The 72,089-nt window shown below is 37.4% G+C and overlaps 2 protein-coding genes and 3 non-coding genes across 5 annotated transcripts; 1 reads left to right on the top strand and 4 right to left on the bottom strand.

Moving 5' to 3' along the window:
* Positions 1-13,141: 13,141 nt before the first annotated feature.
* On the bottom strand, positions 13,142-13,249 carry LOC112725652 (small nucleolar RNA R71). Its single transcript, XR_003164745.1, has one exon. It is a non-coding gene; the product is annotated as a small nucleolar RNA R71 (small nucleolar RNA).
* An 8,103-nt stretch (positions 13,250-21,352) lies between these two features.
* Positions 21,353-21,460, top strand: LOC112724551 (small nucleolar RNA R71). Its single transcript, XR_003163708.1, has one exon. It is a non-coding gene; the product is annotated as a small nucleolar RNA R71 (small nucleolar RNA).
* Positions 21,461-57,250: 35,790 nt separating this feature from the next.
* On the bottom strand, positions 57,251-57,354 carry LOC112724506 (small nucleolar RNA R71). Its single transcript, XR_003163665.1, has one exon. It is a non-coding gene; the product is annotated as a small nucleolar RNA R71 (small nucleolar RNA).
* A 7,963-nt stretch (positions 57,355-65,317) lies between these two features.
* Positions 65,318-66,045, bottom strand: LOC112720698 (putative invertase inhibitor). The gene has a single exon (XM_025771740.3). It carries the CDS (start codon positions 65,956-65,958, stop codon positions 65,365-65,367), a length of 594 nt encoding a protein of 197 aa, XP_025627525.1. The 5' UTR covers positions 65,959-66,045; the 3' UTR covers positions 65,318-65,364.
* Positions 66,046-71,255: 5,210 nt separating this feature from the next.
* Positions 71,256-71,600, bottom strand: LOC140176093 (protein NSP-INTERACTING KINASE 1-like). Its single transcript, XM_072205963.1, has one exon. It carries the CDS (start codon positions 71,598-71,600, stop codon positions 71,256-71,258), a length of 345 nt encoding a protein of 114 aa, XP_072062064.1.
* Between the last annotated feature and the right edge of the window lie 489 nt (positions 71,601-72,089).

Below are 72,089 nucleotides of genomic sequence, written 5' to 3' on the forward strand. Positions count from 1 at the left end.
TAAAACCGTGCAATTAATATGAATAAGTGGGTGAAGGATTGGATAAATCACTCAAATTAAGCACAAAATATATCATAAAATATGGGTTTATCATGCGTACAAAGCACTCCTGACTTTTGATAGTGTTTTGAGTACAAAATGAACAACCTGTTGCAACTTTTTCGTAGCATTTGGAGATGGGATAAAGAGGAGTGCAGTGAAACTCGAAAGGTATGGTTAGAGTGCTTTGGTGTTTCATTGCATACGTGGTCAGCAAAGACGTTCAAGATTATAGGAAGTCAATGGGGAGAAGTTATTGGATGTGACAAATCCACGGAATCATGCCTCTCATTCAGTGTGGGACAGGTACAAATTGATACTTGTATCATGGACATAATCAACGGTGGGTTCACATCACAATTGGTATAAGCAGATTCAACGTCCTAGTTAAAGAGGCTGGTCATGAGAGTTATGGAGTGGAGTGCAAGCTCGAAGAGGTAGGTGCTCCTTGTCCCCCAAAAGCATGCAAGAATTTGGTTGCAAGTAGTTTGAGTGCCATAGTGCCAATGGCAAGCAGAGATATGGTGGTTGAGTTGGTGATGGCGGTTATAAGGGAGGAAGAAGCGGATAAGGGTAGATTAGTAATTCCTGAGAACATTTTGAATGAATGGAGTTATTGCAATTTAATTCAAATTCACGCATCAAGGACAACGGATGATCCTGATTTAGAGGGAAGTTCTGATTTGATGGAATATAATGATTTGATTATTAATGATGCTGAATCAGAAAAAAATGGTTAGCTAGGTTTATAATAATGATGGGCTGAATAAAGGTAACATTTGAAAAAAAAAGAAAAGAAAAGCAAAGCAGGCTCCTTAGTTGGCCCAATAAGGAGTTTTCTGCCAATTGTGCTAATGGAGAAAGCTTGGGCCTAATCCCTCTAAACAGAAGCTCGTTTCATGTTGATGATGTTAGAAGTGGCGGGCTGGTGTTGGGGAGTTCATGTCGGGTTCTGCTTGTCCGAGTTGAGTTCGCTCCCACTTCTGGGTTATGCGCTGCTCAAGAATAGGTCGAAAGGGAGAATCAAGACTTTGACAGCGCAACTGGTTCACATAGTGAGGGAGAGCACTGAACCACTAAGCAGCGATATGGTAGTGGAAGTGGGGTCACGTTGTGTAACATCCTGTGACCCTAAGCCTTACCTCTAGCCGTAAAGCAAAGGATAACAAAGTGTCACGACAGTTCTAAAGCTTATAATATATAATATATATCCAAGAATTCATATAACTAGAAGCCCGATGAAGGAGTAAAGCTCAAAGTTGCGTAAAACGGAGTTACGAAATATGAAGTGTTCACACACGATAACTAAACACGTAGGCACGGACAGAACATGACATAATATATAAAACCTTGTAGATAGCTCCAGGATACACAAGGTAATAATTAAATTAACAATATATATATATATATATATATATATATATATATATATATATATATATATATATATATATATATACCAAAAAGAGGACTAGTCACAGCCTGCGGAGTTTAGGCCGGCTAGTCAAACTGAAATACAAAAGAGTTTTAGAAGTTTAAACAGCTTATACAACTTATATCTCAAATCAAGCCTCTAAGGCCATAAAGTATAGAATACAAAAGGATGAGAGAGTAACTACATCAAAATAAAGCAGAATAAAACAAAGAAGAAACCATAGTCCGCTCTGTCACCATGTCTGCAATCTCACCGAGGTGGATTTGCGACATGCGTCTAAAAAACAACAACATATGGTATGAGAACCGGAGGTCTCAGTATGGTAACAGTGCCCAATATATAAGATGTAAGGTTCCGGAACGCCAAAGGTAATCCTAGAACTTCACATCGGTACAGATATTCAAGCTTAACAAAATAAATAACTTAAACCATAAATAGGGTATTCTAACTTAAGGAATTTCTAACTAACACTAGTCTCTGCTGTCCCACAGCCTTCACCAACCTATCCTCCATGCGATCCCATCGCCACCGCCTACCAAGCCTCTTCAATCCCAGTAGAAACATAGGTAATGTAAACAAGTAAAGAACAAGTAATATACATATACAGCAAGCAAACAAATAGCAAGTAGACATGTAATTCATTTAGGCATACAGAAGATAAGCAAAGCAAACAAACACATAGAATATGCATATTATGAATGCTTGTCCTATTGGCTCGTGATATCACTTGTCGATCTGTAAATGCCAACCTGATACATCCTTCTGGATGTAGCCTTTCTGCCACGCTAGAGATATAGTGCCCTGCACACTCATGAAGCAGAGAATCTGCCACGCCAGAGATATAGTGCCCTGCACACTCATACAGCAGGGAGTCTGCCACGCCAGGGATATAGTGCCCTGCACACTTCATGCAGCAGAGAAGGCTATGCAAGCGGGATACCACCCCAGCGCTCACATCTCAACGTAAGCGGGATTAACCATCGTCCTTACACCGGCGGTACAACCTCGACAAGCAGGAGATTGCCACAACTCTTGCCCAAGGCGTATAGCGACTCAACAGTCTCAGCATAAAACAATATATCAGTGGTTTTTTCAGAAATCATTTTCAGTACTCAGTAAAGTCATCTTTCAACTCCGAGTCCTAAACTCGTCTCAACCACTATCAATCCATAATTTCCCAAATCATCACATTAATCATTATTATAATACCCCACCATCTCACTCAACTAATCCATCCTCACTACCCCAGAAATCTAAGTCTCCGCCTTCTAAATTCATAGAGAAATTTACTAAATTGAGTCACTAACTCATCTTTAGTAATATTAGGACCTAATTACTAGATAGTATCCTTAAATGGTATTTAAATAAGATTAGAAAGGTAGAGAACATTTAAAAACGAAGAAAATTTTTTTTTCAGCAAAACAAGCGTCTCGCGTATGCAAGTCTCTGTCCCGCGTACGAATGCTGTTAAAAATGGGTGGTCGCATATGCGACCTCCTGCTCGCGTCGTGTTTTAAATGTTCGCGTATGCAAGGGTAAAAATTTGTATGTTTGTGTACGCATGCAGTGTCCGCATATGCGAGATGCCCAGGTAGTGACGAATGCTCGCGTCGTGTACACAAGCTGTACAAGACTTAGAAAATCTTAAGCTGCAGAATTTCAGTTTTAAAACACCAACTTTAAACGCTCATAACTTCCTCTACAAAACTCTAATCCTCAAACTTTATATAATTTTAAAGCTCTTGAAATAACCTTTAATTTAAAACAAAGATCATCAAATTTCAAGATTTGAGGCTCAAGTTATGATCTACCAAAGTTCATCAAAAACCAAGTTTTACAAAATCAGCAAGGTTCTCTAAATTTCAAAACTCCAAAACCAAGACCATTTCATAAACATTCTAATTCACACCAAATCTCACCATTCAGGCCTGTTCATACCCTGGGTCGAGCTGTCCGACCCGAGATGTTCGATGATAAAGTGACCGACCTATTTAGGTCAGGCTATCCGACCTCTTCTCAAAGGGGTCGGCCAAATCGACAGGAAAGCCCAGTAAAGGGCCCAAATAGAGGAACACGATCCACATCCAAAGGCAATCCAAGCCTATAGAGATAAAGGCAGTTCTCTTAAAGATAAGCTGACTTCACTCAAGATAAGATAAGATAAGATAAGATAACTAACTTATCTTATCAGAAGGTCAGCCCACACTACTATAAATACACTGGAGCACCCAGGTATAACTCATACTCTGATTCTACAATAAACCTGCTTAATACCCGTGCTAACTTAAGCATCGGAGTCTCTTGTAGGTACCCCCACCCTCCGGTGACCAAGGATCAGAAGTGCAGCCAGTCCAACAAGTCGACACAATAGCTCCGGCCGCCACCAGCCAGCCGGACATGTCATCTCCGACCAGTACAGAAGATCTCATCCGAGATCGGCCTACAGTTTCAGGTAACCCTCGGAACATTGGTGCCGTTGCTGGGGAACCTGGAAGTCATCCCAACACCATGGCGGACGGCCATGACAACGACCACGATTCAGATCTGGAAAATAGAACACCGCACAAAAACACGGACACTACACTAAAGGATACTCCGGAATCCAACGAGGACAAAAACTCATCAAATCCGGGGGTAATAGAAGCACTTCAAGATCGCTTAAAGCAACTTGAAAAAGAAACCCAACAACAACGAGAGGTCGGGAAGGATCTACAAAGAGAGGTACGGCGGTGTCAAGAATCGGAAGATAAACTACTGCAATTAGAAGCCGATCTTAAATCACAAGCTCCTCGGACCACTCCTGAGGAAAATTCACACAAAGAACAAGATCCATTCACCAGGGAAATCATGAAAACCAAAATTCCAAAAGACTTCAAACTCCCGGATATGATTTTGTATGATGGTACCACAGATCCCAACCATCATCTCAGCAATTTCAGAAGCAGAATGTACCTCACCGACGCCTCAGATGCCGTTCACTGCAAAGCTTTTCCAACAACTCTCACGAAGACAGCAATCAGATGGTTCGACAACCTACCTCCAAAGTCCATCTCAAACTTTGACGACCTGGCCAAAACATTCCTAGCCAGATTCTCCATCCAGAAAGATAAGGCCAAGCACGCCCCCAGTTTACTGGGGATCAAACAAGGAGATCGGGAGAGCCTCCGCAACTACATGGAAAGATTCAACAAAACATGCATGGACATACAAAGCTTGCCAACAGAGGCCGCCATCATGGGACTCATCAATGGCCTATGAGAAGGACCTTTTAGCCAATCCATATCAAAGAAGTACCCTACCTCCTTAGACGAAGTGCAAGAGCGAGCAGAAAAATACATCAACATGGAAGAAAACGCTCGGTTGGGAGAAACCTCAAAATCCGGGGTCCCTTGCCGAGATAAAGACAAGGAATCCAAAAGGAAAGAAGATCGACAAGGAGAGAAAATAAAAAATACCACAATTACACCCTTCTCAGGGCATCCCTAGTCGACGTATACAAAGAAGTCTACCATACGGAGAAAATACCCCCAGCTCGGCCACTCAAAGGCAAAAGAGGAGGAGGAAACTGGAATGAATATTGTGAATATCATCGAGTGCGAGGGCACTCCACCAACGAGTGCTTCGATCTAAAGAACATCATAGAAAAACTGGTGAGGGAAGGAAAACTAGATCGGTTTCTAGCCACCCGAGATGACGACCACAGAAAAAGACGAAGAGACGAAGATATCGGATGAACCGCGTGATCACCTCGTACACCGGAAAGACACGTCCACATGATACACGGCAGATTCGCAGGGAGAGGAATCTCCAAATTATCTCGCAAAAGATATCTCAAAGAAGTATATCATGTCGAGGGGAAGGAAGAAGCACCCGACATCCCTGCAATCACATTCACTAAAGAGGACGCATCCGGTATCATCTCGGGATACGACGACCCCATGGTCATCACCATCATACTGGCAAACGCCAATCTGCACCGCACATTAATAGACCAAGGGAGCTCCGCCGATATCTTATTCAAAAATACCTTCGACAAGGTTGGCCTAGAAGACAAGGAGCTTAGGGCATACCCGAACAGTTTGTTCGGACTGGGAGATACCCTGGTACAACCACTGGGATACATGTCACTACATACAACCTTCGGAAAAGGAAACCAATCCAGAACACTCGAGATAGAATACATTGTGGTCGAAGTGAGTTCAGCCTACAATGCCCCTAATAGGTCGGACAACACTAAATCAACTCGGCGCAATAGTCTCAACTCCACATCTATGCATGAAATTTCCAACTACAGAGGGGATAGACACAATAAAAGCAGATCAAAAGATGGCACGCCGCTGTTATAACAAAAGTCTAAACCTCAGAGGCAGAGGAGAAGAGTTCCATACAATTGAGCTTGGTGGAGTCCAGAGACGAGAAGAACTCCGTCCACAACCCGAAGGTGAAATAGAGAAAGTTCAGATCGGAGACACTTCGGACAAAACGACTAATATTGGCACGATCCTGAAAGGAGATGGAAAGGAATTACTAGTACAGTTCTTGCGAGATAATGTCGATCTTTTTGCATGGAAAGCTGCAGACATGCCAGGCATAGACCCCAAGCTAATGTGTCACAAATTAGCGGTCTACCCAGGATCTTGGCCGGTACAGCAGAGACGAAGAAAACTTGGGCCAGAGCGATTCCAAGCTGTGGAAGAATAGGTATAAGCACTACTGGAGGCAGGATTCATAAGAGAAGTCAAGTACCCACTATGGCTAGCTAACGTCGTCTTGGTGAAAAAATCAAATGGAAAGTGGCGAATGTGCACCGACTATACCGACCTCAACAAAGCCTGCCCAAAAGATCCTTACCCACTCCCAAGTATCGACGCTCTGGTAGATGCTTCCTCCGGATATAGATACCTCTCGTTCATGGATGCATATTCCGGATACAACCAAATTCCCATGTATCCACCAGATCAAGAAAAGACCTCGTTTTTGACGCGAAAAGCAAATTACTGCTACATTGTGATGCCTTTCAGTCTCAAAAATGCGGGAGCTACTTATCAAAGGCTAATGAATAAAGTCTTCTCAGATCACATCGGGAAAATCATGGAAGTCTATGTGGACGACATGTTGATAAAGACACAAAGTGAAGAGACATTATTATCCGACCTGGTCAAGTGTTTGACACTATAAGGAAGCATGACATGCGACTCAATCTCGCAAAATGCACCTTTGCAGTAGAAGCGGGAAAATTTTTAGGTTTCATACTCACACAAAGAGTAATTGAAGCAAATCCAGATAAATGTCAAGCCATACTCAACATGAAAAGCCCAACCTGTGTCAAAGAAGTACAGCAACTCAACGGGAGATTGGCCGCCCTATTCAGATTCTTAGCAGGATCAGCGATAAGATCTCTCCCCCTCTATGCTACTTTAAGGAAGGGAAAGCAGTTCGAATGGACAACAGAATGTGAACAAGCCTTCCAAGACTTTAAGGAATTCTTAGGACGGCCACTTATCCTATCCCGGCCACGAAAAGGAGAACCGCTTATATTATATCTCGCAGTAGGAAGCCGGGCAATAGGCTCAGCACTAGTCAAAGAAGACAAAAGTGGGCAACAACCCGTCTACTTCATTAGTAAAGCGCTACAGGGATCCGAGTTGAACTACCAGAAAATAGAAAAGTTTGCCTATACTCTTGTTCTAACATCTCGACGACTTCGCCTGTACTTCCAGGCTCACACAATTAAGGTTCGAACTAACCAGCCCATAAAAGGAATATTGCAGAAAACAGATTTTGCAGGTAGAATTTTACAATGGGCAGTCGAGTTATCCGAGTTCGACCTCCAATATGAAGCTCGGACGGCCATCAAATCACAGTATCTGGCCGACTTCATTGCAGAATTCACAGATGCCCCGGAAATCCCCACAGAATGGAATCTCTATGTGGACGGTTCTTCAAATAAGACTGGGAGCGGCGCAGGTGTGATAATAGAAAGCAACCAAGGAACCCAAGTTGAGCTCTCCCTCAAATTCGGGTTCCCGGCCTCAAATAATCAGGCGGAATATGAAGCGTTATTAGCTGGTTCGAAGCTGGCTAAAGAGGTTGGAGCTTAAAAACTCAACATTTACAGTGATTCACAAGTAGTCACCTCACAGATAACAGGGAACTACCAAGCCAAAGATCCCACCATGAAAAAGTATTTGGATAAAACCAAGGAACAGCTCGAACAACTCGGGGAATATGAGATCCGCCACATACCCCGCGAACAAAATGCCCGAGCTGACGCACTCTCGAAACTAGCCAGTACCAAACCAGGGGGAAATAATAGAAGCCTCATCCAGGAAATGCTACAGAACCCGTCAATCTTGGAAGAGGAAAAAGTCCTAGCCATAACAAGTCAGGACCAAGGATGGATGACCCCCATAATTAACTACCTCAAAGCAGAAACACTCCCCACAGAGGAAAAGGAGGCAAAGAGGTTAAAAAGGGAGGAACAGTACTACACTATCATAAACAACATCTTGTACAAAAGAGGGATCTCAATGCCATTACTAAAATGTGTGCCGACCAACAACACAAAGGAAGTGCTAGAAGAAGTACACGACGGCATTTGCGGCAATCATCTCTGAGCACGAGCTTTCGCCAAAAAAGTACTCCGGGCGGGAATTTATTGGCCAACTCTATAGAAAGAAGCTACAGAATTTGTAAAGACATGTCCACCATGTCAGAAACATGCCAACTTTCACATCGCCCCGCCAGAAGAGCTCATCAGCGTAACTTCGCCTTGGCCGTTTGCAAAATGGGGACTTGATCTTCTCGGACCTTTCCCCCAGGGATCAGAACAAGTTAAATTTCTCATAGTAGGGGTAGACTATTTCACAAAGTGGATCGAGGCAGAGCCCCTAGCCAATGCCACTGCCCAAAGAAGCCGGAAATTCCTATATAGAAACATTGTCACAAGGTTCGGGGTTCCACACTCCATCACCACAGACAATGGCACTCAATTTACAGATACAGGCTTCAGAAAATTGGTAGCCGACTTGAACATAAAGCACCAGTACACCTCAGTGGAACATCCGCAAGCCAATGGATAGGCTGAAGCTGCCAACAAAGTCATATTGGTCGGGTTAAAACAGAGATTACAAGACGCAAAGGGAGCTTGGGCAGAAGAGCTTCCACAAGTTCTATGGGCATATCGAACGACACCACACTCCACCACAAAGGAATCCCCCTTCCGGTTAGCATACAGAATAAAGGCAATGATTCCAGTAGAGATTGAGGAAGGATCGCCCAGAGTGGTTCATTACAATGAGGGAGCAAACTCCCAACTTCAGAGGGAAGAGCTCGACCTACTACCTGAAATCCAAGAAAGAGTTCGGATCAGGGAAGAAGCACTAAAACGTCGAATGGATTCCAGATATAATCAAAGGGTAGTGCCGAGAAGTTTCGCAGAGAATGATCTCATCCTAATCCGAAATGATATTGGAACAACTCGACCAGGAGAAGGAAAGTTGGCAGCAAACTGGAAAGGACCCTACTGAGTTGTAGAAGTACTTGGGAAGGGCTACTACAGACTGTCCAAACTCGATGGACGAGAGCTTCCCAGATCATGGCACATGATGAGCGGATAATTTATACGCTTTTTGGCATTGTTTTTAGTATGTTTTTAGTAGGATCTAGTTACTTTTAGGGATGTTTTTATTAGTTTTTATGTTAAATTCACATTTTTGGACTTTACTATGAGTTTGTGTGTTTTTCTGTGATTTCAGGTATTTTCTGGCTGAAATTGAGGGACTTGAGCAAAAATCAGATTCAGAGGTTGAAGAAGGACTGCTGATGCTGTTGGATTCTGAACTCCATGCACTCAAAGTGGATTCTGGAGCTACAGAACTCCAAATGGTGGGCTCTCAACGGTGTTAGAAAGTAGACATCCAGGGCTTTCCAGCAATATATAATAGTCCATACTTTGCCCGAGTTTAGATGACGCAAAAGGGCGTTGAACGCCAGTTCTACGCTGCAGTCTGGAGTTAAATGCCAGAAACACGTCACGAACCAGAGTTGAACGCCAAAAACACGTTACAACTTGGCGTTCAACTCCAAAAGAAGCCTCTGCACGTGTAAACTTCAAGCTCAGCCCAAGCACACACCAAGTGGGCCTCGGAAGTGGATTTATGCATCAATTACTTACTTCTGTAAATCCTAGTAACTAGTTTAGTATAAATAGGACTTTTTACTATTGTATTTACATCTTCGGATCATCTTGGGACGTCTAGTTCTTAGATCATGGGGGCTGGCCATTCGGCCATGCCTGAACCTTTCACTTATGTATTTTCAACGGTAGAGTTTCTACACACAATAGATTAAGGTTTGGAGCTCTGCTGTTCCTCAAGGATTAATGTAAAGTACTACTATTTTTCTATTCAATTCAACTTATTCCGCTTCTAAAATATTCATTCGCACTTCACTATGAATGTGATGATCATGACAGTCATCATCATTCCCCCATGAACGCGTGCCTGACAACCACTTCCGTTCTACCTTAGATTGAATGGATATCTCTTGGATATCTAATACAGGGGACCGAGTCTGAGTTATTAGTGTCTTCGTGGTATAAGTTAGAACCCATGGATGGCCATTCCTGAGATCCAAAAAGTCTAAACCTTGTCTGTGGTATTCCGAGTAGGATCTGGGAAGGGATGGCTGTGACGAACTTCAAACTCGCGAGTGTTGGGCGTAGTGACAGACGCAAAAGGAGGGTGAATCCTATTCCAGTATGATCGAGAACCTCCAGATGATTAGCCGTGCTGTGACAGAGCATTTGGACCTTTTTCACAGAGAGGATGGGATGTAGCCATTGACAACGGTGATGCCCTATATAAAGCTTGCCATGGAAAGGAGTAGGAATGATTGGATGAAGACACCAGGAAAGCAGAGGTTCAGAGGAACGAAAGCATCTCTATACGCTTATCTGAAATTCTCACCAATGATTTGCATAAGTATTTCTATCTTTATTTTCTGTTTATTTATTATTATTATTCGAAAACTCCATAACCATTTGATATGCGCCTGACTGAGATTTACAAGATGACCATAGCTTGCTTCATACCAACAATCTCCGTGGGATCGACCCTTACTCACGTAAGGTTTTATTACTTGGACGACCTAGTGCACTTGCTGGTTAGTTGTATCGAAGTTGTGACAAATTATGAATTAAGATTAGAGCACCAAATTTTTGGAGCCATTACCAGGGATTACAATTTCGTGCACCAAGTTTTTGGCGCCGTTTCTGGGGATTGTTCGAGTTTGGACAACTGACGGTTCATCTTGTTGCTCAAATTAGGTAATTTTATTTTTCGTTTTATTTTCGAAAAAAAAATTTGTTTTCAAAATCTTTCAAAAAAATTTTCCCTTTGTTTTCGAAAATTATTTCAGAATTTTTAAGAATGAATTCTAGAGTTTCATGAAGCATGTTGAAGCCTGGCTGGCTGTAAAGCCATGTCTAAATTCATTTGGACTGAGGCTTCCAAGTCATCATTACAAGAGCAAGCTAGTTGTTGCTAATCAAATTTGTTATTGTATGACTGATTTGTATCTTCTAAAGCTTGGCTGGCTATTAAGCTATGCCTAACCCTTGGATTGGAGCTTTAGGCTAACATTGAAAGATTCTTGGAATTCTTATTAAAAATTTTTGAATTTCTTATTTTCTTTTTCCTATATGTTTTTCGAAAAAAATATACAAAATCCAAAAAAAATTAATAAAATCATAAAATCAAAAATATTTTGTATTTCTTGTTTGAGTCTTGAGTCAATTGCATTTTTTCTAAAAATTTATGCATTTTTCGAAAATTCATGCATTCATAGTGTTCTTCATGATCTTCAAGTTGTTCTTGGTAAGTCCTCTTGTTTGATCTTGATGTTTTCTTATTTTGTGTCTTTTGTTTTTTTTCATGTGCATTTTTGCATTCATGGTGTCTGAACATTAAAAATTTCTAAGTTTGGTGTCTTGCATGTTTTCTTTGCATAAAATTTTTTTCAAAAATATGTTCTTGATGTTCATCATAATCTTCAAAGTGTTCTTGGTGTTCATCTTGACATTCATAGTGTTCTTGCATGCATTCATTGTTTTGATCTAAAAATTTTCATGCATTGAGTCTTTTTGATGTTTTTCTCTTTCTTCATTAAAAATTCAAAAATCAAAAAATTATCTTTCCCTTTTTCACTCATAAATTTTCGAAAATTTGAGTTGAATTTTTCAAAACTTTTTAAAATTTAGTTGTTTCTTATGAGTCAAATCAAATTTTCAATTTAAAAATCTTATCTTTTCAAAAATCAAATCTTTTTCATTTTTTCTTATTCATTTTCGAAAATTTTAAAAATATTTTTCAAAAATATTTTTCTTAATTTTATATCATATTTTCGAAAATATCATCAACAATTAATGTTTTGATTCAAAAATTTTAAGTTTGTTACTTACTTGTTAAGAAAGATTCAAACTTTAAGTTCTAGAATCATATCTTGTGATTTCTTGTGAATCAAGTCATTAATTGTGATTTTAAAAATCAAATCTTTTTCAAAAATAATTTCAATCATATCTTTTCAAAAATATCTTTTTATCTTATCTTTTTCAAAATCATATCTTTTTAATCATACCTTTTCATATCATATCTTTTTTAAATATCTTTTCTAACTTCTTCTCTTCTTATCTTTTAAAAATTGATTTTCAAAATTTGTTTCAACTAACTAATTGACTTTTTGTTTGTTTCTTAACTTTTTCAAAATCACCTAACTACCCTTTCCTCTCTAATTTTCGAAAATACCTCCCTCTTTTTCAAAAATTCTTTTTAATTAATTAATTGTTTCAATTTTTAATTTTAATTTTAATTTTATCTTAATTTTCGAAAATTATTAACTCTTTTTCAAAAATTATTTTCAAAAATTTCTCTCTCTCATCTTCTTCTATTTATTTAATTACTTACTAACACTTCTCTTCATCTCATATCTCTGCTCTCCTCACCCTTGTGTTTGGATTCTCCTCTCTTCTCTTTCCTTACATTATATTCTTTTCTTCTTTCACTCACACAAAGGAATCTCTATACTGTGACATAGAGGATTCCATATTTTCTTTGTTATTCCCTTCTTTGTCATATGAGCAGGAGCAAGGACAAGAACATTCTTGTTGAAGCAGATCCTGAACCTGAAAGGACTCTGAAAAGGAAACTAAAAGAAGTTAAAATACAACAATCCAGAGACAACTTTACAGGAATTTTCGAACAGGAAGAGGAGATGGCAGCCGAAAATAATAATAATGCAAGGAGGATGCTTGGTGACTTTACTGCACCTAATTCCAATTTACATAGAAGAAGCATCTCCATTCCTGCCATTGGAGCAAACAACTTTGAGCTGAAACCTCAATTAATTTCTCTGATGCAGCAGAACTGCAAGTTTCATGGACTTCCATCTGAAGATCCTTTTCAGTTCTTAACTGAATTCTTGCAGATATGTGATACTGTTAAGACTAATAGAGTAGATCCTGAAGTCTACAGGCTCATGCTTTTCCATTTTGCTGTAAGAGACAGAGCTAGAATATGGTTGGACTCTCAACCCAAGGATAGCCTGAACTCTTGGGATAAGCTGGTTACGGCTTTCTTAGCCAAGTTCTTTCCTCCTCAAAAGCTGAGTAAGCTTAGAGTGGATGTTCAAACCTTCAGACAGAAAGAAGGTGAATCCCTCTATGAAGCTTGGGAGAGATGTAAGCAACTGACCAAAAAGTGTCCCTCTGACATGCTTTCAGAATGGACCATCCTGGATATATTCTATGATGGTCTATCTGAATTAGCTAAGATGTCATTGGATACTTCTACAGGTGGATCCATTCACCTAAAAAAAAAACGCCTGCAGAAGCTCAAGAACTTATTGACATGGTTGCTAACAACCAGTTTATGTACACTTCTGAGAGGAATCCTGTGAGTAATGGGACGCCTCAGAAGAAGGGAGTTCTTGAAATTGATACTCTGAATGCCATATTGGCTCAGAATAAAATATTGACTCAGCAAGTCAATATGATTTCTCAGAGTCTGAATGGAATACAAGCTGCATCCAACAATACTCAAGAGGCATCTTCTGAAGAAGAAGCTTATGATCCTGAGAACCCTGCAATAGCAGAGGTGAATTACATGGGTGAACCATATGGAAACACTTATAATCCCTCATAGAGAAATCACCCAAATCTCTCATGGAAGGATCAACAAAAGCCTCAACAAGGCTTTAACAATGGTGGAAGAAACATGTTTAATAGCAAGCCTTTTCCATCATCAACTCAGCAAAAGATAGAGAGTTCTGAGCAGGATCCATCTAGCTTAGCAAACATAGTCTCTGATCTATCTAAGGCCATTCTGAGTTTCATGAATGAAACAAGGTCCTCCATTAGAAATTTGGAGGCACAAGTGGGCCAGCTGAGTAAGAAGATCACTGAAACCCCTCCTAGTGCTCTCCCAAGCAATACAGAAGAAAATCCAAAAGGAGAGTGCAAGGCCACAAGAGAGGATGAGGATGTGAATCCCAAGGAGGAAGACCTCCTGGGACGTCCAGTGATCAATAAGGAGTTTCCCTCTGAGGAACCAAAGGAATCTGAGACTCATCTAGAGACCATAGAGATTCCATTGAACCTCCTTATGCCATTCATGAGCTCTGATGAGTATTCCTCTTCTGAAGAGAATGGGGATGTTACTGAAGAGCAAGTTGCCAAGTTCCTTGGTGCAATCATGAAGCTGAATGCCAATTTATTTGGTAATGAGACTTGGGGAGATGAACCTCCCCTGTTCACCAACGAACTAAATGCATTGGATCAACTGAGATTGCCTAAGAAGAAACAGGATCCTGGAAAGTTCCTAATACTTTGTACCATAGGTACCATGACCTTTGAGAAGGCTCTATGTGACCTTGGGTCAGGGATAAACCTCATGCCCCTCTCTGTAATGGAGAAACTGGGAATCTTTGAGGTACAAGCTGCTAGAATCTCACTAGAGATGGCAGACAACTCAAGAAAGCAGGCTTATGGACTAGTAGAGGACATGTTAGTAAAGGTTGAAGGTCTTTACATCCCTGCTGATTTCATAATCCTAGACACTGGGAAGGATGAGGATGAATCCATCATCCTTGGAAGACCCTTCCTAGCCACAGCAAGAGCTGTGATTGATGTAGACAGAGGAGAATTGATCCTTCAACTAAATGAGGATAACCTTGTGTTTAAAACTCAAGAATCTCCTTCTGTAACAATGGAGAGGAAGCATAAAAAGCTTCTCTCAGTACAGAGTCAACTAAAGCCCCCACAGTCAAACTCTAAGTTTGGTGTTGGGAGGCCTCAGCCAAACTCTAAGTTTGGTGTTGAACTCTGGTGCACGAAATTGTGATCTCTGGTAATGGCTTCTTAGGCCAGATACTCTGATCTAGTTTTACAGTCTGTCACAACTTCGATACAACTAACCAGCAAGTGCACTGGGTCGTCCAAGTAATACCTTACATGAGTAAGGGTCGAATCCCACGGAGATTGTTGGTATGAAGCAAGCTATGGTCACCTTGTAAATCTCAGTCAGGCGGATATAAAATAATTATGTGGTTTTCGAATTTTAAATAATAAAATAGGGATAGAGACACTTATGTAATTCATTGATAGGAATTTCAGATAAGCGAATGGAGATGCTTTCGTTCCTCTGAACCTCTGTTTTCCTGCTATCTTCATCCAATCAGTCTTACTCCTTTCCATGGCTGGCTTTATGCAAGGGCATCACCGTTGTCAGTGGCTACATCCCCTCCTCTCAGTGAATAATATGCTCACGCACCCTGTCACGGCACGGCTATTCATCTGTCGGTTCTCGATCATGCTGGAATAGGATTCACCCTCCTTTTGTGTCTGTCACTAACGCCCAACAATCGCGAGTTTGAAGCTCGTCACAGTCATTCAATCATTGAATCCTACTCAGAATACCACAGACAAGGTTTAGACCTTCCGGATTCTCTTGAATGCCGCCATCATTCTAGCGTACGCCACGAAGATTCTGGTTAGGAGATCTAAGAGATACTCATTCTAGCTTAATTCATGTAGAACAGAAGTGTTTGTCAGGCACGCATTCATAAGGGGGAAGGATGATGAGCGTCACACATAATCATCACCTTCATCACGTTCTTGGGTGCGAATGGATATCTTAGAAGCAAAATAAGAAGAATTGAATAGAAAACAGTAGTACTTTGCATTAATCTTTGAGGAACAGCAGAGCTCCACACCTTAATCTATGGAGTGTAGAAACTCTACCGTATGAAAATACATAAGTGAAGGTCCAGGCATGGCCGAGATGGCCAGCCCCCTAAAATGTGATCAAAGGATCATAAGGTAATCCAAAGATGCCTAATACAATAGTAAAAGGTCCTATTTATAATAAACTAGCTACTAGGGTTTACATGAGTAAGTAATTGATGCATAAATCCACTTCCTGGGCCCACTTGGTGTGTGTTTGGGCTGAGCCTAAGTGTTGTACGTGCAGAGGCCATTTGTGGAGTTGAACGCCAGTTTCTGTGCCAGTTTGGGCGTTCAACTCTGGTTTTGGATCCTTTTCTGGCGCTGGACGCCAGATTTGGGTAGAAAGCTGGCGTTGAACGCCAGTTTACGTCGTCTATTCTTGGCCAAAGTATGGACTAATATATATTGCTGGAAAGCCCTGGATGTATACTTTCCAACGCAATTGGAAGCGCGCCATTTCGAGTTCTGTAGCTCCAGAAAATCCACTTTGAGTGCAGGGAGGTCAGAATCCAACAGCATCAGTAGTCCTTCTTCAACCTCTGAATCTGATTTCTGCTCAAGTCCCTCAATTTCAGCCAGAAAATACCTGAAATCACAGAAAAACACACAAACTCATAGTAAAGTCCAGAAATGTGAATTTAACATAAAAACTAATGAAAACATCCCTAAAAGTAACTAGATCCTACTAAAAACATACTAAAAACAATGCCAAAAAGCGTATAAATTATCCGCTCATCACAACACCAAACTTAAATTGTTGCTTGTCCCCAAGCAACTGAAAATCAAATAGGATAAAAAGAAGAGAATATGCTATAAATTCCAAACTATCGATGAAACAGAGCTTCAATCATATGAGCGGGACTTATAGCTTTTTGCCTCTTGAATAGTTTTGGCATCTCACTTTATCCATTGAGGTTCAGAATGATTGGCTTCTATAGGAACTCAGAGTTCAGATAGTGTTATTGATTCTCCTAGTTCAGTATGATGATTCTTGAACACAGCTTCTTTATGAGTCTTGGCCGTGGCCCTAAGCACTTTGTTTTCCAGTATTACCACCGGATACATAAATGCCACAGACACATAATTGGGTGAACCTTTTCAGATTGTGACTCAGCTTTGCTAACGTCCCCAATTAGAGGTGTCCAGGGTTCTTAAGCACACTCTTTTTTTTTTTTTTTGCTTTGGACCTTGACTTTAACCGCTCAGTCTCAAGTTTTCACTTGACACCTACACGCCACAAGCACATGGTTAGGGACAGCTTAGTTTAGCCGCTTAGACCAGGATTTTATTCCTTTAGGCCCTCCTATCCACTGATGCTCAAAGCCTTGGGATCCTTTTTATTTGCCCTTGCCTTTTGGTTTTAAAGGTTATTGGCTTTTTCTGCTTGCTTTTTCTTTTTCTTTCTATTTATTTATTTATTTTTTCGCCTACTTTTTTTTTTCTGCAAGCTTTGTTCTTTGCTGCTTTTTCTTGCTTCAAGAATCATTTTTTTTTATTTTTCAGATTATCAAATAACATGTCTCCTAGTCATCATTCTTTCAAGAGCCAACATATTTAACATTCTTAAACAACAACTTCAAAAGACATATGCACTGTTCAAGCATTCATTCAGAAAACAAGAAGCATTGTCACCACATCAATATGATTAAGCTAAGTTCAAGGATAAATTCGAAACTCATGTACTTCTTGTTCTTTTGAATTAAAACATTTTTCATTTAAGAGAGGTGATGGATTCATAGTACATTCATAACTTTAAGACAAAGTTACCAACTACTAATGATCATGTAATGGGGACACAAACATAGATAAGCACATAGAAAACGAAAAACAGAAGAAAGAAGAACAAGGAATGAATCCACCTTAGTGATGGTGGCTTTTCCTTCTTGAGGAACTAATGATGTCCTTGAGCTCTTCTATGTCTCTTCATTGTCTTTGTTGCTCCTCCCTCATTGCTTTTTGATCTTCTCTTATTTTATGAAGCATGATGGAGTGCTCTTGATGTTCCACCCTTAGTTGTCCCATATTGGAACTCAATTCTCCTAGGGAGGTGTTGATTTGCTCCCAATAATTTTGTGGAGGAAAGTGCATTTGAGGCATCTCAGGGATCTCATGGAAATGAGCTTCTTGCGCCTCTTGAGCTCCATGGCTGGGCTCTCTAGCTTGCTCCATCTTTTTCTTAGTGATGGGCTTGTCCTCTTTAATGAGGATATCTCCCTCTATGTCAATCCCAGCTGAATTGCATAGGTGGCAAATGAGGTGAGGGAAGGCTAACCTTGCCATAGTGGAGGACTTGTCAGCCACCTTGTAGAGTTCTTGAGGTATAATCTCATGAACTTCCACCTCTTCTCCAATCATGATGCTATGGATCATGATGGCCCGGTCTATAGTAACTTCAGACCGGTTGCTAGTGGGAATGATTGAGCATTGAATAAACTCCAACCATCCTCTAGCTATAGGCTTGAGGTCCAATCTTCTTAGTTGAACCGGCTTGCCTTTGGAGTCAATCTTCCATTGAGCTCCTTCTACACATATGTCCATAAGGACTTGGTCCAACCTTTGATCAAAGTTGACTCTCCTTGTGTAGGGGCGTGCGTTCTCTTCCATGTATGGCAAGTTGAACGCCAACCTCACATTTTCCGGACTAAAATCTAAGTATTTCCCCCGAACCATTATAACATAGTTCTTTGGATCCGGGTTCTTACTTTGATCATGATTCTTGGTGATCCATGCATTGACATAGAACTCTTGAACCATTAGGATGCCGACTTGTTGGATGGGATTTGTTAGAACTTCCCAACCTCTTCTTTGAATTTCATGTCGGATCTCCGGATACTCATTTCTTTTGAGTTTAAAAGGGACCTCAGGGATCACCTTCTTCTTGGCCACAACGTCATAGAAGTGGTCTTGATGGGCTTTGGAGATGAACCTTTCCATCTCCCATGACTCGGATGTGGAAGCTTTTATCTTCCCTTTCCCTCTTCTAGAGGATTCTCCGGTCTTAGATGCCATCAATGGTAATGGAAAAACAAAAAGCTTATGCTTTTACCACACCAAACTTAGAATATTGCTCGCCCTCGAGCAATAAACAAAAGAATAGAAGAAGAAGAAGAAGAAATATGGAGAGGGAAAGGGAGATGTAGTTTCGGCCAAGAGGAGTGTAGAGGGGTGTGTTGTGTGAATTTGATGAAGAATGGAGGTCTTTATATAGGGAAAGAAGGGGGGTATTGGTTCGGACATATGGGTGGGTTTGGGTGGGAAATTGGTTTTGAATTTTGAAGGTAGGTGGAGTTTATGAGGTAGGTTTATTGGGAAGAGTGGGTGGATGTGAGTGGTGAAGGTTTAGTGGGGAAGAGAGATTGAGGTGGTTGGTGAGGAATTTTTAGGGAAGAGTGTTTATGGGGTTGTGTGAAAGAGAGTGGTGAGAAGAAGTGAGTGGAGGTAGGTGGGGATCCTGTGGGGTCCACAGATCCTGAGGTGTCAAGGTATTTACATCCCTGCACCCATTAGGCATGTAAAAATGCCTTTGTACCCAACTCTGGGTGTTCAGCGCCAGGTTGGTGGCCATTTTGGGCGTTCAGCGCCCATTTGTGTGCCATTTCTGGCGTTGAACGCCAGAACCATGCCTGTTCTGGCGTTCAGCGCCCAGAAGCTGCCCATTTTGGGCGTTCAGCGCCAGAACCATGCTCTGTTCTGGCGCTGAACGCCAGACAGATGCTCCTTCAGGGTGTGATTTTTCTTCTGCTGTTTTTTTGATTCCGTTTTCAATTTTTATATTTATTTTGTGACTCCACATGATCATGACCCTAAGAAAACATGAAAAACAATAAAAATAAGAATTAGATAAACATTGGGTTGCCTCCCAACAAGCGCTTCTTTAATGTCAATAGCTTGACAGTGGGCTCTCATGGAGCCTCACAGATGTGCAGAGCTTTGTTGAGACTCTCCAACACCAAACTTAGAGTTTGGATATGGGAGTTCAACACCAAACTTAGAGTTTGGTTATGGCCTCCCAACACCAAACTTAGAGTTTGACTGTGGGGGCTCTGGTTGACTCTGCTTTGAGAGAAGCTTTTCATGCTTCCTCTTCATGGTTGCAGAGGGGGATCCTTGAGTTTTAAACACAAGGGAGTCCTCATCCCATTGAAGGACTATTTCACCTCTGTCAACATCAATTACAGCTCTTGCAGTGGCCAGGAAAGGTCTTCCTAGGATGATGGATTCATCCTCTCCCTTTCCAGTATCCAGGACTATGAAATCAGTAGGTATGTGAAGGCCCTCAACCTTTACTAATACATCTTCTACTTGTCCATAAGCCTGTTTTCTTGAGCTCTCTGCCATCTCTAGTGAGATTTTAGCAGCTTGCACCCCATAGATTCTCAGTTTCTCTATTACAGAGAGGGGCATGAGGTTTATTCCTGAACCAAGGTCACATAGAGCCTTAAAGATCATGGTGCCTATGGTACAGGGTATTATGAACTTTCCAGGATCCTGTCTCTTCTGAGGCAATGTCAGTTGATCCAGATCACTTAGTTCATTGATGAACAAGGGAGGTTCAACTTCCCAAGCATCAATGCCAAATAATTTGGCATTTAGCTTCATGATTGCACCAAGAAACTTGGCAGTTTGCTCTTCAGTAACATCCTCATTCTCTTCAGAAGAGGAATACTCATCAGAGCTCATGAAGGGCATAAGGAGGTTCAATGGGATCTCTATGGTCTCTAGATGGGCCTCAGAGTCCTTTGGTTCCTCAGAGGGAAGCTCCTTATTGGTCACTGGACGTCCCAGGAGGTCTTCCTCCTTGGGATTCACGTCCTCTCCTCTCCTCACAGGTTCGGCCATGGCGCTTATGTCAATGGCCTTGCACTCTCCTTTTGGGTTCTCTTCTGTATTGCTTGGGAGAGTACTAGGAGGGATTTCAGTGATCCTTTTACTCAGCTGGCCCACTTGTGCTTCCAGATTTCTAATGGAAGAGCTTGTTTCATTCATGAAACTTACAGTGGCCTTGGACAGATCAGAGACTAGATTTGCTAAATTAGAAGCATTTTGTTCAGAGTTCTCTGTCTGTTGCTGAGTGGATGATGGAAAAGGTTTATTATTGTTAAACCTATTTCTTCCACCATTATTAAAGCCTTGTTGAGGCTTTTGATCCTTCCATGAGAAATTTGGATGATTTCTCCATGTTGAGTTATAGGTGTTTCCATAAGGTTCACCTAAGTACTTTACCTCTGCTATTACAGGTTCTCAGGATCATAGGCTTCTTCTTCAGAAGATGCCTCTTGAGTATTGTTGGATGCAGCTTGCATTCCATTCAAACTCTGAGAGATCATATTGACTTGCTGAGTCAATATTTTATTCTGTGCCAATATGGCATTCAGAGTATCAACTTCAAGAACTCCCTTCTTCATAGGCGTCCCATTACTCACAGGATTCCTTTCAGAAGTGTACATGAACTGGTTATTAGCAACCATGTCAATGAGTTCTTAAGCTTCTGCAGGCGTTTTCTTTAGGTGAATGGATCCACCTGCAGAAGTGTCCAGTGACATCTTTGATAGCTCAGATAAACCATCATAGAATATATCCAAGATGGTCCATTCTGAAAGCATGTCAGAAGGACACTTTTTGGTCAACTGTTTGTATCTTTCCCAAGCTTCATAGAGGGATTCACCTTCTTTCTGTCTGAAGGTTTGAACATCAGCTCTAAGCTTGCTCAGCTTTTGAGGAGGAAAGTACTTGGCTAAGAAAGCCGTGACCAGCTTATCCCAAGAGTTTAGGCTGTCTTTAGGTTGAGAATCCAACCATAATCTAGCTCTGTCTCTTACAGCAAAAGGAAAAAGCATGAGCCTGTAGACTTCAGGATCTACTCCATTAGTCTTAACAGTATCACATATCTGCAAGAATTCAGTTAAGAACTGAAAAGGATCTTCAGATGGAAGTCCATGAAACTTGCAGTTCTGCTGCATTAGAGAAACTAATTGAGGTTTCAGCTCAAAGTTGTTTGCTCCAATGGCAGGAATGGAGATGCTTCTTCCATGTAAACTGGAATTAGGTGCAGTAAAGTCACCAAGCATCTTCCTTACATTATCATTATTTTCGGCTTCCATCTCCTCTGCCTGTTCGAAAATTTCTGAAAGGTTATCTCTTGATTGTTGTATTTTAGCTTCTCTTAATTTTCTCTTCAGAGTCCTTTCAGGTTCCGGATCTGCTTCCACAAGAATGTTTTGATCCTTGCTCCTGCTCATATGACAAAGAAGAAGGCACAGAAAAATAATAATAATAATAGAGATCCTTTATACCACAGTATAGGGATCCCTTTGTGAGTGGAAGAAAAGAGGGGGAGACAAAGAATGTGATGTAAAGGAAGAAACACAACTGTACGAATGGAAGAGATGTGAGATGAGATGTTAGGATATGAATGAATAAATAGAATGAGATGGGGGAGGGATAATTTTCGAAAATTATTTTGAAAAAGAGTTAGTGATTTTTGAAAAATAGTTTTTTGAAAAAATGTTAGTAATTTTCGAAAATTTTTGAAATCAAAAATAAAAAATAAAAATAATTAGTTAATTAAAAAGAAATTTTTGAAAAAGAGGGGAGATATTTTCGAAAATTAGTGAGAGAGAGTTAGTTAGGTAGTTTTGAAAAAGTTAAGAAACAAACAAAAAGTTAGTTAGTTAGTTGAAACAAATTTTGAAAAGATAGGAAGTTAGGAAGTTAGAGAAGATATTTTGAAATCAAATTTTTGAAAAAGATAAGATAAGAAGATATTTTTGAAAAGATATGATAGAAATTAGTTTTTGAAAAATATTTGATTTTTTAAAATCTCAATTAATGACCTGATTCATAAGAAATCACAAGATACGATTCTAGAACTCAAAGTTTGAATCTTTCTTAACAAGCAAGTAACAAACTTCAAATTTTTGAATCAAAACATTAATTGATTATGTTATTTTCGAAAATTTGATATAAAAATAAGAAAAAGATTTTTGAAAAATATTTTTGGAATTTTCGAAAATAACTAAGAATTTTGAAAAAGATTTGATTTTTGAAAAAGATTTTGAAAAAGATAAGATTTTCAAATTGAAAATTTGATTTGACTCATGAGAAACAATTTGATTTTAAAAATTTTTGAAAAAGTCAATCCAAATTTTCGAATTTGATGAGAGAAAAAGGGAAAGATATTTTTTTGATTTTTGAATTTTTATGATGAGAGAGAAAAACATAAAAAAAAATGCAGTGCATGAAATTTTTAGATCAAAACATGTGATGCATGCAAGAATGCTATGAATGTCAAGATGAACACCAAGAACACTTTGAATGTCATGATGAACATCAAGAACATATTTTTGAAAAATTTTTAATGCAAAGAAAACATGCAAGACACCAAACTTAGAATTCTTTAATGCTTAGACACTAAGAATTCAAGAATGCATATGATAAACATGAAAAGACACAAAACAAAAAATCATCAAGATCAAACAAGAAGACTTACCAAGAACAACTTGAAGATCATGAAGAACACTATGAATGCATGATATTTTCAAAAAATGCAGGATGCATATGCAAGTGACACCAAACTTATGATATGACTCAAGACTCAAACAAGAAACACAAAATATTTTTTTATTTTCATGATTTTCTAATTTTTTTGGATTTTTATTTTATATTTTTCGCATATTAAAAGGAAAAATAAGGATTCCAAAAATTTTTAATATGAATTCCAGGAATCTTGCCATGTTAGTCTAAAGCTTCAGTCCAGGAATTAGACATGGCTCACTAGCCAGCCAAGCTTTCAAAGAAAGCTCCAGTCCAAAACACTAGACATGGCCAATGGCCAGCCAAGCTTCAGCAGATATGGATACTTTTCATGTATAGAGCAACTAAGTGTGTGAGAATCTCTTCATTTGTGATGGTAAGTTGAAATCCCAGTTCAAAAATTAGACATGGCTTACAGCCAGCCAGGATTCAACAAATCACCATGAAACACTAGAATTCATTCTTAAAAATTCTGAAGAAAAATATATTTTTGAAAACATTTTTATTTTTATTTTTTATTTTTTTTTTCGAAAACAGATGAGAAAATTTTGAAATATTTTTGAAAAATTTTTGAAAATAAAAAAAGAAAAGTACCTAATCTGAGCAACAGGATGAACCGTCAGTTGTCCAAACTCAAACAATCCCCGGCAACGGCGCCAAAAACTTGGTGCACAAAATTGTGATCTCTGGTAATGGCTTCTTAGGCCAGATACTCTGATCTAGTTTTACAGTCTGTCACAACTTCGATACAACTAACCAGCAAGTGCACTGGGTCGTCCAAGTAATACCTTACGTGAGTAAGGGTGGAATCCCACGGAGATTGTTGGTATGAAGCAAGCTATGGTCACCTTGTAAATCTCAGTCAGGCGGATATAAAATAATTATGTGGTTTTCGAATTTTAAATAATAAAATAGGGATAGAGACACTTATGTAATTCATTGATAGGAATTTCAGATAAGCGAATGGAGATGCTTTCGTTCCTCTGAACCTCTGCTTTCCTGCTATCTTCATCCAATCAGTCTTACTCCTTTCCATGGCTGGCTTTATGCAAGGGCATCACCGTTGTCAGTGGCTACATCCCCTCCTCTCAGTGAATAATATGCTCACGCACCCTGTCACGGCACGGCTATTCATCTGTCGGTTCTCGATCATGCTGGAATAGGATTCACCCTCCTTTTGTGTCTGTCACTAACGCCCAACAATCGCGAGTTTGAAGCTCGTCACAGTCATTCAATCATTGAATCCTACTCAGAATACCACAGACAAGGTTTAGACCTTCCGGATTCTCTTGAATGCCGCCATCATTCTAGCGTACGCCACGAAGATTCTGGTTAGGAGATCTAAGAGATACTCATTCTAGCTTAATTCATGTAGAACAGAAGTGTTTGTCAGGCACGCATTCATAAGGGGGAAGGATGATGAGCGTCACACATAATCATCACCTTCATCACGTTCTTGGGTGCGAATGGATATCTTAGAAGCAAAATAAGAAGAATTGAATAGAAAACAGTAGTACTTTGCATTAATCTTTGAGGAACAGCAGAGCTCCACACCTTAATCTATGGAGTGTAGAAACTCTACCGTATGAAAATACATAAGTGAAGGTCCAGGCATGGCCGAGATGGCCAGCCCCCTAAAACGTGATCAAAGGATCATAAGGTAATCCAAAGATGCCTAATACAATAGTAAAAGGTCCTATTTATAATAAACTAGCTACTAGGGTTTACATGAGTAAGTAATTGATGCATAAATCCACTTCCTGGGCCCACTTGGTGTGTGTTTGGGCTGAGCCTAAGTGTTGCACGTGCAGAGGCCATTTCTGGAGTTGAACGCCAGTTTCTGTGCCAGTTTGGGCGTTCAACTCTGGTTTTGGATCCTTTTCTGGCGCTGGACGCCAGATTTGGGTAGAAAGCTGGCGTTGAACGCCAGTTTACGTCGTCTATTCTTGGCCAAAGCATGGACTATTATATATTGCTGGAAAGCCCTGGATGTCTACTTTCCAATGCAATTGGAAGCGCGCCATTTCGAGTTCTGTAGCTCCAGAAAATCCACTTTGAGTGCAGGGCGGTCAGAATCCAACAGCATCAGCAGTCCTTCTTCAACCTCTGAATCTGATTTCTGCTCAAGTCCCTCAATTTCAGCCAGAAAATACCTGAAATCACAGAAAAACACACAAACTCATAGTAAAGTCTAGAAATGTGAATTTAACATAAAAACTAATGAAAACATCCCTAAAAGTAACTAGATCCTACTAAAAACATACTAAAAACAATGCCAAAAAGCGTATAAATTATCCGCTCATCAAACTCCCATGTCCAAACTCTAAGTTTGGTGTTGGGAGTTTATAAAATTGACCTGATCACCTGTGTGGCTCCATGAGAGCCCACTGTCAAGCTATTGACATTAAAGAAGCGCTTGTTGGGAGGCAACCCAATTTTTATCTATCTAATTTTATTTTCATTCTTATTGTTCTTTCATGTTTTATTAGGTTCATGATCATGTGGAGTCACAAAATAAATAGAAAAATTAAAAACAGAATTAAAAATAGTAGAAGAAAAATCACACCCTGGAGGAAGGGCTTACTGGCGTTTAAACGCCAGTAAGGAGCATCTGGCTGGCGTTCAACGCCAGAACAGAGCATGGATCTGGCGTTGAACGCCAGAAACAAGCAGCATCCTGGCGTTCAGACGCCAGAAATGCACACTAAGGAAAGTTGGCGCTGAACGCCAGAAACAAGCATAGAACTGGCGTTTAATGCCAGAAACATGCTGCATCTGGGCGTTGAACGCCCAGAACAAGCATCAATTCGGCGTTTAAACGCCAGAATTGCATGCAAAGGCATTTTACATGCCTAATTGGTGCAGGGATGCAAATCCTTGACACCTCAGGATCTGTGGACCCCACAGGATCATCTCAGCATCTGTGGACCCCACAGGATCCCCACACATTACCTCCTCATAATCCTATATCACCCTTTCCCAAGAACCCTTCACCAATCACCTCCAATTCCCCTCCAAAACCCACAAGATCCCCACCTACCTCCACTCATATTCTTCCCTCTTCTCAATATTCATCCTCTCTTTCCCATCCAATCCCACCCATATAGCCAAATACACACATCCCTCCATCTCCTCCATATCTTCTTCTCCTTCTTCTTCTATTCTTTCTTCTTTTGCTCGAGGGCGAGCAACATTCTAAGTTTGGTGTGGTAAAAGCATAGCTTTTTTGTTTTTCCATAACCATTGATGGCACCTAAGGCCAGAGAAACCTCTAGAAAGAGGAAAGAGAAGACAAAAGCTTCCACATCCGAGTTATAGGAGATGGAGTGATTCATCTCAAGGGTCTATAGCTCAGTGGTAGAATATTTGACTGCAAATCAAGAGATTCCTGAGATAACTCAGGGGATACATTTTCCTCCACACAATTATTGGGGACAACTAAGGATGGAGTACTAAGAGCACTCCATCACCCTCCATGAAATTAGAGAAGATCAAAGAGCAATGAGAGAGGAGCAACAAAGACAAGGAAGAGACATAGAAGAGCTCAAGGACATCATTGGTTCCTCAAGAAGGAAACGCCACCATCACTAAGGTGGACTCATTCCTTGTTCTTAAATTTTCTATTTTTCGTTTTCTTATGTTAAAATGTTTATCTATGTTTGTGTCTTTATTACATGATCATTAGTGTCTAAGTGTCTATGCCTTAAAGTAGTGAATATGAATCCATCACCTCTCTTAAATGAAAAATATTTTAATTACAAAAGAACAAGAAGTACATGATTTCGAATTCATCCTTGAAACTAGTTTAATTATTTTGATGTGGTGACAATAATTTTTGTTTTCTGAATGAATGCTTGAACATTGCATATGTCTTTTGAAGTTGTTGTTTATGAATGTTAAATATATTGGCTCTTGAAGAATAAGGAAAAAGGAGACATGTTATTTGATAATCTGAAAAATCATAAAAATGATTCTTGAAGCAAGAAAAAGCAGTGAATACAAAGCTTGCAGGAAAAAAAAAGCAAGCAGAAAAAGCCAAAAGCTCTTAAAATCAAAAGGCAAGAGCAAAAAGCCAATAACCCTTAAAACCAAAAGGCAAGGGTAAATAAAAAGGATCCCAAGGCTTTGAGCATCAGTGGATAGGAGGACCTAAAGGAATAAAATCCTGGCCTAAGCGGCTAAACCAAGCTGTCCCTAACCATGTGCTTGTGGCGTGAAGGTGTCAAGTGAAAACTTGAGACTGAGCGGTTAAAGTCAAGGTCCAAAGCAAAAGAAGAGTGTGCTTAAGAACCCTGGACACCTCTAATTGGGGACTTTAGCAAAGCTGAGTCACAATCTGAAAAGGTTCACCCAATTATGTGTCTGTGGCATTTATGTATCCGGTGGTAATACTGGAAAACAAAGTGCTTAGGGCCACGGCCAAGACTCATAAAGTAGTTGTATTCAAGAATCAACATACTGAACTAGGAGAATCAATAACACTATCTGAACTCTGAGTTCCTATAGATGCCAATCATTCTGAACTTCAATGGATAAAGTGAGATGCCAAAACTATTCAAGAGGCAAAAAGCTACAAGTCCCGCTCATCTGATTTGAGCTATGTTTCATTGATATTTTGGAATTTATAGTATATTCTCTTCTTTTTATCCTATTTGATTTTCAGTTGCTTGGGGACAAGCAACAATTTAAGTTTGGTGTTGTGATGAGCGGATAATTTATACGCTTTTTGGCATTATTTTTAGTATGTTTTTAGTAGGATCTAGTTACTTTTAGGGATATTTTTATTAGTTTTTATGTTAAATACACATTTCTGGACTTTACTATAAGTTTGTGTGTTTTTCTGTGATTTCAGGTATTTTCTGGCTGAAATTGAGGGACTTGAGCAAAAATCAGATTCAGAGGTTGAAGAAGGACTGCTGATGCTATTGGATTCTGACCTCCCTGCACTCAAAGTGGATTTTCTGGAGCTACAGAACTTCAAATGGCACGCTCTCAACGGCGTTGGAAAGTAGACATCCAGGGCTTTCCTGCAATATATAATAGTCCATACTTTGCCCGATTTTAGATGACACAAAAGGGCGTTGAACGCCAGTTCTACGCTGCAGTCTGGAGTTAAACGCCAGAAACACGTCACGAACCAGAGTTGAACGCCAAAAACACGTTACAACTTGGCGTTCAACTCCAAAAGAAGCCTCTGCACGTGTAAACTTCAAGCTTAGCCTAAGCACACACTAAGTGGGCCCCGGAAGTGGATTTATGCATCAATTACTTACTTCTGTAAATCCTAGTAACTAGTTTAGTATAAATAGGACTTTTTACTATTGTATTTACATCTTCGGATCATCTTGGGACGTTTAGTTCTTAGATCATGGGGGCTGGCCATTCGGCCATGCCTGAACCTTTCACTTATGTATTTTCAACGGTAGAGTTTCTACATACCATAGATTAAGGTGTGGAGCTCTGCTGTTCCTCAAGGATTAATGCAAAGTACTACTGTTTTTCTATTCAATTCAACTTATTCCGCTTCTAAGATATTCATTCGCACTTCACTATGAATGTGATGATCGTGACAATCATCATCATTTCCCCATGAACGCGTGCCTGACAACCACTTCCGTTCTACCTTAGATTGAATGGATATCTCTTGGATATCTAATACAGGGGACCGAGTCCGAGTTATTAGTGTCTTCGTGGTATAAGTTAGAACCCATGGATGGCCATTCCTGAGATCCAGAAAGTCTAAACCTTGTCTGTGGTATTCCGAGTAGGATCTGGGAAGGGATGGCTGTGACGAACTTCAAACTCGCGAGTGCTGGGCGTAGTGACAGATGCAAAAGGAGGGTGAATCCTATTCCAGTATGATCGAGAACCTCCAGAAGATTAGCCGTGCCGTGACAGAGCATTTGGACCTTTTTCACAGAGAGGATGGGATGTAGCCATTGACAACGGTGATGCCCTATATAAAGCTTGCCATGGAAAGGAGTAGGAATGATTGGATGAAGACAGCAGGAAAGCAGAGGTTCAGAGGAACGAAAGCATCTCTATACGCTTATCTGAAATTCTCACCAATGATTTGCATAAGTATTTCTATCTTTATTTTCTGTTTATTTATTATTATTATTCGAAAACTCCACAACCATTTGATATCCACCTGACTAAGATTTACAAGATGACCATAGCTTGCTTCATACCAACAATCTCCGTGGGATTGACCCTTACTCACGTAAGGTTTTATTACTTGGATGACCCAGTGCACTTGCTGGTTAGTTGTATCGAAGTTGTGACAAATTATGAATTAAGATTAGAGCACCAAATTTTTGGAGCCATTACCAGGGATCACAATTTCGTGCACCAGCACGCCTCCAACCTAAGAAGGTACTACAGCTAGAAAAAGTAAAAGATCTCAGTATTGGATGCACTCTTTTTTCTGAAAGGATTTTTTAATGAGGCACCAAGTCGAGACTCAGACACTATCCGACTTAAAGGGATGAAAAATTCCCACATGTATATATTTGCACTTTCCTTTGAATAAAATATATATTTTAGATATTCTACAAGTTTCCAAGACGAATTAATCTGAAGCATTCATTGTCCGATTATAAAGCAACAGATCGGCATAAAGTGAAGAACAATTTCACTGCACGATCACGATAAAGACAATCGTCCGATAAAGGTGAAAACGCGATTCACCTAAAAGACGATCTAAAGATAGCAACCACCTTCTACAAATCGGCAAAGATGAACACAGAATAATGTAAGAAGTTATCAAAAGTGATCCGAAAAAGAACCTGACGAGGTCTTATGGATTGCTAAATAATAACTTAAAGACTGGCCGACGTTAAGAAGTCGGACCAAGTCAACCCAAGTTATAAGTAAACCCTTAAAAGAGGTCTGGCCAACCCTATTAAAGAGGATTACTTTAACTTAGAAGGGCCCGACATGACAAAGTCAGCCCAAAATGAAAAGTTATAAAAGTAGTCCCTGAAAGAGACCTGACAAAGGTCCAAAAAAGAGGACTACAAAAATAACTTAGAAAGAGGACGACGCAAAGAAGTCGACCTCCTACAAACAAGTAATAAAAGTAATCCCTGAAAGAGATCTGACAAAGGTCCAAAAAGAGGACTACAAAAATAACTTAGAAAGAGGACGACGCAAAGAAGTCGACCTCCTACAAACAAGTTATAAAAGTAATCCTTGAAAAAGATATGACAAAGATCCAAGAAAGAGGATTACAAAAATAACTTAGAAGAGATCGACATAATGAAGTCAGTCTCCTACAACAAACAAGTTATAAAAGTAATCCCTGAAAGAGATCTGACAAAGATCTAAGAAAGAGGATTACAAAAATAACTTAGAAGAGATCGACATAACAAAGTCGGTTTCCTACAACAGACAAGTTATAAAAGTAATCTCTGAAAGAGACCTGACCAAGGTCCAAAAAAGAAGATTACTAAAAATAACCGAGAAAAGATCGACATGACAACGTCGGTCAACTACTTGGAAAAGGACAAAAAAGTCGGTCATGGATTGCTAATTGGATCCATGCATCTACGACCTCCAAGTACAAAGCAGTTCAAAGAGGCTGAGCAACAAGGCTTCAACATTCTCGAAACATATAAAAGCTAAGACAGGCGAAAGCAAGCATGACATAAGATAACAAAGCTTCAGGGTTAGACCCAAAAGCTTAGAAGATACTCGTTGTGTTTTTCAAAATAATGGGTTGCTAAACAAGCAACCAGAAAGAGTGTCAGCAAAATAGACCAACCACGAAATAAAGAGTTTTAAAGCCCACAAGCCGGCAACTACATAAATATCCAAAATAAATCAGCTAAATATTAGAAGACTTTTCAGCAGCATCAGTCTGAGGAGAGGGAGGGCGAGCCTGGAGAGGAACAGCATCCACAGTACCATCGTCCCAGTTTAAGATCTGGCAGTCAGGATCAGAAGCGGGAGGGCCGACCTGGGCAGGAGGAACAGCAGGAGCTGACACCTTGGCAGAAGACACAGGGAGGGGATCGACATCATCATCATTCTCGGCATCAAGGACAATCTTACCATCCCTGACAACATTATCCAAGCTGAAGAGAGTAAGGTCGGCCTCGGGAGCAATAATCCGAACTTGCTCTTTCAGGTTTTCATAAGCAGCAGTTACGCTGCCAACAAAATGACCCTGGAGCTCAGAGTAATCAGCTCGGGCGTTCTCCAACTCCGCCTTCAGACGCATTTCCTCCCGATAGGATGTAACATAGCTGTCTTTATGCCTCAGTGCCGTGTCCTCGGCCAGCCTTACAGAAGCCGCCAGAGAAAGTGAATGGTGCACGAATTGTGAATCACACTTTTCACAACTCGTACCACTAACCAGCAAGTGCACTGGGTCGTCCAAGTAATACCTTATGTGAGTAAGGGTCGAATCCCACGGAGATTGTTGGTTTGAAGCAATCTATGGTTATCTTGCAATTCTTAGTCAGGAAGTCAATTTTATTTATCAGTTGAATTGCGAATAAACAAGAGAGTATGGGTTAAAGGTTACTTATTATGCAGTAATGGAGAATATGTTGGAGTTTTGGAGATGCTTTGTCTTCTGAATCTCTGCTTTCCTCTGCCTTCTGATTCACGCACGCACGTCCTTCTATGGCAAGCTGTGTGTAGGTGGATCACCGTTGTCAATGGCTACCATCCATCCTTCCAGTGAAAAGGGTCCAGGTGCGCTGTCACCGCACGGCTAATCATCTGCAGGTTCTCAGTTGTACCGGAATAGGATTTACTATCCTTTTGCGTCTGTCACTACGCCCAGCACTCGTGAGTTTGAAGTTCGTCACAGTCATCCAATCCCAGAATCCTACTCGGAATACCACAGACAAGGTTTAGACTTTCCGGATTCTCATGAATGCCGCCATCAATCTAGCTTATACCACGGAGATTCTGATTAAGGAATCTAAGAGATATTCATTCATCTGATGTAGAATGGAGGTGATTGTCAGACACACGTTCATGGATTGAGGAAGGTGATGAGTGTCACTGATCATCACCTTCTCCATAGTTAGGCGCGAATGGATATCTTAGATAGGAACACGCATGTTTGAATGGAAAACAGAAATACTTGCATTAATTCATCGAGACACAGCAGAGCTCCTCACCCCCAACAATGGAGTTTAGAGACTCATGCCGTCAAAGAGTATAAAGTTCAGATCTAAAATGTCATGAGATGCAAAATAATATTCTAAAAGTTGTTTAAATACTAAACTAGTAGCCTAGGTTTACAAAAAGTGAGTAGACTATGACAGATGGTGCAGAGATCCACTTCTGGGGCCCACTTGGTGTGTGCTGGGGCTGAGACTTAAATAATTCACGTGCATAAGACTGTTTTGGGCGTTCAACGCCAGGTTTGGATCCATTTCTGGCGTTGAACTCCAACTTTTAATCCTTTTCTGACGCTGGACGCCAGAATTGGGCAGAGAACTGGCGTTGAACGCCAGTTTACGTCATCTATCCTTGAGCAAAGTATGGACTATTATATATTGCTGGAAAGCCCTGGATGTCTATTTTCCAACGCAATTGAAAGCGCGCCATTTCGAGTTCTGTAGCCCCAGAAAATCCACTTTGAGTGCAGGGAGGTCAGAATCCAACAACATCAGCAGTCCTTTTTCAGCCTGAATCAGATTTTTGCTCAGCTCCCTCAATTTCAGCCAGAAAAATACCTGAAATTATAGAAAAACACACAACTCATAGTAAAGTCCAGAAATATGAATTTTTCCTAAAAACTAATGGAAATAAACTAAAAACTAACTGGAATATACTAAAAACTATATGAAATTAACCCCAAAAAGCGTATAAAATATCCGCTCATCAGTGAACTCGCCTTCTCGTTCTCCAGATCCTTCTCCAACTTGGCTACCTTTACTTCAAGCTCCTCCTTCAGGCCTTTCATCCGATCAAACTCCTGTTTAGCCTCCTCCATAAAGGCTTTGGTGGCGTGAAGAGGAAGATTTTGAGCAGTCCGGTACAGAGCAGCCCCCATATACGCCATTCTAACACTACTTCGAGTTATAAAGTCCAGATGGCGAAGGAGCGACACATCATCCATAGGAAGGGCACCGTAGGGACCGATTTGTTGATCCACAAATTCAATTACATTAAAGTCAGGAGCATCAAGGTTGAAAGGCTCATCTATTTTTTTTCTTGTTGGGAGGAGCACCAGAACTAGAGGCAGAAGTCGGTGGAGGGTCAGCCAGACGAACCCGAGGAGTAGGGATCACCTTCCTCGGTCCAGGAGAACTCGACACAGGTGGCTTTACTTGCACTTGGGAAGATCCCTCCCCGGCCGCCTTGGCCAAGATGTTCTGAGCAGCAGTCGCCTTCTTTGCCCTTTTGAAGGCCTTCATGGATTCATTATTTTTTGACATCTCTGCAAACACAAAATTAGCCATAATAAATGGTTACAATCACAAGATGAGGAAGCCAAACTAAGAAACAAGTATAGAAACAAGTCAGGCAAATACCCAAAACAGCCCGGACCAGGGATGGGTCATTCAAAAACCTTTTTGTATCAAGATGGGGTGGTGCTCCCTATAAATCTTCAAGAACAACAACAAAGGCACGCTCAACATCGTCAAGCATATCCCAGGAATAGCGAGACACTCTCACCTCCTTCTGCCACTCTAGAGGGAAAGAAGGCTCATCATTTTTATCAAGAAAAAAAGGGCGGGCCTCCTCGACAGCACGAACTTTAAAGAAGTAATTCTTGAAATCCTTAAAGGACTCATCATACATAGCAAACACTTTATGGCCCTGGGCAGACCTGAAGGAAACCCAGGAAGCTTTCTTTTTCGAAGAGCCACCAGGCTTGGCGGAAAGAAACAGGTAAAGGAAGAGAGCCTGAGAAGGTGTTACACCTAACTATTGGCAAAGTAGCTGAAAAATTTTGATAAAACCCCAGGAATTCGGGTGAAGCTGGGACGGGGCAATATTACACGACCACAATAGGTCGGTCTTAAAAGCAGTAAAAGGAAACATAATGTCCAGTTGACTGAAGAAATATTTGTAGGCATAGAAGAAGGGACGCTCCCCCTCGATGGAAGTCGGAAAACAAACCCTCTCATCAGAATCAGGAGCAACAAGCTCATAATCCCTCTCCCAGGCACTGTTTCCACAAATCCTATGACGCTTCCTCAGCTCTATGAAAAATTCATTATCCACAACAGAAACACACATCAAGACAAGGGAGTCTAGCCAATCGGACATCCCCTCGGGAACTCTGGAAGACATCTCTACAATGTTATTGCGAGAAGACATGAGGCAAACTAATCCTACAATAAGAAAAGAAGATTAGATTACTAAAAAGCATCTCGGGCAAAGGGCGAAAAAACTCGACCAATAGGATACAGAAGAACAAACAGAAAAGGAAAAACCCAAGACTCAAACCAAAGTCCTGGGGCATCCTTTGGAGGCAGTAACAAAGCAAGGTTTCTGGAAAAATCTACAGCTTACGTCTCGGCTTCCCCCAAACAAGAAAAGAAGATTTTCAAACAGCAAGCATAAAAGTTTAAAAAGTCATCAAAACCACTATCTTTTTACAGTCTATCAGCAAAAAAGCTTCGACAACATCAAACACGCCAAACGGAAACCATCAAAGGCACAACCTTTTTTCAGAATCAGACAAAAAAGCAATCATTCAAACAAAGCGAGGAAAAGATGCAAATTTTCTGGGTATTAGTATCAGATAGAAACAACAGAACATGCAAAAATCCCTAAAAAGCATCAAGCAACAGGAAAGGCAAAAAGGATCATGCAGAAGATGAAGAAACTCCTAGAACACACATTTCAACAACAATTAGGCGCGACAAAACAGAAAGATCCAAACTTTCTTTAAAGCAAAAGCAAAACCTCATCACAAAGCCAAAACAATGAAAAGAAAAAGAAAATACGAATGGAACTAATCTAGAAAGGGAAGAAGCTTCAAGGAGACGTGAAAATGAAAGCTGCCCAGAAAAATCGCCTAGCGACGCCGCAACGCAAGAAAAGCAGAAATGTGAGCGAAAGACAGAAAGTGAGAGAACAAAGGAAGAAATTGCGAAAAGAGAGAAGAAGAGAAACCGTTTCTGGGTTTTTGAAAATCAAAATAAAGAGCCAAAGGAAAATGGGGCAATTAATACTAATTAATGAAAGTATTAAACCCTCACACGTTCCCAAAGCACTAATATAAAAGCGCGCGCTTTTAGAGGAAAACGTTCTACATTCAAAAGTCGCTACAAAGGAATCGACGAAATGCTTGAGTTCGGCTTCATTAGGAAAGGACCGAAGTCAAGGACTCTGGTATGCGAAATTGTGATCTCAGGTTAGGTTGTAAAATTTGTTGTTTGTTCTCTCCCTGGCAATGGCGCCAATAACTGGTGCACCATACCATGGTCCAAACATAACTTCACAACTTCGCACAACTAACCAGCAAGTGCACTGGGTAGTCCAAGTAATAAAACCTTACGTGAGTAAGGGTCGATCCCACGGAGATTGTTGGTATGAAGCAAGCTATGGTCATCTTGTAAATCTCAGTCAGGCAGATATCAAATAGTTATGGAGTTTTCGAATAGCAATAATAAATAAATAGAAAATAAAGATAGAAATACTTATGTAATTCATTGGTGAGAATTTCAGTAAGTGTATAGAGATGCTTTCATTCCTCTGAACCTCTGCTTTCCTGCTGTCTTCATCCAATCAGTCCTACTCTTTTCCATGGCAAACTTTATGTAAGGGCATCACCATTGTCAATGGCTACATCCCATCCTCTTGTGAAAAAGGTCCAAATGATCTGTCACAGCACGGCTAATCATCTGAGGTTCTCGATCATACTGGAATAGGATTTACTATCCTTTTGCGTCTGTCACTACGCCCAGCACTCGCGAGTTTGAAGTTCGTCACAGTCATTCAATCCCTGAATCCTACTCGGAATACCACAGACAAGGTTTAGACTTTCCGGACTCTCATGAATGCCGCCATCAATCTAGCTTATACCACGAAGATTCTGATTAAGAGATCCAAGAGATATTCATTCAATCTAAGGCAGAACGGAAGTAGTTGTCAGGCACGCGTTCGTAGGGGAATGATGATGATTGTCACGTTCATCACATTCATATTGAAGTGCGAATGAATATCTTAGAAGCGGAATAAGTTGAATTGAATAGAGAAACAGTAGTACTTTGCATTAATTCGTGAGGAACAGCAGAGCTCCACACCTTAATCTATGGAGTGTAGAAACTCTACCGTTAAAAATACATAAGTGAAAGGTTCAGGCATGGCCGAATGGCCAGCCCCCAAACGTGATCAATATGATCCTCAAGATGAACTAAAAATCATAAGATGATTAATACAATAGTAAAAAGTCCTTTTTATACTAAACTAGTTACTAGGGTTTACAGAAGTAAGTAATTGATGCATAAATCCACTTCCGGGGCCCACTTGGTGTGTGCTTGGGCTGAGCTTGAAGTTTACACGTGGAGAGGTCATTCTTGGAGTTGAACGCCAGTTTGTAACGTGTTTCTGGCGTTCAACTCTGGTTCGTGACGTGTTTCTGGCGTTTAACTCCAGACTGCAGCATAGAACTGGCGTTCAACGCCCTTTTGCATCGTCTAAACTCGGCCAAAGTATGGACTATTATATATTTCTGGAAAGCGCTGGATGTCTATTTTCCAACGCAATTGAAAGAGCGCCATTTTGAGTTCTGTAGCTCCAGAAAATTCACTTTGAGTGCAGGGAGTTCAGAATCCAACAGCATCAGCAGTCCTTCTTCAACCTCTGAATCTGATTTTTGCTCAAGTCCCTCAATTTCGGCCAGAAAATACCTGAAATCACAGAAAAACACACAAACTCATAGTAAAGTCCATAAATTTGAATTTAACATAAAAACTAATAAAAACATCCCTAAAAGTAACTAGATCCTACTAAAAACATACTAAAAACAATGCCAAAAAGCGTATGAATTATCCGCTCATCAGACTCGCCCCCAAAACAAAAGAAGACCGAGCTCAAGCAGGGGCACTGTTCATACCCTGGGTCGAGCTGTCCGACCCGAGATGTTCGATGATAAAGCGACCGACCTATTTAGGTCAGGCTATCCGACCTCTTCTCAAAGGGGTCGGCCAAATTGCTAGGAAAGCCCAGTAAAGGGCCCAAATAGAGGAACACGACCCACATCCAAAGGCAATCCAAGCCTATAGAGATAAAGGTGATTCCCTTAAAGATAAGCTAACTTCACTCAAGATAAGATAAGATAAGATAAGATAACTAACTTATCTTATCAGAAGGTCAGCCCACACTACTATAAATACACTGGAGCACCCAGGTATAACTCATACTCTGATTCTACAATAAACCTGCTTAATACCCGTGCTAACTTAAGCATCAGAGTCTCTTACAGGTACCCCCCATCCTCCGGTGACCAAGGATCAGAAGTGCAGCCAGTCCAACAAGTCGGACACAACAGCTCCGGCCGCCACCAGCCAGCTGGACACATCATCTCCGACCAGTACAGAAAATCTCATCCGAGATCGGCCTACAGTTTCAGGTAACCCTCGGAACAAGGCCCACAATCACATCCCTATGTCTCCTCACTTACCAATTGACTCCCTTCATCATTTGAAACCTATTTCATTCGACTTTTCCAATATAAATCAACAAAAATCTACAATTTCTACATCAAGGTTCTAATATTAGTAACTTTAACACAATCTCATTATTCATAAGTACCATTTATCATACCTCATCATAAAGTCTCATAATTACAATAATCCAACCTCAACATCAACAATTTTCATCATAAGTCATCAAAATCATCACCATCATTTAACATCATCACACAACATCAATTTAACAATTGTCATCAACCAATTTCAATCCTATCCCAAGGTCTACTAGCCTAAGTATCTAGAAACATTACATATTATATAAATAAAATCGAAACCATACCTTGGCCGATTCTCCAAAAAGCACAAACGCCCAAAGCTTGATTCCAACAAGATCAACAAGCCTCAAGCACCAACACCACTTCCAAAACTCACAAACTATGAAGCTATACACATATAACGTACCAAGAATCAAGACTATGGCTAACCAAAATATCAAATGACAAGATTTAAAGAGATTTAACTTATCCAACGAGATCAGGGACAAAATTCAACAATATTTCAATGCTAGATTACCCCCAAACAACCAAAAGACAAAAATCTACTCAAAAACAAAACTCAAAAATGAAAAAATGTTAGGGCAGAAAACTGGAGTGCGAGTTTTGAGTTCTTACCTACAAATCTTAGTTAGAAATGAATGGCTTGGCAAGAGCTTCGCGTAACCCCAAATGACTCGTTAATCGGAACTCTGTAGCTCAAGATATGGGCAAAAGAAGAAGAAGGTGAATAATGTTTGTTGGGGTTACTCTCTTCTCTCTATACCAGCGCCTGTTTCTTGTGTGTGTGGATGTTATGAGCTGAAAAAGACTCATTAAAAGGTGTATATGTGTTGGGCTTGGGCCCAACTTGGGTCCGGTCTAACTCGTTAGCGTTTTTAGCCCGTTTGGCCCACTTTGGGTAAAAACCTTTAAGATTAGTGCCCAATTTTTAATTCTAAATTATTTTTGTCTTTCCAAAATAATAAATTCAATTTTCAAAATTTTATTTTTCTCAATACGCAGTACTGGACAAACTAGAGCCAATACTGCTGGCTTAAGTGCTGGTACGCGTTTTTACAAAAAATTTTCATAAAAGATAAATTTTCCCACCCAAAAAAATTGATTGAATTCAAATTTCACCTTTATATTTTCAAATTAAGATGTCTAATTTTTTGAACCGATTCCAGACGATTAAATTATTATTTTATATTATCTAAACGGTCGATTTTAATTACGGTTCTTACACGTCGGGGAGTTACATCCGATGGGATGCCCTCCCATGGAGACCACGACAACAGATGAAAACCATTTATTGCTAGCGATGGCGGGGCTGCATTCTTCTAAGGACAGTGGGCTTGAGGAGGAAGCGGAGGTGTGTGGTGTAGTGCTTGGAAAAAATACTGCGGGCTTTCAAGTTGGATTTGTCAAGGATGGAGAAGACGCACCTGTAGATTGTATGACCTTGAATGTTGCGGGCCTTGATGGAGGCAATGTCGAGATCGGGGTTGCCGTGGAAAATAGGGATGGATAGGCTTTGGAACAGGAGGAGCAGATGCTTGAAATAGGAGGACATGGATCAGAATGAGGCACTAGTTCAGAATGATATCATGGTAATTCTTCAAGAGCAGTGCAGTACAACAAAGAAGATGATATCATGGTAATTCTTCAAGATCAGAATGAAGCACTAGTTCAGAAGAGGAGATTGGCGAAGCAGAAAGAAAATGGATGAAGATGCAGACCCAGAAAACTGAAAAAGATGTGTAATAAAGTTTTAAAATAATTTTTAGCTCTTGGAATGTAAGGGAGTTACAGGGTGTTGGAAAACTGAATGTGGTGAAAGAACTGAAAAAGAAGCAAAAACTGAATATGTTTGGTTTGATTGAAACTAAGATGCAAGTTGTGATTAAGTTTGATATAGTACGTATTTAGGGGAGTGATGTTGTAGGGTGGGAGTTTGTAGGTTCGGAAGTCACGTCCGAGGGTCTGTTGTTAATGTGGAATGACATGCTGTCTAAAATGAATAACTGTTACAAAGGAGAGAGATGGTTATGTGTTGAAGGAGTGCTATTAAAAAATGAGTTTAATTGTGCTTTTTGTTTAGTATATGGTGCTCATACTAGAGTGAAAAAACTGGTTGTGTGAGAGGAACTGAGTTTTATAGCTGGGTTATGTCAAGTTCCGATATGTTACATGGGGGGACTTTAATGAGGTTATATAGATTGAAGAGAGAAAAGGTAAGGACAGGTTAACAGCTTCGGCAGAAGATTTTAAGGCTTGGGTCCAAAATATGCAGTTAGTGGACTTACCGTTGAATGATCGAAAATTTACATGGTTCAGAGGCCACTCTTGCAGTTGTATTGATAGAGTTCTATTAAGTGTAGAATGGATTGAGGAGTTCCCGAAGATTCGATTAAAAGGTGGATTGAGAGGTTTGTTAGATCACTGCGCAATTATAATTGAGGATTCTAAATTCAGAGGTGGACCATGACCTTTTCGAAGCTTAGATTCTTGGTTTACACATGAGGGTCTTTTAAGAATGGTCATGGAGAAATGGAGGAATCTAGGCGAGCTGCAGTTCACAAAGAAGCTGAAGGCTTTAACGTTGCCTTTGGGGAGATGGCATAAGGACAATTTTGGTGACGTGGACAAGAAAATTCAGCGCTTTGAGGAGGAGATCAAGAAGATAGATGATATGGCTGGCAATGGAGTTTATGATGGTATAGTAGAAGCTAGAAGGAAGGCTCTAGTAAGTTGTTGCAAGTAGTGATATGTGAGAAAAGAAATGTACTGAAAGCAAATGTCGCGATCCAGGCATGCAAAACACATGGATAAAAACACTAGGTACTTCCATAACATGGCGTCGACAAGAAGGAGGAATAATTGTATTGATGCATTAGTAATTAATGGAAGGTTGATAAGAAAGCAAGCTCGGATGAGGATTGCTATTAGAGAGTTTTATAAGGATTTGTATCATCAGGAGAGATCACCGGTTGTGGGATTTAGGGATGGTTTGGTAAATCAGATTGATGAAGAAGAGTCTGTAGCATTGGAGAGAATGCCGACAATGGAGGAGGTTAGAGAGGCGGTTTGGGATTGTGAATCATCTATGGCTCCAGGAAGTGATGGGTATAATATGAATTTCATTAAGAAGTGCTGAAATGATATTGGTGCAGAGTTCACGGCAGTTGTGCTGGAGTTTTTTTTCGGTCATCAAGGTTTTCTTCTGATTCGAATATTACGTGGGTGGCCTTAGCACCTAAGTTCATCGGTGCCAAGGAGATTAATGACCTCTGACCGATTAGCATGCTAGGTTGGGTATATAAAGTAATCTGTAAAGTGATAGTCCAAAGGATGAAAACATTGATGCCAGGTCTAGTAGGGGAGACTCAGAGTGCATTTGTGAAGGGTCAAAAAATACATGATGGGGGTACTTATTGCATGTGAAACAATGCAATGGTTAAAGATGAGGAAGAAGAAAGCGGCGATCATTAAATTAAACTTTCAGAAGGTGTATGACCGGGTAAAATGGAGTTTCGTGGATATTGTGTTACAGAAGATGGGCTTTGGTTGGAGGTGAAGGAAATGGGTGAAGGAGTGTGTTAGTACAACTTCTATGTCGATTTTGATAAATAGCTTACCAACTAAACTATTTAAGATGGAGAGGGTTTGAGACAAGATGATCCACTGTCTCCATTTTTATTTGTTCTTATTGTTGATGTTCTACATATGATGGTAGGGGAGGTAGCCAGAAATAGACGTATTTCTTTTGCTAGTTGGCAAGGATAACATAGAGTTGTCATATCTCCAGTTTGCAGATGACACTATATTATTCTGTCCATCGGAGGAGGAGACCATCAGAAACTATGCGAGGTTGCTAAGGTGTTTTGAGGTGATGTCGGGGTTAAGTATCAACTTCAATAAGTCTAGTTTGATCCCAATAAATTGTGAACAGCCGTGAACTTACAATATGTGCAACTTATTAGGATGTAAGGAAGCTAACCTTCCAATCAGATATCTTGGCATTTCTTTCAGGAGCAAACCCAACGTGAGTTAGAAGATAAAGTTAAGGAGAAGCTTAGCTTGTGGAAGACAAAAGTGCTCAATAAAGCGGGCAAGTTAGTCCTTATTAAATTTGTGTTGAATAGCTTGTCGGTGTACTATTTTAGCCTGTATAAGATGCCGAAGGCAGTGGTAGAAAAATTGATTTCGTTGCAGAAAAAATTCCTATAGAGTAAGGAGGAAGGCAGAAATGGTGTGGCACTAGTTAAGTGGGCAGTGGTTTAGGCTCCAAAAAGGTTGGATGGGTTGGGGTGGGTGATGCCGTGGTGAGAAGCACAACTCTCCTTTTCAAGTGGTGGTGGTGTTTCTCAAAAGAGGAGTGTCCATTGACGATGGCCAATTTGCATAGGTTAGGAATTTGATTATCAAAAATGGAATTGGCATTGCAAGTATAGTCCTAACCTAACAAATTGACCATCAATCAAATATTATCACAATTCAAATCAAAATATATTAACCGAGAGTATTTAGACTCCCGACTCGTTCTTCCCTAGGAGTTGCAATGAGATGTATAATTATTGGCTGAGAGAGAGAGCATGGGGAATTGAGAATGAAAGCAAGAGAGCAAGAGATGTAAATAGCAAGGAATTAAATGATCATGCAAAAAATTAAGAGAAAAGCAATTAAAGCAATGGAAATGGAAATCAAATACTAAAAAGAGCTCTTGGTAATAATTGGGGAATTTAGGATTCCTATCCTAGTTATGGACCACAAACATGGCAATTGTGTGGAATCAATCTAAATTAATCAATCCTCAAAAGCATAATTGATCTCAATCCATAAGTCCTAGTCAACTCACTAATAACTTAGTGAAAGACTAGCGTCAATGGAAACCAAACCAATTAACTATTCTCACACAATGCGGAATGGACATCCCCAACTCAATTCCACCCAAACATCCAATTTCTCAACCAAGAGTGTGAAAACTAGACATGCAAGAAATTAAACATCAAAGCAATAAAAGTCAAAAGCAAGGAAGATTAAAATGCAAGAAATCTCTTGGCAAGTAATTGAGGACTAAGGCTACCTATCCTAGACAATGACCACAAACATATGATGATCATGAAGAGTTAATCCTACTTAGTCAACCTTACATCGAAGATAAGTGAAATAGGCATAGTTAATTCCAATCCCTTAGTCCTATGTCAACACTAAGGGTCACATAGAGTCAAGGGAGACCAAATCAACTAATTACTCTAATGTATCAAACAAGAATGGACATCAATGACTCAAGGATCACCAAAGTCAACTATTCCAAGCCAAGAGTTAAGAAAAACTAAGTGAAAACTAAGCCAAGCATTTCATCAAACACGTGGTGTGCATGAGAATAAAATAATATTAAATTGCAATAAAATAAATTCTAAAAAACTACCAAAGCAAGAAAGCGACAATAATAATTAAAGGAAGCAATAAATGACATGAAAACATAAATTGCATTAATTAAAAGTAAAATTAACAAAAGTATCCATGAACATAAAAATAGAAAGATAAAGGAAATAACAAGAGAAATAAAGAAGAACAAAGAAGCAATAACAATAAATGACAAGTAAAAGTAAATAGAAACAAGAATTAAAAGTATAAATTATAAGAAATTAAACTAAAGAACCCTAATTCTAGAGAGATGGGGGAGCTTCTCTCTCTAGAAACTAAGAGAAAAGCAAGTAAAAGCTAAACCTAATTTCCCCCCCTTGTTTCTACTTGAATTGGGGTTGAAATAGCTTTAGAAATGAGTTGGATTGGGTTTTGGGGGCTCAGAAATTGCTGCCAACGAGTTACAAGTAATGAGGTCACGTAACAAGACTTGTGCGTACGCACAGATGTATGTGTACGCACACTTAAACTTATGTCCACTATAGCAAATTATATATCATTTTGAAGCTCCGGACGTTAGCTTTCCAATGCCGCTAGAATCGTCTCATTTGGAACTCTGTAGCTCAAGTTATGACCAATTTAGTACAGAGAGGTCAGGACTGGCAGATTTCCAAATCCTTCATTTCTTGAATTCTCCCATTTTGCATGCTTTTCTTCCACTTCTTCAATCCATACTTGCCTTGTAAGCCTAAAATTACTCAACAAACATATCAAGGCATCAAATAGAATTAAAGTGAATAAAATTTATCAATTATAAAGCTTAAAAAGCATGTTTTAACTTTCAAGCACAATTTAGGGAGCAATTATGAAACTATGCTATTTCAACGGATAAGTGCAAGAAAAGTTAATGAAATCCACCCAAATAGAGCAAATAAATACCATGAAATGTGGATTCATCATATCTCCACACTTAAACAATAGCATGTCCTCATGCTATACTCAAGAAGGAAACAAGGGGTATTACATTTATTCAAAGCAAGTAAACTACCTATATATAATCTATCCATATGAATGCAACTACTTAGTCAAAATAAATCAATTTTCAAGAAAGCATATATGAACATAGGGGCTAAAGCAATCTCAACCAAGTCAAATCCATAATTGATTAGAGTTATTGAAAAGCATTAACAACTTGCAAGGTAAACAATAATAATAAGTGGAAACATGTAATCAAACATTTGAACCCTCACCAGATGTGTATCCGCTCTAATCACTCAAGTGTATAGGGTTAATTCACTCATTTCTCTTTTAATCATGCTTTCTAAGATTTTTCTTGCATCTAACAATCAACATTTATTCAATGTATACATACAAATATCATGAGGGCTTTTCCATGGTTGTAATGGGACTAGGGTAAAGGTGAGGTTATATATGTGGTCAAGTGATCTTTAATTTTTCATCTTTGATTAGCCTAAGCTCTCACTAAACTTATATAACAATCTATACAACTCAAAGCAAACCTAACTACCCATTCCTCACTTTCTTACACACTCATGCATTTCCTTTTTAATCACAACTCATATGCATGGTTTTTGTTACTTTACTTTGGGGCACTGATGAATGTGGTTTTGCACCGGTTAGGATTTTTCACTTTCAAGATAACTTACGTTGCAAGTATAGACCAAATCGGCAAATTAAACCCCAAAAGTCAAATTTTAATATTTCTAATTTAAACCGAGAGTAATTCAACCTCGGGTCGTCTTTCCTAGGAGTTGCAATTAAGTGTCATATTATTGGCTATGAGAGAAATGGGGGTTGGAAGATTACAAGAGAGCAAGAAATATAAATGGCAAGAAATCAAAGTGCAAGAAGGTAGCTTAGCATGCAAGAAATTAAAAGTCAAAGCAATTAAAGCCAAGAAAGCAATAAAAGTGGAAATTGAAAGCTGAAAAGGACTCTTGGCAAGAAGTGGGTAATTAAGGATTCCTATCCTAGTTGTGGACCACAAACATGGTAATTGTGTATGAGTTAATCCCAATTAGTCAACCCTACATCGAGGATAAGTCAACTAGGCATAATTAATCTCAACCCCTAAGTCTTAAGTCAACACTAGTGGGCCACTTAGAGTCAAGGGAAACCAAATTAATTAACAACCCTCACACAATGTGGAATGGACCTCCACCACTCAAGTTCACCTAAACACCCAAATTTCCAACCAAGAGTGTGAGAAACTAAGTAAAAACCCAACTAAGTATTTTGTCAAACACTTGGTGAGCATGTAAAGAAAGCATGGTAAAATGACAAGAAATAATAAATGCTACAACTACCAAGCAAGAAAAATAAAGATAGCAACTCAATGAAGCAATAAATGACATGAAAAATAAAATTGCATTAAATGTAAATTAAAGTAACAAGAGTGTGCTCATAAACATAAAAAGCAACAAAATGAGAAATTAACATGATAAACTAAAGAGATTAAGACAATAAAGCAAAGAAAGGTAGAAGAAACTAGAATAAAACAAGAATGAAGCATAGAAATTACAAGGAAATTAAACTAGCTAACCCTAATTCTAGAGAGAAGGGGGAACTTCTCTCTCTAGAAAATAAACTACATGACTAAAATCTAACCCTAATTGCTCCCCCCTTCACATGAAGTGAGGCCTTGTCTAATATAGGAAGAATCAGCTTCAGAAGGTCCAAAAACTGGGCTCTGGAGGCCCAGAAATCGCCCCTAGCGATTTCCATTAAGTGAGTCACGTGCTGGGACGTGTGCAAACGCACAGGTGTGTGTGCACGCACACGTGCTGATTCTCTTCTTGTGCGTACGCACACATGGCTGAGTAGTTCTTGTGCGTACGCACAGAAGGTTGTGCATATGCACACTCCAATGTGTGCTTCTCCTTTGATTTCTTCATGTTTTCTTCCAATTCCATGCTTTCCTTCCACTCTTATCAATCCATTTCAACCTATTACACCTGAAATTACTCATCAAAGCCATCAAGGTATCGAATGGGATAAAAGTGATTAAAATATGCACAAAATTGCATGTTTTCACAATTAGGCTCAATTTAGGGAGACAATACAAAAGTATGTTATTCTAGTGAATAAGTGTGAGTTTATATGATGAAATCCATCCAATTCAAGCTAAAATATATCGTCAAATATGGACTCATCAATTTCCCCACACTTAAACAATAGCATGTCCTCATGCTAATCACAATCAAAGGAGAAGGAAAAAGAGGAAAAACAATTTATTCAATACAACCAACTACATGCATGCAATCACACTAAATGCTATCTATATATATGTACACTATGGTTCCTATTTAGTTTGGCACAAAACAAACAAGAGATTCTAATTAATCCAAAACAAGCCTTAGGGCCAAGGCAAAGAATTAATGCACTATGATCAACGCCCAAAGAATTGAATTGATATTTTCAAAACTAACCAACAAACAACTTGCAAGAAGATACAATCTAAGGCACAAGAACATAGAATTGAGCGACCGAACCCCTCACCAGATGTGTATTCACTCAATTCGCTCAGTGTTTAAGGTTTAATCACTCAATTCTTCTTTAATCATGTTTCTCAAAGATTTATAAGTCATCTAACAATCAACACTTATTTAGTGCATGCATACAAATATCAAGAGGACTTATTCATGGGTTGAATGGAGCTAGGGTCAAGGTAGGATGCATATGGTCAAGTGGGCTAGAATTTGAATCTTTGATCAACCTAAGCTTCCCACCTAACCTATGACAACTTATACAATTCAAAGCTAACCTAACTACCCATTCCTCACTTTTTCACATACTCATGTATTCTCTTTTTGATCGTCACACATATGCATTGATTCTTATTGACTTCACTTTGGGGCATTTTGTCCCCTTTTTATTACTTTTCTTTTTTATTCTTTTCTATATTTTATTCTTTTATTTATTTTTCTCATCATTTTTTTTTCTTTTTCAAACTAAAATATATACAAGAACATCAATGCATATGGTTTAACATAATTCATACATGAGTATGTACCCAATTCCCAATATTTTGACAAAAACATAAAAATACGCTTTTATCCCAACCAATGTTCCCAAACTTCCCAAACTTAAATGATAAACACACTCACTAGCCTAAGCTAATCAAAGATACAAACAAGGGACATTTATTATTTTTCACTTAAGGCTTATGATGTGCTAAAATTAAGAACAAATGGGTTTAGCATAGGCTCAAAGTTGGTTAACAATGGAAGATGAAGGGTAGGCTATTTGGGTAAGTGAGCTATTTGAAACAATGGCCTCAATCATATACATGCATTCATACACAAAATAATGGACATATAGAATCAAGAAAATCAAAGATTACAATCATAAAAGGAGTTTATCACACAAGAACAAATTTTATGGTTGAAGATGTGCAACCATACAATTAAAGATCAAATCTCACAAGGTATGTTGTTCTAGCTCTTTTCTATATTCTATGAAAAATACTTCAAGCAAGTTTGAAAAATAATTTCTCAATTCAATCAATGGCATGCCCTAAAAGGGATTTCATGAAAATTTCTTGTTGTTTTTACCAAAATTATTCAATCTAACATGTAACATACAAATATTTACTACCCTAATACTATAAGCGTTAAAGAAATATTTACAAATAAACCAAACCAAGCAAAGTGCAAATAAGACAAAAATTGCAAAAATTGGAGAAAAAGAACAAAAAAGAATATTACAAAGTGTCTGAGAAGAGAAATTTTTACACCCCTTGAAGTTGGCAATCCTCCCCCACACTTAAATAATGCACAGTCCTCCGTGCACGCACATGATCCGGGGATGAAGGGCTTTGCGGCTCCACCTTTAGCCGGTGGGCTCCGGGGGCTCCGGTTGCTTTGGAAACAAATAAATAACAATTGAGGAGAAGTTAGATGTGCATGTGGTATGATAGAAAACCATGTGTGCATTCCAATTATGCGTGTGGTTGGAACACACACAACGGCCAGTTAAAACGGCATCCACACATTCAAAAAGTAATAACATGTGTTTCTCAATTAAGTAACCTATGCTGCAATTAAAGAATAAGTAAAACTTGAGGCACAAGCAATCCTAGGTAACCACAAAAGTTAATTGAGTATTTGATATTGGTTATTGAAACTGTGCACGTGAAAGCGCAAGATTGGTATAAAATAGCACAATAAACAACAACTAATCCCATAATGAACGGAAAATCCTTATTCATCAGGAAACATAATGAAAAAGTCACATGGGAAGGTAATTGTTACAAAAAGTGATAAGCTTGATAAAAATCAAGTTAAGTCACTCAAACAAATGCAAAGTATTAACAAAGAACAAGTACCAAAAATGTGGTGAATTTGATATGCAAGTCATGATGAACAAGTAATTTCAACTCAAATCACTTGACCCAATGCACTCATATAATTTGTCCTAGTGGTACAATCAAAATATGAGTAGCCAAACCCACTAGGTACTTGGTAAGTTAAGGCAAAGTATAAGGGCATTGGTGTAAGTTTCAAGCAAGAAGCAACCCTATCAAAATTAAGCAACACTTGCAATTTATTCACTTAACAGGCAAGTAAAGCAAAACTAATGAAATTACTAAAATAAAAATGAAATGTAAACAAAATAGACATGAACAAGCATAAAATAGGGTGAAAGGGGGAGAAGAGAGAGGAAGAGAAAAGAAAAAAAGAAGTAGAGAGAATGAAGAAGAGATAAGAAGCATAAAAGTGAGAAAATAGGGGCGTGTGCGTTTGCACACTATGAGGAAAGAGAAAGGTATGCGCTCGCACACTCTATCCGAGCGCTCCTGGCAGAAGAGGGAGTAAGAAGTGTGCGTGCGCACAAGGGTGTGCTGATAAACCCATATTTTATGATGTATTTTGTGCTTAGTTTGAGTGATTTATTCAATCCTTCACCCACTTATTCATGTTAATTGCATGGTTTTACTTTCCCTTCCTTATTATGTGATGTATGTGAAAAACATATTTCCTATGCTTTAAAATTAATTATTTCAATTACCTTTATTTCCATTCGATGCTGTGATTAGTGTGTTGAGTAGTTTCAGATCTTCTAAGGCAGGAATGACTCAAAGGATGGAAAGGAAACATACAAAAATGGAAGGAAAGCGCAAAATCGAGTCCTTGAAGAAACTGATATCCACGCGATCGCATGGACGACGCGATCGCGTGCCAAGCACGAATCAGCAGCGACGCGGCCGCATGAATGACGCGACCGCGTGGCAAGGAAAAGCTCCGAATGACGTGACCGCGTGACCCACGCGGACGCGTGACAGAGGCTACGCACCAGAAATTGCAGAAAACGCTCATAGCGAATTCTGAAGCCCTTTTTGGCCCAAATCCAAGTCCAGAAGGCATAGACCAGAGGTTATGAAGTGAAGGAATGCATCCATTCAAAGAGAGCTCGCCAATTTCCAGTTCTCATGTTTTAGATCTAGTTTTGAGAGAGGTTCTCTCCTTTCTCTCTTAGGATTAGGATTTAGGACTTCTCTTAGTTTTAGGAGTAACTCTCAATCCCAGGTTCTTTATTTTTATTTATTCTTCCAATTTAGTTTATCAACTCTTCATGTTAGATTACAATTTCACTTATTAATGTTATTTGAGGTATTTAAATTCATGATTGGTTTCTTTAATTTATGTTATTGTTGCTTTACATCTGAAGGCATTTTTATTCCAGCAATTTTACTTTTTCCTCTTTTGGTTTTGGTTAAGAAAGCAGTAACTCAGGAGTTATCTTATCTCAACATAATTGATAACTGTTATCTTTGCTAATTGAATTGAACTTCAATAATCCCAACCTTTTCTTAGGAAATAAATAGGATTCGAAGATCAAGCCAATTAGTCCCTTGACTTTCCTTTGCTTTAGTAAAGGTTGACTAAGTGGAATTAAGATTCGACTTTCATTGTTGTTGATAAGAATAACTAAGCCTGGACTTCCAATTTCTCATACCTTGCCAAAATTTTGCTTTACAGTATTTGTTTATTTATTTTAATTGCTATTTAAATCAATTGTCATATTTGTCCCTCATTCTTAAAACCCCCAATTCTACAATCTCCATAACCAATAATAAGAACATACTTATCCGCAGTTCCTTGAGAAGACGACCCGAGGTTTGAATACTTCGGTTATCAATTTTTAAGGGGTTTGTTACTTGTGACAACCAAAACTTTTGTAAGAAAGGTTGATTGCTTGGTTTAGTAACTATACTTACAACGAGAGTTTACTATAACCTCTAAACCGTCAATCTTCAGCTCTTTCATGTGCGCATGCACAGAAGACTCTCTCTTTTTTTTTTTGGGAAAGGGTCATGTGTGCGTGCATCATGTGGATTTTTTAAGGACATCACCACTAAAGATTGGATTTGAGTCCCCTGAATTTCTAGAAAGGATTCATGGTGATATATGTGGACCTATTCATCCACCATATGGATCTTTTAGATATTTTATGGTCCTAATAGACGCATCTTTGAGATGGTCACATGTGTGCTTATTTTCTTGTAACCTGGCGTTTGCGAGATTACTTGCTCAAATTATTCGATTAAAAGCACAGTTTTCAGAAAATCCAATCAAAGCAATTCGCCTTGATAATGCTGAGGAATTTACTTCCCAAGCCTTTGATGTTTATTGTATGGCTAATGGAATAAGTGTTGAACATCCTGTAGCTCATGTTCACAAACAAAATGGGTTAGCAGAATCACTTATTAAACATCTCTAATTCATTACTAGACCCTTACTTATGAGAACAAATATTCCAACCTCAGCTTGGGGGCATGCTATTTTACATGCCGCAGCACTTATTCGTTTGAGGCCAACGAATTACCATCAGTTCTCTCCTATGCAATTAGCTTTTAGCCAGCATCCAAATGTTTCCCATTTAAGAATATTCGGGTGTGTGATATATGTGCCAATTGCACAACTTTCTCGCACCAAAATAGGACCCCAAAGAAAATTGGGGATATATGTTGGATATGATTCTCCCTCTATAGTAAGGTATCTTGAGATACAATCTGGGGATGTATTTAAAGCCCGATTTGTAGATTATCATTTTGATGAATCAAAATTTCCAACATTAGGGGAAGAGAATAAGCTTCCTGAAAAGGAACTTAATTTGAAAGTATCATCTTTGATGCATTTGGATCCTCGATTAGGGCAATGTGAACTAGAAGTTTAAAAGATTATACATTTGCAAAGAATAAAAAATGAATTGCCTGATGCATTTTCCGATACAAAGAAGATAACCAAATCTTATATACCAGCAAAAAATTCCCCAATTCGAATTGAGGTCCCAGTCGGACAAATAGTCACTGAAACAAATTCACACCAGAAGCGTGGCAGGCCTGTCGGTTCCAAAGACAAAAATTCTCGAAAAAGAAAAGAGGTAAATACCGTTTCTATTGAAAAAGACAGAGTAAAGACACCGTTGTCCAAAATTATGATATAGTTTTAACGCCAGAAGACGTTTAGGTACCTGAAAATTGTAAAAATGATGAGATCTCGATAAATTATGTCTTTACAGGAGAGAAATGGGACCAAAATAAGACAATTGTCAATGAATATTTGCATATAATGTGGCATTAAATATCATACATGAAAGTAAGGATCTTGAGCCAAGATCAGTCGAAGAATGTCGACAAAGAAATGATTGGCCAAAATGGGAAGAAGCCATGAAGACTGAGTTAGACTCACTTGCAAAACGTGAAGTCTTCAGACCTGTAGTTCGTACACCAGAAGATGTAAAACCTGTTGGATACCGATGGGTATTTGTGAGAAAACGAAATGAGAAAAATGAAGTTGTACGCTACAAAGCTCAACTTGTAGCACAAGGTTTCTCACAAAAGTTTGGTATAGATTATGAAGAAATGTATTCCTCTGTAGTGGATGCGATAACATTGCGTTATTTGGTCAGTTTATCTGCATATCATAAACTGCATATGAATTTAATGGATGTGGTAACGGCCTATTTATAGAGATCATTAGATCGTGATATCTATATAAATGTCCCTGAAGGATTAAAGATATATAAATCATCCAATGAATATTCACAGGGGTTATACTCAATCAAATTGCAAAGATCTTTATATGGTCTAAAGCAATCTGGACGAATGTGGTATAATTATCTTACGGAGTATCTGGCCAAAAACGAATTTAAGAATGATGATATCTGCCCATGTGTTTTCATAAAGAAATCTGCATCTGAATTCATTATAATTGCTATGTACGTTGATGATTTGAATATCATTGAAACTCTTGAAGAGATTCTAACAATTATAAAAAACGCTGAAAGAAGAGTTTGAGATGAAAGATCTTGGAAAGACTAAATTTTGTCTCAACCTGTAGATTGAGCATACAACAAATGGGATCTTCATTCATCAAACAACATACACAGAAAAGATCTTGAAGAGATTTTATATGGATAAGTCACATCCATTAAGTACCCCAATAATCGTAAGGTCTTTGGATGTGGAAAATGATCAATTCCGTCCTAAGGAAGAAAATGAAGATATCCTTGGTCCTGAAGTACCATATCTTAGTGTCATTGGAGCGCTAATGTATCTTGCTAATAACACACGACCCGATATATCATTTGTTGTGAATTTACTAGCAAGATATAGTTTCTCTCCAACCAGAAGACATTGGAATGGAATCAAACAAATCTTTCAATATCTTCATGGAACGGTTGTGATGAGCGGATAATTTATATGTTTTTTGGCATTGTTTTTAGGTAGTTTTTAGTATGTTTTAGTTACTTTTTATGCAAAAATCACATTTCTGGACTTCACTATGAGTTTTTGTATTTTTCTATAATTTTAGGTATTTTCTGGCTGAAATTGAGGGACCTGAGCAAAAATCTGATTCAGAGGCTGAGAAAGGACTGCAGATGCTGTTGGATTCTGACCTCCCTGCACACAAACACATTTTTCTAGAGCTACAGAAGTCCAATTGGCGCATTCTCAATTAGGCTGGAAAGCTAACATCTTGGGCTTTCCAGCAACGAATAATAGTTTATACTTTGCCCGAGATTTGATGGCCCAAACTGGCATCAAAACTGGCACCAAAACTGGAGTTAAAATGCCGGAACTGGCACCAAAACTGGAGTTAAACACCCAAACTGGCATCCAAGCTGGCGTTTAACTCTAGAAAAGGCCTATGCACGTGTAAAGCTCAATGCTCAGCCCAAGCACACACCAAGTGGACCCCAGAAGTGGATTTTTGTACTATCTACACTTAGTTACTCAATTTCTGTAATCTTTAGTAACTAGTTTAGTATAAATACTAGTCTTTCCTATTGTATTTGGACCTTTATCATCTTTTATCAACTTCATGCTTGGCTGGCCTCACGGCCATGCCTAGGCTATTTTCTCTTATGTATTTTCCAACGGTGGAGTTTCTACACCTCATAGATTAAGGTGCGGAGCTCTGCTATTCTTCATGAATTAATGCAAGTACTATTATTTCTCTTTCAATTCACGCTTACTTCTTCTCCAAGATATACTCTTGTACTTAATTCAGTTAAGTCAGAATGAAGGGGTGACCCGTGACAATCACCCACTATCTTCGTTACTCGCTTAGCCAAGATCCGCGTGCCTGACAACCACAAGCGGTCTACATGATGTTCAACGTAGTCATTGGAAGACAGTCGGAGTATATTCTCTTGGATCTCTGATCCACGGATTTGACTTGCCCCTCCTGACAACAGAGCATTCAAATCCGTGAGATTAGAACCTTCATGGTAGATGCTAGAACCAATTGGCAGCATTCCTGAGATCCGGAAAGTCTAAACCTTGTATGTGGTATTCCGAGTAGGATCTGGGATGGGATGACTGTGACGAGCTTCAAACTCATGAATGTCGGGCGCAGTGACAGTGTGAAAAAGGATAGAGAGATCCTATTCTGACACAAGTGAGAACCGACAGATGATTAGCCGTGCGGTAGTCGTGCCTGGTATTTTTCATCCGAGATGAGAGATCCGACAGTTGATTAGTCGTACAGAAACCGTACCTGGACCATTTTTACTGAGAGGACGGATGGTAGCCATTGACAATGGTGATCCACCAACATACAACTTGCCATGGAAGGGAACACGCATGATTTGATGAAGACAATAGGAAAGCAGAGGTTCAGAAGCAACAAAGCATCTCCAAACGCTTATCTGAAATTTCCACCAATGAATTACATAAGTATCTTTATTTTAATTTACGTTTTATTTATCTTTCAATTATCAAAACTCATAACCAATTGAATCTGCCTGACTAAGATTTACAGGATGACCATAGCTTGCTTCAAGCCGACAATCTTCGTGGCATCGACCCTTACTCGCGTAAGGTTTTATTACTTGGACAACCCAGTGCACTTGCTGGTTAGTTGTACCGGAGTTGTGAAAAGTGTGATCAATTCCGTGCACTAAGTTTTTGGCACCGTTGCCGGAGATTGTTCGAGTTTGGACAACTGACGGTTCATCTTGTTGCTTAGATTAGGTAACATTCTTTCTTGTTTCAACCTTTATTTTGTTTTCAAGAAGTTTTTAAAAATATTTTAAAAAAAAGTTTTCGGAAAAAAAAAATGTTCTTCAGAATTTTTAAGAATGAATTCCACCTTAAAGCTCCATGATGATATGTTGAAGCTTGGCTGGCTATTAAGCCATGTCTAATCTTTTAGACTGAAGCTTCCACTTATCATTGCAGCTATTGGAGGAGCCTTTGGATTTTCATTTATAATTATGTGCTAAAGCTTGGTTGGCCATTTGGCCATGTCTAATTCTTTTAGACTGAAGCTTTAGACTAACATTGCACGAATCCTGGAATTCTTATTAAAAATTTTGAATTCCTTTATTTCCTTTTTCCAAAATAATTTCGAAAAAATACAAAAAAATTTAATAAAATCATAAAAACCAAAAAATTTTGTGTTTCTTGTTTGAGTCTTGTGTCAAATTTTAAGTTTGGTGTCAATTACATTTTTTTTAATTTTCTTAAAATTTTTGAAAATTCATGCATTATGTTCTTCATGATCTGCAAGTTGTTCTTGATGATTTTCTTTGTTTGATCTTTACATTTTCTTATTTTGTGTCTTTTCTTATTTTTCATATGCATTTTCGAATTATTAGTGTCTAAAGTTTAAAAATTTTTAAGTTTGGTGTCTTGCATGTCTTTCTTTTCTTAAAACTTTTCAAAAATATGTTCTTGATGTTCATCATGATCTTCAAAGTGTTCTTGGTGTTCATCTTGACATTCAAAGTGTTCTTGCATGCATTATTTGTTTTGATCTTAAATTTTTATGTTTTGTTTCATTTTGTTGTTTTTCTCTCTCATCATTAAAAATTCAAAAGTAAAAAAAATATCTTTTCCTTATTCTTCTCATAATTTTCGAAATTTTGAGTTGACTTGGTCAAAATTTTTAAAATTTAGTTGTTTCTTGTTAGTCAAGTCAAAATTTCAATTAAAAACTTTATCTTTTCAAATCTTTTTCAAAATTAATTCTTTTTCATTTTTTTATGATTTTCGAATTTCATTCTTAAAATTTTTCAAAATCTTTTTTATTTTTCTTTTAATGTTTTCAAAAATTTTAAAACTAATTTTTCAAAATCTTTTTCTTAATTTTATTTCATATTTTCGAAAATCGTTGCTAACAATTAATGTTTTGATTCAAAAATTTCAAGTTTGTTACTTTCTTGTTAAGAAAAATTCAATCTTTAAATTCTAGAATCATATCTTTTAGTTTCTTGTTAGTCAAGTCATCTTTTTAATTTCTTTTTCAATTCTTTTTCAAAATAAATTTCAATCATATCTTTTTAAAATTTTAATTTCAAAATATTTTTCTAACTTCTTATCTTTTCAGATTTATTTTCAAATCTTTTTCAACTAACTACTTGACTTGTTTGTTTTAATCTTAAAAAGTTTACTATTTCTTATCTTTTTCAAAACCACCTAACTACTTTTCCACTTCTAATTTTCGAAAATCACTAACCACTTTTTCAAAATTCTTTTTAATTAACTAATTATTTTAAATTCTAATTTTATTTTATTTCTTTTAATATTTTCAAACACTAACTAAATAATTAAAATAAAAATAAAATATTTTTCTTTTATTTTACTTAAAAAAATTTGAATACTCTTTCTCTCTCATCTCTTTCTATTTATTTTATTTATTTACTAACACTTCTCTTCTCTCTTAGTATTCGAATTTATTCTCTCTCTCATCTCTTTCTATTTATTTTATTTAATTACTAACACTTCTCTTCTACTCATAATTCGAACCCCTCTCTCTTCTCTCTGTTCGAATTACTCATCTCCTCTCACTTCTCATTCTTCTATTCTTCTATTCTTATACTCACATAAAGGAATCTCTATACTGTGACATAGAGGATTCCCATTCTCTCTTTATTCTCTTCTTTTTCATATGAGCAGGAACAAGGATAAGGACAACCTGAAAGGACTCTGAAGAGGAAGCTAAGAGAAGCTAAAGCACAACACTCCGAAGAGGACCTTACAGAAAATTTTGAAAAAGAAGCAGACATGGGAGCCGAACCCAAAAACAATGCTAGAGATGCAAGGAAGATGCTTGGTGACTTTACTGCACCAACTTCCAACTTCTATGGAAGAAGCATCTCAATTCTTGCAATTGGAGCAACCAACTTTGAGCTTAAGCCTCAATTAGTTTCTCTAATGCAGCAGAATTGTAAGTTTCATGGACTTCCATTGGAAGATCCTCATCAGTTCTTAGCTGAATTCTTGCAAATCTGTGACACTGTTAAGACCAATGGGGTTGATCCCGAGGTCTATAGACTTATGCTTTTCCCCTTTGCTATAAGAGACAGAGCTAGGATATGGTTGGACTCACAACCTAGAGAAAGCATGAACTCTTGGAAAAATTTGGTCAATGCTTTCTTGGCCAAACTCTTTCCACCTCAAAAAATGAGCAAGCTTAGAGTGGAAGTTCAAACCTTCATACAGAAGGAAGGTGAAACCCTCTATGAAGCTTGGGAAAGATACAAGCAATTGATCAGAAGGTGTCCTTCTGACATACTTTCAGAATGGAGCATCTTAGATATATTCTATGATGGTCTGTCTGAATTGTCCAAGATGTCATTGGACCACTCTACTGGTGGATCTCTTCATCTGAAGAAAACACCTGCAGAAGCCCAGGAACTCATTAATATGGTTGCAAATAACCAGTTCATGTATACTTCTGAAAGAAATTCTGTGAATAATGGGATGACTCAGAAGAAATGAGTTCTTGAGATTGATACTCTGAATGCCATATTGGCTTAGAATAAAATATTGACTCAGCAAGTCAATATGATTTCTCAGAATCTGACTGGAATGCAAGCTGCATCCGGCAGTACTAAAGAAGCTTCCTCTGAATGATAAGCTTATGACCCTGAGAATCCTGCAATGGAAGAGGTGAATTACATGGGAGAATCCCATGGAAACACCTAAAATCCTTCATGGAGAAATCATCTAAATTTCTCATAGAAGGATCAACAGAAGCCTCAACAAGGCTTCAATAATAATAATGGTAGGAGAAATAGGTTTGGCAATAGCAAGCCTTTTCCATCATCTTTTCAGCAACAGACAGAGAATTCTAAGCAGAGCCTCTCTGACTTAGCAACTATAGTCTCTGATCTATCTAAGACCACTCTCAGTTTCATGACTGAAACAAGGTCCTCCATCAGAAATTTGGTGGCACAAGTGGGTCAGCTGAGTAAAAGAGTTACTGAAATTCCTCATAGTACTCTCCCAAGCAATACAGAAGAAAATCCAAGGAGAGAGTGCAAGGCCATCAATATATCCAAAGTGGCCGAACCTATAGAGGAGGAAGAGGCAATGATTTACACTAAGGAAGACCTCAATGGACGTCCACTGATCACTAAGGAGTTCCCTAATGAGGAACCAAAGAAATCTGAGGCTCATACAGAGACCATAGAGATTCCACTGAACTTACTATTGCCATTCATGAGCTCTAATGAGTATTCTTCCTCTGAAGAGGATGAAGATATTATTGAAGAGCAAGTTGCTCGGTATCTAGGAGCAATCATGAAGCTAAAGGCCAAGTTATTTGGTAATGAGACTTGGGAGGATGAAACTCCATTGCTCATCAATGAACTGAATACCTTGGTTTAGCAGAAATTACCTCAGAAGAAACCAGATCCCGGAAGGTTCTTAATACCTTGTACCATAGGTACCATGACCTTTGAGAAGGTTCTGTGTGACCTGGGGTCAGGTATAAATCTCATGCCACTCTCTGTAATGGAGAAACTAGGGATCTTTGAGGTACAAGCTGCAAGAATCTCACTAGAGATGGCAGACAAATCAATGAAACAGGCTTATGGACTTGTAGAGGATGTCTTAGTGAAGGTTGAAGGCCTTTACATCCCTGCTGACTTCATAATCCTAGACACTGGGAAGGATGAGGATGAATGCATCATCCTTGGAAGGCCCTTCCTAGCCACAACAAGAGCTGCGATTGATGTGGACAGAGGAGAGTTAGTCCTGCAATTGAATGAGGACTACCTTGTGTTTAAGACTTAAGGATCTTCCTCTGTAACCATGGAGAGAAAGCATGAAAAGCTTCTCTCAATACAGAGTCAAGTAGAGCCCCCACATTCAAACTCTAAGTTTGGTGTTGGGAGGCCACCATCATGCTCTGAGTGTCTGTGAAGCTCTATAAGAGCTCACTGTCAAGCTATTGACATTAAAGAAGTGCTTATTGGGAGGCAACCCAATCTTATTTATCTATGTTAGTTACTTTTTCATTTCATTTTCCATTGTTAGTTTATGTTTTCTTTAGGTTGATGATCATGTGGAGTCACAAAAACAGTTGCAGAATTAAAGCGGAATAAAAAATAGCACACCCTGGAGGACAAGCTTACGGGCATTTAAACGCCAGTAAGGATAGCAGAATAGGCGTTTAACGCCCAGTCTGGCAGCATTATGGGCGTTAAATGCAAGAATTGGCAGACAGAGTGGCGTTTAACGCCAGAAAATAATGTCTGGCTGGCATTAAACGCCAGAAAGGGGCATCAGCCTGGCGTTTAACGCCAGGAAAGACAACAAACTGGCGTTTAAACGCCAGACATGGCACACAGAGGGTGTTTAAACACCAGAAAGGTGTAGGGACCAGAATTCCTTGACACCTCAGAATCTGTGAACCCCACAGGATCCCCACCTACCCCAACTCACTCTCGCTCATTTTCACACCTTTCCATAACACTCTTCCCCAAAATTACCTCCACCAATCACCTCCATTTCTCCTCCAAAACCATCATATAACCCACCTACCCCCACTCATACAAATTCAAACCATCACTCCTTCAATTTCACACATCATAAACACTTAAACGCCCATTGGCCGACTTCAAAACACCCCTCTATCTCCTCCATTTCTTCTTCTTCTCCTCCTTTCTTTCTTCTTTTGCTCGAGGACAAGCAAACCTTTTAAGTTTGGTGTGGAAAAAAAGCTCTGCTTTTTATTTTTCCATAACCATTAATGGCACCTAAGGCCGGAGAAACCTCTAGGAAAAGGAAAGAGAAGGCAGTTGCTTCCAACTCCGAGTCATGGGAGATGGAGAGATTCATCTCAAAAGCCCATTACTAGAAAGAGGATGGAGAAAATAAGAGAGCCCACTCATGGACCTCAACAAGAGCATGAGGAAGTCCCTCATCAAGAAATCCCTGAGATGCCTCAAGGGATGCATTTTCCTCCACACAACTATTGGGAGCAACTCAACACCTCTTCAGGAGAATTGAGTTTCAACATAGAGTAACTAAGGATGGAGCACCAAGAGCACTCCATTATCCTCCATGAAATCAGAGAGGACCAAAGAGCCATGAGGGAAGAGCAACAAAGGCAAGGAAGAGACATTAAAGAGCTCAAACACTCCATAGGATCTTCAAGAGGAAGAACTAGCCACCGTCACTAAGGTGGACCCGTTCTTTAATTTCCTTGTTCTTATTTTTCTGTTTTTCGTTTCTATGCTTTATGTTTTGTCTATGTTTGTGTCTTTATTACATGATCATTAAGGTTTAGTGTCTATGTCTTAAAGCTATGAATGTTCCATGAATCTTTCACCTTTCTTAAATGAAAAATGTTTTCTGAAAAAGAAAAAGAAGTACATGAATTTCGAATTCTATCTTGAAAATAGTTTAATTATTTTGATGTGGTGGCAATACTTTTTGTTTTCTGAATGAATGCTTGAATAGTGAATATTTTTTATAGTGAAGTTTATGAATGTTAAAATTGTTGGCTCTTGAGAGAATAATGAAAAAAGAGAAATATTATTGATGATCTGAAAAATCATAAAATTGATTCTTAAAGCAAGAAAAAGTAGTGAAAAACACAAAGCTTGCGAAAAAACATGGCAAAAAATAAAGAAAAAGAAAAAGCAAGCAGAAAAAGCCAATAGCTCTTTAAACCAAAAGGCAAGAGCAAAAAGCCAGTAACCCTTTAAACTAAAAGGAAAGGGTAAAGAGGATCCAAGGCTTTGAGCATCAGTGGATAGGAGGGCCCCAAAGGAATAAAATTCCGGCCTAAGCGGCTAAATCAAGCTGTCCCTAACCATGTGCTTGTGTCATGAAGGTCCAAGTGAAAAGCTTGGGACTGAGTGGTTAAAGTCGTGATCCAAAGCAAAAGAGTGTGCTTAAGAACTCTGGGCACCTCTAACTGGGGGACTCTAGCAAAGCTGAGTCACAATCTGAAAAGGTTCACCCAGTTATGTGTCCGTGGCATTTATGTATCCGGTGGTAATACTAAAAAACAAAATGCTAAGGGTCACGGCCAAGACTCATAAAGTAGCTGTGTTCAAGAATCAGCATACTAAACTAGGAGAATCAATAACACTATCTGAATTCTGAGTTCCTATGGATGCCAATCATTCTGAACTTCAAAGGATAAAGTGAGATGCCAAAATTGTTCAGAAGCAAAAAGCTACTAGTCCCACTCATCTAATTGGAAATAAGCTTCATTGATATTTTGAAATTTATTGTATTTTCTCTTATTTTTATCCTATTTTGTTTTTAGTTGCTTGGGGACAAGCAATAATTTAAGTTTGGTGTTGTGATGAGCGGATAATTTATACGCTTTTTGGCAGTTTTAGGTAGTTTTTAGTATGTTTTAGTTACTTTTTATTATATTTTTATTAGTTTTTGGACTTTTATCATCTTTTCTGGACTTTATTATGAGTTTTTGTGTTTTTCTGTAATTTCAGGTATTTTCTGGCTGAAATTGAGGGACCTGAGCAAAAATCTGATTCAGAGGCTGAGAAAGGACTGCATATGCTGTTGGATTCTGACCTCCCTGCACTCAAACGCATTTTTCTGGAGCTACAGAAGTCCAATTGGCACGTTCTTAATTGGGCTGGAAAGCTAACATCTTGGGCTTTCCAGCAATGTGTAATAGTTTATACGTTTCTCGAGATTTGATGGCCCAAACTGGCGTTCAACGCCAGCCAGAGACCTTTTTCTGGCGTAAAACGCCGGAACTGGCACCAGAACTGGAGTTAAACGCCCAAACTGGCATCCAAGCTGGCGTTTAACTCTAGAAAAGGCCTATTCACGTGTAAAGCTCAATGCTCAGCCCAAGCACACACCAAGTGGGCCCCGAAAGTAGATTTCTGCACTATCTGTACTTAGTTACTCAATTTCTATAATCCTTAGTAACTAGTTTAGTATAAATACTAGTCTTTCCTATTGTATTTGGACCTTTATCATCTTTTATCAACTTCATGCTTGGCTAGCCTCACGGCCATGCCTAGGCTATTTTCTCTTATGTATTTTCCAACGGTGGAGTTTCTACACCTCATAGATTAAGGTGCGGAGCTCTGCTGTTCTTCATGAATTAATGCAAGTACTATTGTTTTTCTTTCAATTCACGCTTACTTCTTCTCCAAGATATACTCTCGTACTTAATTCAGTTAAGTCAGATTGAAGGGGTGACCCGTGACAATCACTCACTATCTTCGTTACTCGCTTAGCCAAGATCTGCATGCCTGACAACCACAAGCGGTCTACATGATGTTTAACGTAGTCATTGGACGATAGCCGGAGTATATTCTCTTGGGTCTCTGATCCATGGATTTGACTTGCCTCTCTTGACAACAGAGCATTTGAATATGTGAGATTAGAACCTTCGTGGTAGAGGCTAGAACCAATTGGCAGCATTCCTGAGATCCGAAAAGTCTAAACCTTGTCTGTGGTATTCCGAGTAGGATCTGGGACGGGATGACTATGACGAGCTTCAAACTCACGAATGTCGGGCGCAGTGACAGTGTGCAAAAGGATAGAGAGATCCTATTCCGACACAAGTGAGAACCGACAGATGATTAGCCGTGTGGTAGCTGTGCCTGGTATTTTTCATCCGAGACAAGAGATCCGATAGTTGATTAGCCGTACAGAAATTGTACCTGGACCATTTTCACTGAGAGGACGGATGGAAGCCATTGACAACGGTGATCCACCAACATACAGCTTGCCATGGAAGGGAGCACGCATGATTGGATGAAGACAATAGGAAAAAAGAGGTTCAGAAGCAACAAAGCATCTCCAAACGCTTATCTGAAATTTCCACCAATGAATTACATAAGTATCTTTATTTTAATTTACGTTTTATTTATCTTTCAATTATCAAAACTCATAACCAATTGAATCCGCCTGACTAAGATTTACAGGATGACCATTGCTTGCTTCAAGCCGACAATCTTCGTGGGATCGACCCTTACTCGCGTAAGGTTTTATTACTTGGACGACCCAGTGCACTTGCTGGTTAGTTGTACCGGAGTTGTGAAAAGTGTGATCACAATTCTGTGCACCAGGTTGATATGGGATTGTTTTATCCCTATGGATCCAAGTCACAACTAGTTGGCTATGCAGATACAGGATACTTGTCTGATCCACACAAAGGGAGATCTCAAACAGGATATCTGTTCACATATGGTAGTACAGCTATATCATGGAGGTCAACGAAACAGACGATTGCGACAACATCCTCTAATCATGCTGAAATACTAGCGATACATGAAGTTAGTCGCGAGTGTTTTTGGCTCAGGAGTTTGATCCAATATATCCTGTCATCATGTGGACTAATTGATCATAAAATAGCTTCAACTGTCCTATTTGAAGATAATACATCATGCATTACTCAGCTTAAAGGTGGATACATTAAAGGTGATAGAACAAAGCATATTTCTCCCAAATTCTTCTTCACTCATGATCTTCAAAATCAAGAGACAATTAATGTCCAACAGATCCGCTCAAGTGACAAGATTGGTATATAAGATTGGGATGCGCCGATTTTGAGACATTAAATGATGTCAACAATAGGGGGAGACTATACTCTTTTTTCCTTGGCCAGGTTTTTTTCCATTGGGTTTTTCTTGACAAGGTTTTTAATGAGATAGTTCCCATCAGAAAGGATTTTGTACTTTTTTTCTTTTACTAAAGTTTTTTTCCATTAGATTTTTCTTTAGTAAAGTTTTAATGAGGCATAATCCTAAATGGTCATTTAAAGGGGAGTATTGTGATAAGTATGAATGATGTGGATGACCATTAATAATATGGGTGGCTCAATATTTCCATGATAAAATACTCATATTACCAAGAAAATTTACATTTAGTAAAGATTGAAAATGTAAATCCTATACATGTGTAAATAGGAGGTTAAGCCTCCGTTAATTACACACTACAATTAATAATAAAATTACTTTTTTCTTTTTCATATACTATTCTTCTCTCTCTTTTACTAATGAGTTACTATATTATTAGTAGATAAATATATATAAATTATCTTTATTATATTAAAATTATTATATTCATAAATATTAATACTAGAATCTTCTGTTTATATATTTTTATTTTATATATTATCTTTGTTTATTCTACAACACTAACAATATATATAACGGCATACGATACTAATTAATGCCAGAAGCTATTTTAGATTTTTGTATAAAAATATCGGAAATGAAGATGCCAGCATCGAGTGGTTTCATTTAAATAAAGAGGGGATGCATATATGCATACATAGTGCTTTTCAAGAACCAATTCTATGTTGCATTCATATCCTTAATTCCCTATCTCTATTCTTAGTTGAACAGTCAACAGCCTCTCACCTATTTATATGTGGAGCCATCATCCAAGGGGGAATAAAAATATTTTTTTATGCTATGTATATATTAAAAATTAATTATTAAAATTAATTATTAATATAAAATTATATATTAAAATATAAATATATATTAAAAATAAATTAAATTATATATAAATTTATACACAAATATATTAATAATAATTTTAATAATTAATTTTAATATACTAATAATATTTTTAAAAAATATTAATGAAAAAATAAAATAAACGGAATCAAAATCCCTTGATGGTAATAATATATAGTCGTATAGCTAATAAGACCATCAATCCAGAGGCAAAAGACACATACGAGGCGCAAAGGAATATATGAACCACCTTTGTACTCCGAGATAGGGAAAAGCAGAAAAAAGTTGCAATTATTTATTTTCAGACACGCATTATTTAACTCATGAGAAAATAAAAGCCATTATTGTTGTACCATATACCATATAACTTCCTTTAATGTATATATATAATAAATAGTACAAATAAATTCAACGTGTCATCAACACAATATAAATAATAAATAATGTCCAAACACACACTGCTCGTATAATTCACAAGTATGTAATTAACAATATATGCTTTTATCAAGCTCACATATCCGTTTTAAAATATCTTTGCTTTATATATTGGTCGTATTAAAATATATTAAATTTCAAACGTACCAAATTTATTACAACATGACAAATATTTCTGAACAAAAAGAGTAAAAATTCATATATTAATAGTGCAAATTGAGTTAAAATGATTTTTTAATTATTTTTATTTTATACACTAAGTTAAGAAATAATTTCATTATTGAATGAATCATATTTAATTTTACGATTCATTGGGTAATATATATATTAATGTACGAAATAAGAGTAAGGGCAAGCAATTACTTGTATATTAATTGTAACACCTAATCTTTCTCAAACATGATGATTACACATTTGGGTGAAAGCAAGAGCTATAATATTGAGTTGGTAGTAAACTTGGTTATCCTTCGTTAAAGGAGAGGAAACACCTTTCTTTTCCTTGAATTGATCTTCACACGTAGTCGGATCATCCGAGGCAGCGCTCAATTTTGTGATGGCAGTGTAGAAATCCTTGGACCGGAAAGCGGCCGCGGCGTCTTCCAAAGAGTACAGCGAGTCATGGTAGAGGTCGAAGCAATCCTTCAAGCAAGCCCTCACGTATGGATCAACTAAATAGTTCTTGTTCCTCAAGAGCCTGGAGATTTTGGAAATGATGTTAGTGCCGTTGGACTTTGTTAGCTTAATTACAATGACCACAAGATCTTCTATGCTGTTGGGTTGTGGTGATGAGTGGTTTTTGGATATGGCTTCAATAAGGGAATTAACACAGAAACCATAGCTGAAGTCTGGGTCGGTTTCTGACGCTTCCTTGCATGATTTAGAGATAAGGTTGATGTAGTTAGAACCATTTGAGAATTGGATGATGAAGATTAAGATGAGAAGGAAATTAATTACTAGGCCTGATGATGATGAGGTGGAGGACTTCATTTTCTTGCACTTTAAGACCCTTGCTTGTACTTGCAATGTCAATATGTATGTGAATTGTGTTTCTGATGCATATGCATTTATATGCACAATTAGGGCTATTTATTTGAAACTTTTATGGGAATCTAATGATATATATATATATATTAATTAAGGACTTATTGACATTCATTATAGTATATAATATTATCTATTCTATTCTATAAAAATTGGGTTTTTGTATTTAATGACAGAGTTGATGTGGTATACTTCTGAAAGTATTTTTTAATTTATTTTTTTAACTCATTAAATATAATTTATTACGATAAATTAGTTATATCAACTAATTAATTTGATTAAATATTTAAATATCACACAATTTAGATCCAATTTGGATAAACAGCTTAATTAAATTCTTTTTGAAAAAATAACTTAAATAATAAATGGCTATATTAAAAGTAGCTTATAAATAGTTATTTTGTATTTGAGTTTTTAGCTCTAAAAGTTATAAAAAGTAGTAGTATTATGAGAGAAGTCATTTTTTTAACTTCTCTATAAGCTCCTAAATAGCTTCTTAAAAAGCTGCAATTTAGTTTTGAAAATTGCACCAGACATTAACTATTCATAAAGTTATTTTTAAAACTTCTCAAACGGGCCTTATTATAATGTATATCAATTATTTATTTTGTTAGTATTTTTTTAATTTATTTCTTTTAATATTCAGGTAGTATTTTTTTACTTATTTTTTAATTTATTAAACCAAATTAATTATATTAATTATGTATATTAATTAATTGATTTGATTAATTTATTAGTCATTAAAATAATAAATCTATGAATAAAATAGACAACTGAGATATTTTCAATTAATAATTATATCAAATCAAATTAAATCATATCTATTGAAGTATTGAGTCAAATTCAAATAATGTGAATTAATGACCAAACTAAAATAAGATAATTTCTTATTTATTCAAATTGAATGTAATAAATACAAATTAATTTTGTTAGATAATCATAATCTTCTGATCTTTTATATATAAATGGCCAAACAAATCTATAAGAGTATCTCTAATATTTGGTATTAATTTTATTTTATTTTAAGTCTCCAAGATGCCATATAAATATATGTAAACTATATATCATAAGACTTGATTTAAAACTTAATATAAAATTTGTCACTCTAATGCATGGTTTATTTCAATTTAAATTTTAAATTATTTTTTATTATTTTAAATAAATTTAATTAAATTGTAAAATTTTAACTAAAATAAAAATATAAATTACAAAATTAATAATTATATTTAGATTGAGAAAAAACATTAGTATTTTATAAATAATTAAAAAAATAACCTTAAATTAATTTGGATCTATTTTTTTACCAAATAGATAAGAAAATAAAAAATAAAGTAATAAAATGCAGAATATAAATAAGCACGTCTAATTTATTTGAGTAAATTTTAATTGAATCTTTGTTACAACGTTATAATAAAACAACGTTATAGTAACACTATTTGTATTTATTTAATGGATGAGTTTAGACAAATGACAATATTTCACTCTTTTTTTTAAGTGATACGGTATCTTCTTATTGATACCAGTTTCATTTCAAAAATATATTCAATGCAAGTTTTAATTTTAAATCAGTTCATTTACTACACAGGTCAAAATTGATACCTAAAAGTGATCCTATTGGATCGAAGTTGCTCTAAGAATCATCATTTTTATTGCTTTTGCTATTTCAACTCTTTTTTTATTTATAATTTCTTTTATGTATAAATATACTCAAAATGAGAATGTACGGATAAATGTTTAATTGATTGTTTGTTTGATGAATACCATAAACTATAAATGACTCAATTTAAGCATTCTATCGTTGCCGATGAAAGTTAGAGTGTAGTAATTAAGGTGACCAGTGTATTTTTTATAGTATTAGATAGAAGAATATTTGATAAAATGAATATACCAATTATAATAATTTTTTTTGTCAATTTACTATTTTTTACCTAATAAATAATATTCATGTTGAATATATTATTTTCATCAGAAGTCATACATAATTGATTGATAATTTTGTGTAAAAGCACTCTTATGATGATTAAACACTATGTGCATGTTTGGGCGCCATTATTTTGTTAAAAACAGATCTTTTTTCAATGAAAAAAGATTTTTTTTTATTTTTTAACGTGTTTGGCAAATTTCTAGTAGTAAAAGTAAAAGAACTAGTAAAATAAAAAAAAGATCTTTTTTGAGAAGCTGTAATTTACATCTTTTTTTAAAAGATCTTTTTTCCTTAAAAAAAAGATGTTTTTCATGTAATAAATAAACAAAAAAGTACTTTTATATTGTTATACCCAAACATAATTGATTGATAAAAAGACCTTTTTACATAAGATACCCAAACATAAAATTATTTTTACTTTTTCATAAGATCTTTTAAAAAAAAATAACTCAAAAAAAGATCTTTTCTTAAAAGCTCACCCAAACAAGCTCTATATCATTAATTCGCTAAAGATAATTTTTCTATGATTATCCCAATGTATAACACTATTTGATAAAAATTTATTAAATTATATTTGTTTCTAATGAGATGAGCGAGCTTTTAGACCTAACCACAGTTAAAATTGAGGAGGATCAGAAAAATATCAATAATACAAACATTAAATTAAATAATTAATGAAGGAATTAAAAACTTGGTCCAGCAAGAGCTGACCGAAAGCCATAAAACTGGGTTGCTTTCAGAGGACTTTCTGTTGTGATTTGGCCGTTTTTAGTAATGTTATCCATGTACGTCATATTTAGCTAGAAGCCAACAGAAATTTTGTCACGTAACGCATGAATACATGTGATCTCTTAAAGCAAAGGAATTGGGTGACAATGTGACTTATAGTAAGAACAAATGGAATTAAGTTGGACGTGCCTTTCATAGTGTATATATGACCTTGCAGTCACATTCAACATAAAGTCTATTAAAGAATAACGTAGGAGAAGCAAGCAACATTTATCTATTTTTACTGTTGGATGATCGTATTACTCACTATACAACCGTCCCTTAGCTTTTTTCTTGGAAATTGGGTATCATGGTATATAATATACACATTCAAGTCTTTTTGTTAATAAAATTTAATTAAATTAGTTTATCATACTAAAAATTAATTATAATTAACATTATTCCAAGTCTTATTATTTAACTTAATTAGATTTAGTTCACAAAAAAATAAATTAGCATTATTCCAAGTCTTATTATTTAACTTGATTAGATTTAGTTCACAAAAAAATTTAAATATGTAGCATTATTCTATATATATATATATATGTACAAATATTTTTCAACCAAATTTAAATAAGATGGCATAAGTCTAGAAAGAAAAAAAAAACATGTGCATATGTCACATGCACTACAAAAAAATTATCCATTTAACTATATTTGAAAAGTGTAGCTAAGAATGGAAAAAATATCGCCTTAGACAAAAATTATGTTTTTTTGGCTTTGAGGATGCTTTAATGAGAGATGTTTATTCGGCCCTATTCTCAAGGTTTTGGCGTTGAGAATAGAATACACTTTTCAAGTAATGTCCTTAAAGACTAAAGCTATGTTTTTTTATCACTCATACTTACTATAATATACTATACTTATTATCTTTGTTACTGCATCACTTTAAAAACATAACAATATTTTATATAAGCATAGCCTTTCTGTTCCTCAACTTTTATTTTTAATATATATATATTCTAATAATATTTTATTTAAATTTAATTTTTAGTAATATAATTATATATATAATTTTATATTTTTAATTAAATTAGTCAAATATTATAAAATAAAAATAATTAAATACATAACACCGTACAATATTCTTTAAAAAATAAAAATTATTCTTAAACAAAATATATTTATAATAAACAAAAATATTGAATTGATCATAATAGAAAAATTTGGAAATTCTTTTTTATTCTTTTTACAAACAGGCACATAGAATTCTTTATATAAGTAATATGCAAACACACACGTATATAATAATAATAATAATAATAATAATAATAATAATAATAATAGAATTCTTTAAAAGATATAATAATAATGGCAAAAGAAAAATATATAAGATAATAAAATTAAAGTACAACCAAATGTTCACTAAAATTTTCATAGACTTTTCGTCAGTTTCTTGAAAAAGATAAGAATGTAGGAAAGTGAGAAGCTAATTACACGATTTCGCGAGAGGAGTTTTAAAATTGTCATAAATAAGTATTCATACATCTTACACTAAATTAAGTATACTTATATAAAAATATACATGAGACCACTTAAAATTTACTATTAATAAACTACAAAAAAAAAATATTATATGTTACAAAAATATCTTTTAATAAAAATCATCGTTAATTAATTATACATCTTTTAATTCTCAACACTCCATCTTTATTAATAAATTATCATGATAAACATCTTAATCTTTATTAACATCACCAAAATTATTTTATATAACTACATAAAAAAATTATTATAATTTAAATAAAGTACAATAAAAAAATAATTAACATCTTAATTATTTAGGGTGTCAAGGAGGTGTCCATGATATATAGAGATGGCGCCTGCTAGCGCCCATAATTCAAGCCCAACACCTAATTTCTTTTGTCATTATAAAGTTTTTATTTATTTGTGGCAACTTTTTCTTTTATTTGTGGAGGTTTATAACTCTCACTAAATAGTTTGTGGAAGTTTTTAAAACTTCCAAAATTTGAAGTACCATGAAGTTTTTTATGGAGAGTTTTTAAAGACTTTCACAATCTATTCGGTGGAGGTTTTGTGTGTGTTTAGTAGAGGTTTTATATTGGACATTTGTGGTGGTTTTAAATAACTTTTATGTCAGTTTAAAATCTTCACAAATTAATTTTTTAATTTAACAAAAATTAATTATTTTGTGAGATTTTTAAACCTCCACAAATCTTATAATTATTTATTTTTAATTTCAAATCATTCATTAATCTCATCTTATTTACATCCTCACAAATTAAAAGTTTACTTTTTAATATCAAAATTAAAAAAATCTAAGTAAAAAACATCTGAAAAATTGTAATTACTAAAACAATACACTTCTTACTATATCAAATACAAATGCTTAAATATCATTAATATTAAATTATCCTTCTAGTGTAGTGACATCAATATTTATTTATTTAATTAAAAGGAATCCGATAAAATAAAGAGTAAATAGAAACAAAATAAATTATGACAAGAGAATTATGACTGAATGAACCACATCCGCAAAACCAATAAGTACATCCACCAACATCAGCTGGCATTTTTAGTCTATTAGTTACTAAATGTCAACTTCATATGAAATTCTACGATTGATATTACTCTTCAGATGTGCAGCGATGCTGCCATTGGACATGTAAAGGTAAACTAAAAGCCTTTCTGTTGGTGTCATGCAGAATCCATAGAGTCCGAGGAGATTCCGGTGGATGGCGAGGCTGATCATTTTGATTTCAGTCTGAAATTGAATCTCTCCTCTAATGGCATTGCCATCTTTCAGCCTCTTGACAGCTACAAGAGTGCTACCAGAGAGAACTCCTTTGTAGACATTTCCAAAACCACCCTTTCTAAGAATGTTCTTATTGTTGAAGTTATTGGTAGTAACTTGGAGTTCTTTGAATTGGAACATCTTCAAGTTTTCAAGGTATACTTCTTCGTGATGCCGGTTTGAAACATAAAAAATATTCAACATTAAGCTGTATATGAATTGAAGGAACTATTATAGTACTCAATTAAAGAAAAAGAAAATGCTAACTATGATGCTAATTGGAAAGTACCTTTAACATCAAAGAATGCTTATTGATTGTGCTTATGCCTGCACCAAAGAACAAGGGCAAAATCAAGAACTATGAGACAGAGACATCCAAGAATCAAGCAAAAAGCAATTATCCCAAGACTTTCAATACCTGTTGCTTCTTTATTTTGGACTGCATATACTCAATTATCCCATCAACAGTCCAATTAGGAATGACATTAATCTTGGATGTCAAGGGAAACAATATCTCAATAGCTCCATGATTGCCCCTTGCATCCCGCCTGTAAACAATAAAATTCAAATATTAGGATACAGAAAGAAGCACAAGATAAAAATTAAATGAAAGAAAATAACATGTAACCA

The sequence above is a fragment of the Arachis hypogaea genome, chromosome 11 (assembly GCF_003086295.3).
Source record: "Arachis hypogaea cultivar Tifrunner chromosome 11, arahy.Tifrunner.gnm2.J5K5, whole genome shotgun sequence".
NCBI lineage: Eukaryota > Viridiplantae > Streptophyta > Magnoliopsida > Fabales > Fabaceae > Arachis > Arachis hypogaea.

Bases quoted from the DNA above. Each gene is read 5' to 3' on its own strand.
- LOC112720698 (XM_025771740.3), bottom strand. From the start codon at position 65,958: ATGAAGTCCTCCACCTCATCATCATCAGGCCTAGTAATTAATTTCCTT.
- LOC140176093 (XM_072205963.1), bottom strand. From the start codon at position 71,600: ATGTTCCAATTCAAAGAACTCCAAGTTACTACCAATAACTTCAACAAT.